Here is a 64,078-nt window from a genome sequence, read left to right as displayed (position 1 = left end):
ATGAGGTAAATCAGCGTAGGCAGTGGGGCAGTTGGGACAAGAGGTGTCAGATCTATAGCGATAGAGGAAAAGGCGGGAGGGAGTGATCAGGGCATTCATTTGGATGTGCCGGAGGAGTCGAGCCTCCGTTACGGTGAGTGATGGGTGAGGAGGCGGGTAGAGGCGTTTGTCAAGACGGAGCTGAAGGTAGACCTCCTTGATGGTACGGCGAAGGGAGAGCCTCGCACCGTCCTCCGAGGGCCCGGGCCAGGGGATCAACGGTGCCCGGTGAAGAGTTTCGCGGGCGAGTTGATGCGCCAACTCATTGCCGTCGATCCCGGAATGTCCAGGGACCCAATGGAGGAAAACGATGGATGGCTGTAGAGCGGAGACCGCTCGTTCGATCTCCTGTTGAAGGATAGAAGGTAGTGAGCGATTTGTATCTGTATAATGGCGGCGTGAGAGTCAGAAAAGACTGTGTATTCGGGGACGGGGGGGAGAGAAGCAAAGGACTGAAGGGCATGGGCAATGGCGAGAGCCTCAAGAGACATTGCTTCCGGAGGGTGAAGGTACGGGCCGCTAGTGTGGGTTTCTGCTTCAGCAAGGTGAGGGTGGTACAGAATGTAACCGCGCGAGCCTCGAGGCGCCACAAAGGAGGCATCTGTGTAAGCAATTCCCTGGGTCGCGAAAAGAGGAGAATGATGCTGCGCGGCCGCATGACGACGACCTGCATGAAGGACAGGGGACATGTTTGACGGGAGAGGGAGACTACGAACGTTGGGCGCCGAAATTTGCGTCGGGAGGGGTAATGGGGGAGACGGGAATCGGAGATATACCCGCCTGAACCAGTAACCAATGACCTTGACGGGTACGGGAGAGCCGAGAAATCTGGGAATCTCGATGGAGATTGAGGAGAGAGCGAAGGGAATGAAAGAGGCCCGTGGCAAAAAGCTTATCTGTAGAAGTGGTGATAGGGAGGTTCAGTGCTGCTTTGTAGAGTCCCACCAAGGCGGTCTCAAGGGTATTGAGTTGAGTGTTGGTGAAGGAGACGTAAGGGATAAAGTATAAGAACTTGTTGAGCGCGAGGGCGTGAGCAACCCTGCAGGCATTAGCTTCGTGAAGACCCGCACGTCGAGTGACCACACGACGTAGAAGGTGGGTTACCGAGTGGCAGGTCGCGACGGCGCTGTGTAGGGCTTGTATGTTCTTGGCTGCATGCAAAGGAAAACCAAGAACCTTGCATTTGGTGACGACAGGAATGGGAGAACCAGAAATATGGAGAGAGATGAGGGAATTGTGGGCGCGCGGGTAAGAGGAACGGTTGAAAAGGAGAAGCTCGGACTTTTCCGGAGCAGGGGAAAGACCAACAGCGGTGAGAAAAGAGTCGATGAGATCCCAGCCACGTTGCAGGGTGCTCTGCACATGGCCCGGAGAGCCAGATGAACACCAAAGGGTGATGTCGTCGGCGTAAAGAATGTGATGAAGATCAGGGATTTCAGATAGTTGGGAAGCCAGAGGAGTCATAGCAATATTGAAAAGGGTGGGGGAAAGAAAGCACCCTGAGGAGTGCCTCGAGTGATGTGGTCGGGGTCGGACAGATGAGAGTCGACTTGAAAGCGAGCCACTCGGTGAGAGAGGAAGGAGCGGATATAGGAGTACATACCCCCACCCAAATCCACGCTCTGGTGACCGTCGATGTCCGTAAAGGCTTTGACGGTGTGTGCCATGGGTGATATTTATTTTTGTTATGATGCGACGTTATTGATACGTGTAGACGTTAAGCCGAAAGCCTTGGGTTTTCCTAACGCATCCTGTATTTTGTCAGTGGCAAATGCATGAGCCCCGAGCGGCCAACCGAGCCGTTTCCTTCCACTCCAGCTATTCTTCATGTTCTAGCCTTCCCAGTGCACCCGTCTTGTGCCCGGTTACTCTCGGGGCGAGGCGGGGTGGAAAACGGCAATGTAAGCACAACGTGCTCAGCCGCAGCGCTTACTTTTCTATTGCTGGCCGGCTACTTCGGCGGCCTGGAGCATCAGTTGCATTGGCAACCACGCACAATCCGCTATTGAATTCAGATACGGTCAACAGACCCCATCTAACCTTCGGGCCCCATCTGACGACGTGTGCCAATACAGCCATCTCCTGTGGAGAAAGGAACGAGCCGCCAAGACCCGTTCTGATACGTTCTCTAATGGAACATGATAATGATGATGATGGGCACGAGGCAGGTGAGGAGTCATCTTTTTCAACATACTCTCCCGTGCGAAGATCGCTAAAAGTATTACGGCGTGCTAGAGTCCATGGCCGAAAGCAGTCCAGTTGACAGGCATCAAGAATTGAAGTCCGTTGAAGCAAGCAGGTTCGTGTTGGTTGGTAAAAAGTTTATTGACAGCCTGCAGAGCTTTCGCCGACCGGTCCTAAGTCACCCGCTTGGGGGCGTCGCCGCAGGTCCTCTTCGCCCGTTTGGGGGCGTCGAAGTCCTGCCGCTTCACCGGTTCGCAGGCCTGCTGGACGGCCCAGAGTTGATCGTCGAGGCTAGGGCTGCACAAGGCAGCGGACAGCCGCGGCGGGAGGGTTCCGGAGTTAGCACCGTGCGGATCTTTGGTATAATCCCAGTGTATGTGGGTTAAGGTGGCCTCGCCGCTTCTGCTTCTATCGATGAAAACGACGCGTGTTATCGTACCGAAGCGTAGACCTGTTTCCTTGCTGAGATGCCGCTACGCTGTGGAAAGGAGTCCCCGAACAGATTTTTTCACTGCATGTTCTGGGCGGAAACTTTGTTCACCAGCCGGCCGTCATTTTGTTTATCACAGAAACTCGGATTACTCGTATCACCTTGAAACGCCTTGCAGACTTCTGCAGAATGATAGGCACTATTTCCTGGGTCTTTTCTGTAGCTTTATTTTCTCCGTCTTCTGCAGGCTGTTCGCGACTCAGTCTTTTAGTTTCAACTTGCGAGTCCATATCCAATGTTGCCGATTGCATCTTGAATGTCTCACGTTGCAAACGAAACGGCTTCTCCAAATTCCTTCTTTTTCGGGGAAGGAATTTGGAGAAGGAATGATTGTACTAATGTACTAACTTACTATATTACTAATCCATGTAGCGTTTTTAAGGAAGGGAATGTGTTGCATATTCGTCTATTTGGTTTCGGTTCCGCGATCACTGCCGCTGGTGGCGCCAGTGTTTAGTATATACGTATGCGCAGGTTGTAATAAAGGGGTTTTTGTTCTGATGTGCACTGTAGTTGTTTGGTCGTTCATTCATCGGCGGCACACGCCATCACTACATGCCGGCCACGCCGGGTCGGTCAATATTGCGGACTCAAGGCCTGCCCTGTTGCGGTGGTAAAAAGGCGAACAGCCCTCCAGCATACACGGCTACCCCGAGCGCTCCCTCGCGGCCAAATGTTTCAGGTTTGCAAGCCGAGCTTGTTGTTCTGCGGCTCCACCAGCTGCCGGGTCACTGCGTCGTTCAGGGCAACGAGGACGTTGATGCCCTAGCCAGGGAGGCCAACAGTATGGCACAGCAGTTTCTCTGGACATCACCACTTTTCATGAGGCTGGAACCATTCTGGAACGTATGGTGGAAATGATGCACCCCCGCCCCCATTGGAGTTCAGTTGCTTGGTGCCGTGGCAGCTACCTGAGACATCAGCATGGTCGCCCGAAGCCTGCTGCTCCATACGCGGCTCGACTGTTGCAACCTGTCTGAGTGCCTGTAGGGGCATCAGCGCAAAGCTTCCTCTAGAATTGGAGCCCTTTCTACTACCAGAGCACCTGGGGAACCTACACTGCTTGTGCCCCCCAGGCAGCCTCCAGGGCAGAGCTGCACTGAGAGCTTCAGCGTCAAGAACTTCCCTGGGATCGCGTTAGAGGACCAATTATTTCGTAAGTGCCCGCTGCCTTGCAACGGGAAGACTTCCGCCAGATTCTCTACGACATTGAGACGATCGACCTTAAGCAGCGGCTGTAGTCAGAGCCGATGCCTCTCTGCCAGCTCCGGTACATTGCTGATGTGCTCACCTGACTCAGTCGTTTCTTTCGTCCCTTTTTTTTCCTTTTTGTCTTTCTCTGCACCTTTTAAACTTCTCTACCTTCTGATTCCATCACTATTCTCCCTCCGCTGCAAGGGATTATTGCCTCACGTCAGTGCTCTAAGTGGGCAAAGATTCGCAGCTACTCGACGATCTGAAACTTAAGGTAGTAACGGCGGCGGCAGCAGCTTTTCCTTGTTTTCGCGCCCACTACCGCGGCTGTTCAAGCCAACGTTCACGCATAGCTGGGCTTCATGCCGCTACCGATGACATGGCCATTGGGTTAGAAGAGGTTTAAACGTGGAAGCCTCATGGTAAATGCGCCCTGTGCGCTATCCCCCGTATAACAAGATGGCAAGTTGGGCGAGTTGGTGCTGATTCATATCGACAACAGGCGCGGAAAGACGTAGACTAAGAAAGAAATACACAGGACGACGATATCTATCCCCCGTAATTAAGTGGTTTGTGCCTAGGTTGGTGTGTTAAACAGAGAGTAAGGTGCCTCCTACGGGGGAGGGAACGGGCAGCCGCATTTTTGTCCGCTAGAATGAAGCTCGAGGCATTTCTAATTTGCACTCTACATTGAACGGACGCAAACTAGCGCTGCTGTTGGAGCCTAAGCTTCTTCCATTGCCGCTCTTTTTCCTCTAATCGAACGACATGCGTCCGTCTAATAGAGAGTCAAAATTTGGAAGACCTCGAGCTTCATTCTTGTGGACAAACATGTGGCTGTCCGTTCCCTCTCCCGTAGGCGGCACCTTATTCTCTGTGGGACACAGCAACCTAGGCACAAACCGCTTAAGTACGGGGGAGAGCTGACAGGGAACCTTTACCCATCAGGCTTCCGCATTTATATCTATTACTAACACAATGGGCATGTCATGGGTAGCGGCATGAAGCCCAGCTATGAATGCAGGCCCCTTCCTTCCCCTAACCCAAGCCCGCATAAGCCGGTAACCCGCGATGAGCGCATGCTTAGGCGTGAAATACACCAGAGAAAAATATCTCTGAGGAAGCCTTCCAACCTGAAGAAGAATTATGGCCTCATGCCGGCCTTCCAACCGGGAAAGTTGGTCTTAACCGGAAGGGATACGCAGCTACTCGGTGAGATGGATTTGAGGTGGCAACTGTGGCAACTGCTGTCCTTGCACCTTCGGTGGCGGCGGATTTCAGTGATTTTTACGCCCATTCGCATTTCCAGTGATTTTCCGCAAGCATGTGATAAGGGCTCTACCACCCTTGTCAGCCCATTGCGGAAATTGTGGAAGAGGCATTGGTGGTGGTGAGTGAGTTAACAGCTGTGAAAGAGGGCACGGCGGTGGCGAGGAGGATCCCGGAGCGTCGCGAAGTAAATCAGGTTCATCGAAATGAAAACTGGGATGGGGGTTATACGTATACTGCGTCGCAATAAAAGTATTTCTACTTCAGCCGTCAGACATAGTAAGGTTCATAACATAGCTTCATTGAAGACTCATCAAGACAGATCTTCTCCTGCACCCTGCTCAAAAAACTTGTTTTAAATGCAGAGCATTTCAGTAACTAACAATGTCACCCGCGCTGACGTCCGTAGTCGTAGTCCGCACCCCTCCCCCTACACAATATAAAAAAATACTATCTGGCGCCTGGTTTCGATCCCTCGACCCTGCGGGCGGAACGCAATGTACATGGTGCTCTACCCACTGCGCCACAAAGCCGACACAGAATGGGAGGCTACGAACGCGCCTTATATCCTTGACTCTTTCAAACTACGTCAAGAAGCTGCTGATACAACGCATTCACTACCACCAACTCCCCAAACACTAAACGTTAACGCAATACACCCATCCCCTATGCGACGCATTTACTCGAGTCCCCCTCGCGGGGAGATGGGCCCAATTTTTTTTAATTCACCTCCAGCGGGAGTAGTCTTGTCTCCATTGAAGGGTCCATCTCTTCTGCGACCTTTGATACGCTTATTAGACGGATCCAAGTCATCTGCACAACCACGCATCGTTGAAGCGTGACGCAACTCACCACGGCTCAAATAATTGATATCGCCGAAACGTTGATTCTAGAGACCTCCGGGGCCACGTGCCACCAAAGGAGGGCCAGATGGAACACGGTCTGAAGGCAGCCACGAGAACCCCAGAAGTGGGAGCGGCATTTACGTTACAACCCCCGACGTGTGAGAGCGTTATGTCTTTAAAGAAGCAAGACGTATTTATTATAAAGGCCGCCGTGCGGCAAAAAAAAAAGGTTGCGTCTTCTTTATTTTTATAAATTCATACATAGTCACACATAAAGCCCATACACAAATACATTCTTTATTTTTATAAATTCATACATAGTCACACATAAATCCCGTACACAAATACAGCAAATGAAAAAAGAACACAAACAAGCCTACTTCTAATTAGCACAAGAAGAGACACACTTTAATATTAGACAAATGCGCTTTTAAAACCCAGCCAACAAGTTTTCCACTCTGCGCACTTAACAAACGCCAATACATTGCAAATTGCCTGCTAAGAGAAAGTCCATGTAGGACTAAAATATAACTCTCAATGTTCATTTCATGATTAGAGCGCTGCTTTTAGAATTTCTAAGCTTCTAAGACGCAAATTTGCAAACGAGAAGCAAAAATCGAACCCATCACCAATTCCACTTATTTTCATTCCTTCTTGTTTGTTTCTTTTTTCCCTGATTCATTGACATGGTTTGTAGGCGTGAATAACCAGCCGTTGTGAGTCGATTATGAGATTTCCAGAGATTTGGTCGGTCATTTTGTCCAGACACTCAAAGGTGAATTTCTTCAGTTCTTCTTTTTGCTCGTCTGATAGCAGATGATATATTGCATTTGAAGTGGTGTAGAAGGCTGCATAGGTTGAAAGAAAGGTTGAGCAAAATATTTTCTTGCCACAGCGAACAGCCAACTATTTCCGCCGGACACCAAACCCGCCTTAGGGTTATTTTTGATTTCAGACATGCCTTAGAGACACATAAACAAAGTGTGAAGACCTGCGGAAACCACCCACATTAGATGTCGCTTGTCATATCGGGCATGCAAGCAAATGCATATAGGCGAACAAATAACAAATCATGGTCAGCTCAAGCTTACTGAACCTCACGCAGGAAGGAGAATGCCTCAATTCGTTGAAAACCAAGCAAGGCAGCGAAGCGCAAATGCTGCCGGCACATTTATTTTGACCTGGCTTCAAAACCGCATGATCCACCTTCAGGTCGCTGAGGGCTGCGCATTGCATATACAAGGGCGTAGCTTCGATCTTGTGCTCTGTCGTTGCAGGAGCCATGTCTCTACGGTTATCGTTCGTCGTCCCAGCATTTCCCACATCTGTATTTCTTTAACTTTTCCTCTCCTTAGCAATTTCCCTACAACTTAATAATGCGATCATTAGGTCACATCTTCACGAAGCCCACCCCGAATCGGGAGAACAGCATATAAAGGGGAACAACAACCCATAGAACGAAACGCATTCTTCGGTGCATAAACTCAAATACTCTCCTTACTCATGCTCGTTCCTTTCTCAACCGTATCCGAAACTCCTCAGCCTGCCAAAATTGTCTCGAATTATACGCTAATCCTCCTTCGCGTGGATTGTTTAAGAGCTCCCATGCTCCTATGTATATTTCTGTCGTGGTGTAGGACTCATTCCTGCAACGCCATTTGATATGTGAATGTAAACCACCACGGTGGCTCAGTGACTAAGGCGTTTTCCGCCTGAGCACAAGGTCGTGGGTTCAATTCCCGACCGTGGCGGCCGCTTTTCTGATTGAGGTGAAAAACAAAAACACTCGTGTGTACGACATTTCGGCACACTTTAAAGATCCCCAGTTGGTCAGAATTATTCCGGAGCCCTCAAATACGGCCCGCCTTTTCGTCTGCGTTGTGTCGGCACGGTAAACCCCACAATCAATCAATCAATCAATCAATCAATCAATCAATCAATCAATCAATCAATCAATCAATCAATCAATCAATCAATCAATCAATCAATCAATCAATCAATCAATCAATCAATCAATCAACCAATCAATCAATTAATCAATCAATCAATATTTGAGTGTACCTGTTTGCTTTGAAATACTTTCATACCACTTTATGTTTCCTTGTTAAACCATATATGCTCGTGCAAGCCGATTTTAAAGACAGTGGCAGTGCACGTCCACTGTTTGTACAGTCATGGTCAGCTCCAATACGAAACGCGGAACGCACGGCTGAAGATACCGGCGCCGTCACCTAACAGCGCCCATGAAAAACCCACGAATATGCGCAGTAGAGATGTCGGGAGCGAGGGGTCCTTCCGACTGCGATAGGTTGCCCTCTCCTCGCTCGCATGCTTCCCTTGTCGCCATGCCGCAACAGCGCTGAAATCAACTGTTATTGATGCGGTTCGAGATAACTGCGGGTACTGTGTGCTCGGCACACACGAGCGGCCGCTTCTCGCTGTGCCAGGGTCGCAATGCGGATTTTTTTATGCATATGTGGTGCGGCAACTTGAGCAAATAACTAGGGACAACCGAGACACTCCAAAAAGCATGTTCAGTGCTGCCCGCTCGGGAGATTTCTACATGCACTGGAGTGCCTGAAAAAAAATCCGTCCGCCAGAAAATTTGTGCAAGGGAAACTGGCCTATAGAAGGGTAGGAGGTGGCCAACTTCTTAGTTTTTGTGAATATTACAATCCTGCCAGTGATCACCCCAGCCCATACAATGCTTGCAGTGATACATATCATTGGAGACAGATTCTGGTGGAATGTTGTTTTCTACACGCACAAAATCCACTAAGCGAGTTAGCTATGGCTGCATCAAACAAATGAGCTTTTTTTGTTTATTTCCCGAGCCACTACCCCGCGAACGCAAAACCGTGCAATGCCATCAGAAATTCGGTGGCATGCATTTATTTTTGTCCCCATTTCTGTGCGCTGGTTTTCTTCAGGAAAGCTTGTGAACTTAACAATATGCCTTTCCAGAGCCTTCACTCGTTTCCCACACAAGCACTGGCTGCAGAACAATTACGTGTCGCATTGCTCTCAGCACGACTGACACACTCGGGTGCGGTGGTGGTGTGTCCTTGCATGGCTTGCCCCACTCTTGGGGCATGGCGACGAGGCAAGCATGCGATCAAAAGGAGAGGGCGACATCTCGCAGTAGGACGGCCACCCTACCTTCCTAAATCTCTACTGTTTGTGTCCGTGTGTTTTCCCCGGTCGCTGCCAGGCGATGGCACTGGTATCTTCGGCCGCGCACTCCGGGGTTTCTATTTGAATTATCCGTGACTGTACCTGTACAAGTGCCGCAACGTACTCCTGGATTGCTGATTTTCAGAAATTCAAAGAAGCATGGCTACAAATCGAAGGCTTGCGTAATAAATATTCACATAGCGTACGTACCGGCAAGTTTTCTTGCTGTGACTTTCAAATCCAGAGAGGAAGTGAGTACTTCGCAAGTCAGCGGAGTGACGTTAGCAGCCCTGGCAAAGCTGGCGGCGTATGAGCGCAGTGACATCACGTCCATCCCATGAGTAACCGGAATAAGGTTCTTTATGTGCTGTGAGAGAAAAAAATGCAACCATGTTACGTCATCAGCGTGACAGAGCCACAATTAATCACCGTAGACGATCTAGGTGCCAACTTATGCAAAGAATATACAACACCCAAATTGTCGTTTTTGGCAAAACAGAAGATCTGAATCCAAATGAAGCCGTAGTTTAAAGAATCCTTGCAACCCTTTATGAAGTGTTTTTTTTTTCAAAATATGAAATGCTTTCTCAAAACATTCTCAGCAACTGCACCCAGTATTCAAATAAAATGCCGACAAAGTACTTCAGTAAAATATTACTGCTCTGCAGCTCAGAAGACTTAGCACATGCTAAAAAGAGTTTTCTGTCTTTCTTGGTCTGGGCATTGCTAGCGCACTTAAATGTCGATATTCGAGTGGTATCGTGACTACTGGTAGGACAGCTCCTTTAAAGGGAATCCCAAGTTCAAAGCAGACGCTAGAACACGCATCTGCTGTGACGAGATAATCCCCTCTATGCTCGCTCTAACTGTGGCTTTCACTGTACTTCCAGGAATTACAAAAAAAAATAACAGCGTTTATTTATGGTGGTGTACGGCCGCTTTCAGCGTTCGCTCCCAGAACTGGTAGCGAAGTTTTACGTTTCAAAGGAACCCAGGCAATGGCGTACTTTACCCACGAGAAAGGAAGCTTTGGATTTTTCTGCATCCGTTCTTCTACCATGCGATTGAAATCCAGACGCTTCACTGGCTTTCCAATGTGCGTATGCCTTTGGTAGATCATTACAGGGGGAAGCTCATAGCTCCGAGGGATAGCTTCGGTGTATGTTGGGAATTGTTATCTATATTTGTCCAGGATAGTTTTTATGACCCACTCGTCTGAAATAAAATTGCTTTTGAGAGAGCTGTTTTTCTATTCTTTACTCCACGGACATATCAAGCTTCGCAGGGTGCTAAGAAGTTGAGATGCTTTGAAGCCAGCACGAAAAAAACAGTATGAACTTTGCATTCTATTAAAAATGCCCAGAAAAAACATTTCTCAAAGATCAAACTCAAATGAACAAAGCTTAGAATACTTTCGCGTAGAATATGCTTATGCAATTTATAAAACAAAATTCCGGAACATTTCTAAGCCTATAAAACAGCTTTGAAGGCAAGAACCGACGTCAGCACTTGGACTTTACCTTATCAATCAGAGTCAGTAAAGTTTTTTTATTTGCACTAATACAGCACTCAATAAAGCCCCCCTTAAAAAGAGGGTAGGCGGGAAAATAAGACACTTGTACTCCCGTAAAGCAGCGAAACGTTTACTTTAAAAGTACGATAAAAATGCAGTGGCAAAAGCATGTTTCGGTATAATAGCGCATAAAATAAAACTAAGCAGGCGCACTCAAGTGGCCCAAAAAAAAGACACTGAATTGTAATATAAATATGTTGATTCGCGTGACTTTCTCATAGACACATTGTATTTAATATCTAGGTACATATGCTGGCGACTACTTTAAGCATTCATTAAAATGTAGTTTTTTTTTTCTCAAGACGTTCTTGAATTCCAGTGCAGCTGAAGACCATTTTATTTATTTATTTATTTATTTCATATTACCCCTAAAGGCCTTCAATGAGGGTATTACGTAGGGGGGGGGGGGGGCATACACGCACTGAAACCACATGTTCAAGCAGTATTAGACAAAATAGAAAAAATTAGAAAAGAACAAGAAAACCTGTGTTCAAAAAAATAAGATAGAAATGAACGAGAAGAAAAAAAATGACTTTAATTTAGTGACTTAAATTGACTTCAATTTAGTGACGATTGTAATGAATCAGTGCTGAGGCGCGAACACGTTTTCGCATGTACTCCCCAACATTCCGGGGGACTCGTGAGGTAGTCCAAACATGCAGATTTTGGGAACAATGAGGCGGAGCATCCAATGAGAGTAAGAAATGTCTGCGGCTTCGCTCAGCTTACCTTGGATATGCGAAGCAAAAGGTTGGCTTAGTCTGGTTGGGTCCTGGTTTCGTTTGGTTAACCTTTGATGCAGCTGTTTTGGTGACCATGGCTCGAAGCCGTTCGATCCCGTGCAACGCTCATAGGCAGATACCCGGCTTTGCTTTCATTCACGGCGAACGCGCCGTACCTGTTCTCCGGGCGCGAGGGGAGTCACGTAGCCCGAGACGACCGAGCGACGCATGCGTGGGAGGCTGCGGTGTGGACGCCTGGCGATCAGCTGATCGGCCGCGTCCGCCGCGGCTAGCTGAGCAGAAGTACCGAAAACAACGCCTTGTGCGCGGCGCCGAAAGCGAATCCGGGGAATCACGTGATGCGTTTCAAGGTATGTGTTCCAGAGGGTCATCAGCGGTGAAAAAGTGAACTTGCGCACTGCGGCAAAACTGCTGGACGAGAGTAGCAAAGCTTTGCTGTCAAAGGCACAGCAGTGCAGGGTGTGCATTTGCGTTCGATGTTCCTGCGCACATTTTATTTTCTACTTAATCGCAGCCTCGGCCTCGTCATTGGCCAGGTTCCCACATTCCGTCTTGCTGATTTGACCTGCCGGAATCGTATGGTGAAGCCCAGATGCGGATTTTTTAAAGCAAAGCTTTACTACTATCGCCCAGCGGTTTCGTTTCACGGAAGATGCACAAGTTAATTTTTCGACCGGAGACAATCCCCCGGAGACAATCCCTTCGAAGCGCGTCGCGTAATTTGCTGGGCACGCTGTCGGCGCTGCGCACAAGGCCCCATTTTAAGCCGTTCTGCTCACATCGTGGCCGTTTCAGTCGCGGCCGCTCAGCTGATCGACAGCCAACCAAACCCACAGCCTCCCACGCATGCGCCGCTGAGCCGTTTCGGGCGATATGACTCATCTTGTGCCGCGTTCGCCGTGATAGGGAAACGCCGCATTGCCCGGGAATGAAAGCGACCCAGTGCCTCCTTCTGCGAGCGTTGCACGCGACCGAACAGCTTTGAGCCGTGGTTGACAATAGAGCTACATCAAAGGCTAACCAAGCGAAAGCAAGACACAACCAGACTCAACCACACTTTTGCTTTGCATATTCAAGGTTAGCTTAGGTAAGCCGCTTCCATTTTTTTGGTACAATTTATGACTAATCGGTTACTGACCATAGTTATTTTGATGGTGAAATTAATTCATAATCACACACAAAAGCTTACTCAAATGTACTCCCGTAGAAATTTGCCGCTGATGAAATTAAGTCTACGTATCCTCGCCGGACGCATTTATTGCTTTCGACAGATTTAAAAATCTGCGTCCTTCAGCAACTTCCCGGGGCGTTCCATAAGTAAGAAACATATTCAATGGCCGCACTGCTTGTCCCGATAATAGTGTTTGATTTTTTTAGGTTCTGGACTGTGGTAGTTCCCCATTTTAACGGGGGTTACTGCGCTGTGAATTTAACAAAGTAGGACAACGTAGTTTTCAGATTGCCGTAGGCTTCATGCAACAATACCTAGTCGAGACACCTGCACTTTTTGGAGGAGTTTCAAAGACATGTGATTAGTATGCACTCGTTCCACAACATTTCATCCTAGAAAACAACCGTTAGAGCATTCCCAAATCTTGAAATATTGATTTTGACGGCCTCAGTAAAATAATACGGTGAGCGAGGAGTGAATCCTGGTGCTCAATGAGTCACCTGCTTTTTTAGTATTTATTTACGGCATGGTAATTTATTTGTCATAACTCTTTCTTTCTTTTTCGTGGCAAGTTGAACTGCAGAGTGGTAGGATAGTTAGTAATTATTAGGGTAGAGAGAAAGACATAACAGTCATCTTCGAATACTTTTTCTACGCGTTTAGAAAACACTTGAACAGGGGAATTTTCAGCCACGTTATCTGTGTCTCTTCATTTTTGCACGACTGTTACGCAGACAATTTTCATGCTGTTTTAAAATGTCACGGTGGAAAGAGGAGCTATAAAGTTTCTTGAGTGAGAAGGTCTATTACATGCCTTATTGGTGTTTCTTCTACCTCCTGTGTATAATGCGTTCGACTGTTCTTCAGGTTTAGAAATGCCGCTAACTTCGGAGAGACATCTTAGTGTCAGGATTATAATTTGTGTTGGAGGCAGAATATTTCCCTTTTCTCACCATCTGCCCCATTTTTTTTAATTAGAAGTGTCTAAATGTGTTCGTTAGTTTTTTTTTTCTGAGCAATGTTTCCTTATCTTTTTTTTCCACACCACTCCCTGTTGCGTGCAAGCACTTTTTGCACGTATTATGGTATTCAGTTTTTACTCAAACTCCCCCTTTCATGCGCAGCCAGTTCCTATCAAAACTACGATGACAGTGTTCGTTTTTGGCTCCTGCCATTTCCCACTTAACTTTTTCTGGTATTGCTTGTAGTCAGTTCAGTTTTATAACTCCCGGTACTAAACTAATGATTCGAATATCTTTTATTGCACTTTATTTATTTGCTAGAGTGTTAGGGGACCCAGGGTCTACGTGTTTTTATTTACAGGATCATTATTAGACAGGGAACAATTACGAAAGTATCAGTTTAGTTATGCTGATAAGCTAATCGTAGCACTTTTTTTTTATTTATTTACAAGTACCTTACAGGCCCACTGTGTAGGGCATTGAGTAAGGGGGGCAGAAAAAGAAAAAGTACACGTTTGTCTCGAATATACAGGAGTAATGCGTCAAAATCCATGGTGGGGGTAGAACTTATGCTTCTCGGTTTCGCGCAGCCTTCTTCACCATTATATAGTTTTGGGTGGTACAGCACACTCCACGTGTATTCGGCCTTTACAGCAGAGCAGGAGCTGCGGGTAGTTTTACGGTAATACAAATCGACATTTAATAAGTGATGCCCCAGCTTGTGGCATGTGACGCTGAATTTTCCGTAGTTTGTAAAAGAATTCTCGATCACTAATGATGGTGACAATGTACCCTGGCTGGCAACGTGATGCCACTGCAAAAACAATTGCATTTATGAATCTAGACAAAGGGTTCAGCCGCTGTTGCATATTTTTCAGTATAAATGTTAAAGTTACTGCTATTGGTGGGAGCGGTTACGATATGACATAAAATTGTGAAAGAAGTCCCAACAAATTGGGAGGCTGGCACTATGCGGACGATAGAGTGCTTCCAAAAGGGTTTTGGCCTGGTTAAGCAGCAAACTTATCAATTTTCAGTAACAACACTCGATTCCTTCACAATTTCAAAGTCAGAAAGTACTTCAAATATTAATACCACGCAACTCGGCTTGGGGGAGAGGTTTACCAAATGTTAATATGGTTACACAACCCAAAATTGAGTCCTCAGTGCACCATGCCCCTGGAAACATTCTGAAGTCTATATTCCAGCTGCATGACTCAAGGAATGAAGTGACCGAGCATAGCATTGGCAGAAGCCAACGTGATTTTTTTATATATCATAGTTCCTTCGCCTACCTGTCTGTTCATAGAAGGTTTGCAACATCTTTGGGTATAAGGGAAGCCTCCAAAGCCGTTTACTACAGAGAGCGCTGCGATTCGTAGCCGACTGTTTTGAGCCTGTTTGCTATTTGTTTATTTCACAAGAGGTTTTCAAGCAGACTATCCGCCAACTTTTGAGCTCTGCACACTCCTTTTTTTATACTGGTGCAAATTCATTTGAGCGGAACATTTTCTCGGTAAACAGCCATTTACGTTTGAAAACAATCTCCACCCAAGTTATGAGCGCGGATGACCAATGAGTCTTCCCTTCAATCAGCATCGGCTACCACAAATAAAGTGTTAGGTTACGATTCTAGCCAACAGTTTAGTATACAAACGTTATAAATGACGGTATACAAACTTACTTCGGAGTAGCTACTCCAGCGTGGTGATTCGAGCATCGCGGCGTAAATGTCGAAAAGGGGCATGCTTGGTGCGAACGACAAGAAGCATTCTCCGCCTGGAGTGACGAGCTCAGCGATATTCCTGGCAGCGTGGTGCTGGTCCCGAATCCAGTGAAGGGCGCCGAAGGAGAACACCATATCAAAGCGCCCGTTCTCTTTGATGAAGCGAGCGACGTCCTCGTCTACAGTAATGTCCAATCTTTTGTACACAATCTTGTCGTGCGGGGACTTCACCCTTGCAGCTTCAAGCATAGCCTCGGAGTTGTCCACAGCCACAAGCTTCTGGAACCCAGCGGGCAGGCGGGGCAGAAGGTGATGAAGAGTGAGGCTGCGTCATCGTAAAAGGAGGACGACTCTTACTCACAAAGGAAAGGCTGTTTGACAAATAAGTTCTTGTTTGCTTACATCGACACACGTGTGAATTTTTTTCCGAAGCTTGGGGTTCCATAGATAAATACCGGTTAGCCGGCGAAACCCTTGAATATCTATACATTTCACTAACAGGAGTTTCCATTCATCCTAGCTTTATGACTATGTAGTCGTAACGCATTTAACGCATGTTGAAACGATATAAATATATGTTTATATAGTTACAACATGCGCTAAATTGAAGGAAGTTATACATTCTTATTCTACTAAACCACTTGTCAGCAGTGAAAATATACTTTGAATTGTTAGCGCTCCAAATGGCCTTTTATAACACTGTTTCCGCAGCGAGAGGAAGCTCGCCAAGAAGACTATATGAAAACCTGCTTGATAAAGGCATTGGTATCGAAAATGCTGTGCCCAATGTATTACGACTTCCCTTTAAAATCTTGTGTAGCAATTGGCAATTACGTAAAAACACTGCACTTCACATCAGCATGGCCGGGAGAACACACTTTTGTTCATTTTGCCGAGTAAAAAGGTTTTTTTGCCTTCTCAGGCACCTTAAAATGTTTTTTCACATGCCGCCGGCACAAATTATCGCGACAACGCAAAACAAAGCCCCGTACCGTTGTGGCGGATGTGAGACGGTGCTTTTTGGATAAACTGCGCGCTGCAGGGAAGAGAACAAGAGACCTACGATCCTCCCCGTGCGCCTCATAAAGCGATTAATTCCTATCCCGTGCATTCGTCGCCACGAATTCTACAGCGCTTTAAATTGTCGTTTCGAAGTGCATCCAATAGCAGCCACCGCAACGGGCAGTCGCGGAGCACGAAACCAGAAATGGCCTGAGACGGCACCTCTGAGGAGCAAAGCATCATGGGAGGGAATGCTCGCGCGGCGTCAACAGCTAAGAGAGTGGTGAGAAGAGAACACACGCCACGCGGCGCCTATGGGCGTTTTTGATTCACAATTTCTGAACTAAGACTTATCGCATTAACAAAATTACTGGTGGAAATGATTGGTAAATAATTGCGTTATTTTGTTTTATGTACATCCATGTATCTGCGGAGGGCATTCCAGGATCCCCTTGAGCCTCCCGCGGTAAATGCAGCTTTCTAAATATTGAAACAACAGCTATAGGAGTTACGGATGATACCTGTGCTTTGCTATCGGGACGTAACCTGTTCAGACTAAAGATGTGTAATCTGGTACACATGTTTCGGAGTCTACATTGGTGTATAGAACGTGCTGTGCTTTGCTATCGGGACGTAGCCTGTTCAGACTAAAGATGTGTAATATTTTACACATGTTTCGGAGTCTACATTGGTGTATAGAACGTGCTGGAGATAGTGCTATTTGCCACTCAATAAAGTTCTCTCTCTCTCTCACTTTCACTGCATCATCGCCATCCAGTTCGCCTGTCGATACCGAAACCTTTGTGATTGGCGTACACTCGTCACTTACATGCCACACAAGCGACTATAGACATTTGCGCCGCATCAGATAATAGTTCGGCCAGTAGTATAAACATAGCTGACGATTACGCCACCCCAAATGCAGGGTTTTTGCGCAGCGCGAACTGCGGTCTTATCGTTCAAGGCGCATAGCTGCTGTGCCTCAGGAGGGGATCGCCCCAAGCGCGAACGCACGGTGGGCACGCTACTCTGCCATTATCTCGCTGCGCGCTGGCACCGCCGAGAATGTTGTGGGAAACCGTGATTGAACCTCCCGCGCAAACTTCACGTGGTTTGGATGATCCACGCAGTGAGGGCCTATGAACGTGGAGCACGCGGCGGGGACGGGGCTTCTGTGCTTTTTGTGAACCTGAAACAAGACTCTCGCTTTAATGGGCACCTGGTTCTGCGTTTCCTTGCTCGGGCGCCATAGACGCCGTGGGCGGTTTTCCCACACGTGTGTGGTGCTGGCTCGGCCTGCTGCCCTTCCGCTCACACTTTCGGAGGAGCGTCTCGCGCCGCCTATGCGAACTGCCCTCATCGTCACAATTTCGCGACACTCTCCTTCCCCGTTTTCTTTGAGTCTTCTGCGTTTTCATCGTTCGCTCGGTTACTACGCCGTCACCGCCTCCAAACCACAGCAGCGGACGCTAAAGTGCTGCGCAGTAAAAATTAGACTACACAAATTCCTTTGGCGCTGCGCCAACGCAACAAAAGTACTACGTTTATACGCAAAGACAGGTTAAAACGTATTTTCTGATCGATAAATGGCACGAATAGGGGTAAGGTGTGGATAGGTGTTGGTTTGGAGTCTTATAAACGTTGTTGCTTCATCCCTTCTGAGTTGGTGGTGTGGAATTGGGAAAATTCGCCGTTTGGGTCGGTTATCCATCAGGATGTCTGTGTAGCGCAAGAGAGGTTGCGGGTTAGGTGGAAAAGGTGGTGACTGCCCTGTGACAAAAACAACCAGGTGTGTAAGCGCGGGCAGCGGCTTGAGCCGCCTCACTCCCCTCAAAGGATTCGTGTCCGGGCACCCAAACTATATAAACTTCGGGAATTCTCGGTCTTGTTAAAAGAAGATGCAGTGCCGTTTCAGAAATTGGAACTTGTAGGCAATTTCTGCTGCCGCCTGAGAGTCGGTGAGTATGGTGATTTGGTGTTGGGTAGTGGTGATGGCGTTAGCAACTGCAGCTCCTTCGGCAAAATCAATCGCGGTGGTATTGACTGTGCAGGATGTGATTTCTCGTACCCGTCCCCTCACTACACAGGTGATGTGTCCACATAACCGGTATTTAGTTTGTTTGTACATTGGGGACATGATCCGTGCTCGGGGATTTCTTCTGGCCTTGTGGTACTCCGGATTCATATTGCGTGGTAATAAGGCCACTCGTATGTGCTATAAATATTTTATTCATTCATTCATTCTTTGATCACTGTAAGACCGATTCCGGGTAATATGAAAATAAACAATGCAAAATAAAAACCTACTTTCATCTTCTACCTGGCCCACGTTTTGTGTAGAACCAGCAGTACGCATACCCAGTTACTTAGGCATGCTTTATCTAGAAACAAAAAATAACTTGGCGCTCATTTTTGCTAGTTCTGCTTGTTCTGAGCTGTAACCGAAACTGCGCTTTGTTTTCGGACACCCGACTGTATTGATTGTCCAATGGCTTGACCTTATCGCTGAAACAGGCCACATTCCTACTTTTAGACAAGCTGTTCTCAGTAAAAATTGTATTCGTTCGTTCATTCTAGTGTCCATCGTTACAAACTCTCAATTCTGAAAACGGGGCGAAACAAAAACTGCACTCATTATGATGCGGTGTTGAGAAACTTCCCACAATTAAGCACTTGCTGAATACTTGCAGGTGACTTTTGGCTAGACGTCTCCCCTTCTCGCAATCTATTTTGACTGCGCCCGCCTTCAGTCTTTAAGTACTTGATACTAAAATCCTCTTTTGCCCTTCTGTGGAGCTCTCCTCTAGGCAAACACCCCAATTCAGGAAAGTGGTTGGACATCAGTGAATGATTTCTGCGGTCGGTTTTCGCGCTCTAGGCAGATAACTTTCACACTTTCATGACTATATGTTGCACGAAATCCGAAGGTTTTTCCCGAATAATATTGCTACATCGCTACTTACAGAACATCCTAGCCCTATGACGTGTAATACTGCTACAGTGGTCCCTAGCCAATCAATCGTACATGACACCTACAGCGGGCAAAAGGAAACGGTGAGTTGTGTCGGTTTGAATGTACAGTGGCAAGTGGGAAAGGAGGCAGCGGAAACCTGTTACTCGCTGACGACTGGGATGCTCGCGGCATTACATTTCTTCACTGGTACATAAGCAGCAGTTAAGGCCCTGTACAAAGCACCAATTATATAGGTGATAGGCTTCACACTACAAGTAAAGGAATCTTACACATGCGTAATTTCTGTTGTTAACCAAGAATGTCTACAAATCAGAGCTGTTTAAAAGTAAAAACATCTCTTCGACAAACAAAGCCTGAAGGATTGCGAAGTATTCACCGAAACCATTTAAGACAGGAGCCAGACACTCTACTTCAAGGTCATAATGTTTGATCTGTTCATCCTTTTTCGCAGTTGACCAAACTTATGTCGCTGGTGTTGAAAGAGAACCGGGAGATGGCGCCATGTGCTTGAAGTCCTTTACCGTTTAAAAAACAGATTGCTCTACTGGGCCGTATTTCCACGTCTCCACTGACATTTCGCACGCCTTGTAGCTAAAGCTACGTTTGTTTGAAGCAATATTTCTCGCTATCAAATTAACTACAATAAAATAAAGTATCAAATACGTCGTGCAGAAAACCCGTATACTCTGTTCTTCCGTGTCGAAAGACTAAGTCTTTCGTAAGAAATTAACTGCTCTACCTGCCAGGGCCACATCCAATGTCGAGGCCTTGGATATCCCGGCGCTGACCGCTGCCTCCATCGACGTGTGTACCACCATGTGGCAGGAATGCAGTTTTGAAACATTCAATGGTCGCAGACGCCTGAAGTCTTGTGGCTTGCATACATCGATCGAAAGCCCGGATTCCATTATCTGTGACCGCCCAGTCACCCAGGAAGACCTTGGCTCCAAGAGAGAAATCCCTACTCTCCTCCATATTGGTGGCCCTGAAAGATTTAAATAATTATCATCATGTGATATTTTCCGCGGTTGTTACGAACCTACAATATGATCACTGGTTCTGGGCGCGTCCATACCACTCCAACCTATGTATCAATAATTCAGGTTTAACGGACGCTTCCGCAATGCCAATATGGCGAATACACTATATTGGAGAGGCTACCGGCCCAATGAGCTGATTTCTTAATCGTTACCGAACCGAGCCTTTTTCTAAATTAATATCGCGTACCAGTCGCACACCATATAAACTTACCACTTCCCTTTTTCAGACGAACTTAGGGCAGGCATATTGCGGTCAATCTTTAAATCTGTTAGAAAGATATGACTCGGGCCGATGTAGCCTCTGACCGATGCCATACAGTCATGTCTCGTTATTATGGACCCCTCCGTCCCCCAGAAATATCGTTGATGATGTAAGTCGTCCATAATAAAGAATGAAGGTCAAAAACACAAATATTAGGAACTATAGTTCCAGAAAAGAACACGCTTTATTGGGCCAAAATCGAGGAGTTCACACTTTGGGTGTCGCTGCCATAAGGAATTCGAGCTTGCTGTTCGCACGCTCCTCTACTTCTCTGATTCTTTAAAAATTGCGTGCAGCGTCGACTTCGCTAGATCAATGCAAAGTTGATGTTTTTTTACTCCAGTATTTCATGTACTGCACTTTTTGAACTGGCACATCCCTTTTTTCATGTTCGGCCCATTTACACACACCACGAGCCATTGCTTCCGCCAAACTGACCAGAGAAGCGTACTGCCTTTTCATTTACGCGCAGCGAATATTGGAATGAACTTTTATCGACATGTCCTGAGCCTCATGACTAGCTTTTTCCGGCGTATGCCTCACCGGGCAATCTTGTTTGATAGGGAAAGGGTTTCACGAAGTCGTCACTAGCCTGGAGTGTTGTTCGCTGATCACGAATATTCCCGATCTAATTCGATGGTAACGGAAGGAAGAGCGTTCTGAGATAAATGCCTGCTTCGGCTTTGTGTGCTTCGGCCAACAGTGAGTTCCTCGTACGCGCTGGCGCCCGAGCACCAGTCTTATTTTCTATACCTTGTTTTCTGGACCCGTGTCCATATTAACGAGACACAAATGCCGGTATTCACCCGTTTCGTCGCCAAAATAGCCGCCCATAGTCCGGGCAGCGGGGTTCTATATTAGCGGGGCAAAACTCCATGGCGAGAGACCGGTCGCCAAAACTTGCGTCCATATTGCGGGTGTCCATATTAACGAGGTTCATATTAACGAGACGTGGCTGCAACTCACTGTATGTATATAAAGCTGTCTCACATGTCTTCAAATTAATGGTCCTTCCATGTTTCTTCGTTCCTTTCTCAGTCTCTCATTGTGCCCTAATGGCCAGCCTTTCCACCAAGGGCTGTTCTTTATTTTGCGCTTCTTAAGGCCTTTTATTCACAGTTGTTCTGTTTGGCTCTAAAACCATTTTTGAACCGCACAAGGCTCATTCCCGAATATTTTCTCCATGAAGCTTTTCCTTTCTGTAGGTGCAGTTGTTTTATGTGTGCTCGTTATTTTTTACAGTTACCAGGCACTCTGCGGTTAGGGCGGCTCCCTTTCTTTGACATTCCACTGAATACAAAACCAAAGTAGTCTGAATAGATAGATTGACATCCTAAGAGAAGGAAGAAACCACCCTCTCCGGCAGTCACTTGAAAAAAATCCCGCAAATAATGAAAAAAGTTTAGCTATCTATCGCCCAGCAGAGATGACGTCAACAGTGGCTGAGCGGAAGCGCCTAGACTCACGTGACGAACAACAGAACCAGAACCGCGCATAAAAGCTCCCAAAGAGTCACGTAAAATATTTCTTGGCCCGTTAAGTTTCATAAGCCATAAACGATTATAAATGTACGGACATAATTCAAGCCGTGCCGACATTCGCAAACGGCCAAGCCTCAGCAGCATCGGAGGTTGCGTTGGTTATTGTAGTTTCGGCGTAGTCACGAATAGGGATGTCCCTATTATCGCCTTGGGAGATAATAGGGAGATAATAGGATTAATGGGGATGTGCCTATTATCTCCTTGTTTACATCCTGGCCGACAGCAGCGCGACGGCCTTCCACTGTTCCGCTCCATGTGGACAGTTGTTTAGCTCTGATACGACAAGCGTTTTGCCCGCTCACGTAGCACTGTCTGCCAAAACGAAGTTTCGCACGCCGGCCGCCGGCCGACGCTGTGTGTGGGTTGTGTTTGCGTTCACTTCGCAATGAAATGCGACTGAGTGCTCCTAAGAATGGACTGTGGCTACTATGTTGGAATTATCGCTAGTGATTATTCAACCCGCACCGAGTATGTAGAGTGTGTGCGAGTTTTTTCTAAAACCTTCTCGGCTTGCGCCGGAGTGAACTGACTTGTTCTCCCCCTAAATCGCAATATGCTAGTGCTAAACTTACAACGAACGAAAAAAATTGATCGCCTGTTAATTTTGCGCTGAGGCCCCCAAGCGCATGCCGTGGAGATGTGTTTGTTCGACATGATTTCTTGTCTTCAAGTTGAATAAAATCGGTGCGTGAAACCGGGTTTTTCGATTCTGGGCGTTGTGCGCTGCCATAGTCCACTACGCTACGTACTTAGGTAAAATTATATTTGTATCATGTTATGCTCTTTTCATTCTACACTGGCTCCAAGGCGTTTGTTTGTAGTGGCTTGGGCGTTTGTAAGCCCTTTAGGCACACTTCTGGTCGATGGGCTAATAGGCAACTCGCTTCGCAAAACATTCAACAGCTGTCGCAACAAGCGTTACGATATCGCGACGGCAAACTGACGAAAAGTCCTACTAAAAGTCCTGTCGCGATGCCGATGTACAGGGCCGCACAAATTTAACGTTGAGCGCTGTTAACGTAACAGATGGCGCACAACTGTTATGCCCAGTGCATCTAACCGAGTAAAATCCGACTATTTATAACGAGAATGCAACTCAAAAGGGCGTCTCTGCCGTCGTTCGCGCTGTGGTTGCGCTGTCAGCTAGACGTTTTGCCATTCACGTTGTTTAACCACCAGCTCACGTAACGTGCGCCACCAAGATTGCCGCATAGAGAGTTGCATTGATTGATTGATTGATTGATTGATTGATTGATTGATTGATTGATTGATTGATTGATTGATTGATTGATTGATTGATTGATTGATTGATTGATTGATTGATTGATTGATTGATTGATTGATTGATTGTACGGTCGCGCCGACGCAAAGCAAGCGATGAGGCACGCCATTGCGGAGGGCTCCGGATTAATGTTGACCGCCTGGGGATCTTTAACGTACGCCGAAATCTCATACAAACGGGTGTTCTTGCTTTTCGCCTCCATCAGCAAAGCGGCCGCCAAGGCCGGGAATCGAACCCGCGACCTTGCGACCTTGTGCTTAGCAGCACAACGCCTTAGCCAATGAGCCACCGCGGCGGACAGAGAGTGGTTGGAAACGTAAGTGTACGAAAGGAAATTGTTTGGTCGTATGCGCCAAGTGCGCGACCAGTGGATCCTGAGGCCGCGATTGTTTGCTCTGCAGGTTTTTAATTTCCTGCTAGACCACAGGCGCTGTCTCACTAGCTTCTGGAAACCTGTGACGTCACGTGAATCGTCATGAAATGGCGCGAGGAACGAAATGCATTTTCCATTTGGTAATTTTTCGGCAATAAAAGCATCTTTCGCCGCCGAGGTGGTGCGGTTGAACTTTGTCTGCGCCCAACTTGCTCTTAGCCTTCACTGCCCCTCTAATTATTCACTTGCAACTCCTTGTCCAGTTAGAGGCCTCCAGCGCAGTACTCCGCATGCCAGCATTGAGTCCTGTGATGATGACTCAGAAACAACTGATACGTTGAGCTGCACAATCATTTGAAAACGGCGCTAGCGCCGCTGTCAGGTGATAGCGCATTTTGTGAAAGAAGTGCTTATTGGCAGGGGAATAGCAATTGTTTTAGGGGGGCAGAGATGGCGAGGGGGAGCACCGGAGAATTGCCGAGTAAAGCGGCTTTACCGGAATAAAAACTGGGGGTTAGACTGATATTGCTTCGCAGTAATATCTCGAGCAACGATTGTAGCAATTTTGTTAGCTTTCCTATTGGATATGTCAGGGTATGTATGCTATTCTTGTGTGAAAAAAAAACCAGGTATAGTCAGCGCTTTGCCCTGTCTTTTCTTTCCTCAGTGGCCTCTTCTAAGTGTGCTGTTAACCTCTTCAAGATGTGCTACCAACTATCCCGCAAATCCGTTCTCGTGAATGTATGAAAATGTACTTTTAAGTGCAATGCACTTCTTAAGCGACCCTGAACCTGCGTCCACCGGCGATGTCCCCGCACGTGGAGATGGGCGCGCGCAGCCTGGCCGCTGACATGGCACATACCCACGTGGGGGATTGGCCAGGAATCTCCTCGTCTTCCTTGGCCACGCCCTTACAAAAATGAATGTTGCGATCCTATTAAACTTTTATAGAGTTCTTATAGAGTCTAAAGGAACTCATTAGAAACTCATGCCAGACTCATGACCTAACGAGTCATCTCTGTAAGATCTCTAAAGAATTTCAAAAAAGACCTCCCTATAAAAACTCACTCTCCCCATCTCTATAAGATCTCTATAGAATTTCAGAAGAGACCTCCCCATAAAAACTCACTCTCCTCATCTCTATAAAATCTCTATTGAATTTCAAAAAAGACCTCCCTATAAAAACTCGCTCTCCTTATCTCTATAAGATCTCTACAAAATTTCAAAAGAGACCTACCCATAAAAACTCACTCTTCTCATCTCTATAAGATCTCTATAGAATTTCTAAAGAGACCTTGCATTAAAAACTCACTCTACTCATATCTACAAAATCTCTATGGAATTTCTAAAGAGACCTTGCATTAAAAACTCACTCTACTCATATCTACAAAATCTCTATGGAATTTCAAAAGAGACCTCCCTATAAAAACTCAATCTACTCAGGCTCGATAAAGATTCTATACACATTTTACTGAACTCGTTCAATAGCAGTTCTATGGAGTCTACTCTATGAAAGCTGTTTTGAATTTTTGTAGGGTCTTCACTATAGCAACTAACTCAATATAAGCTCACTAGAAATTCTATTGAAGTTTTAACGTGATAACTTAAGAAAGTTTCTGTTGGTTCTGAAGTTTTTCATCCAAGTTTTTTCAATGGAGGCGGTGCACGGAGAATGAAAATGTCCGTTACATATGCAGGTTAAAGGATGCATATACCGCAATCACCAAATTTGGAATCTTAAAAAAATGATATAATTGGCTTCAATAGTTTGTGGAGGTCGCTCCCAGCAATTTTGGCAGCTATATAGAGCGGGGCCGGAGATGCATGTCAAAAATCAATTTTAATTGCCCCGCCGCGAGAGCCTGGTATTAAGATAATAATTCCCTGCTGGTTTTGCACGTACGTACGGGTGATGTCAGATCTGAAATGCACTATAAAGTGACTATGCTTGTTGGTTTAACATGATAGGGAAGTGCGCAGTAGTCCCCCATCACATCAGATTTAGCTATCCCGTTCAGGAATGGGAAGCACTCTCTAGCGCTGTTGTTGTCAGTGGTCTCGTTTCGCCAGGCAGTTTTTGTCACATATATGGCATCGTCAATTCTTGTAAAGTGAGAAAAAATGAACACTGTATATACAGGCTTTCAAAACCAATTGAAGACAGACATCATGAACAAAAAGTGAACTCTAATGTGTTCCAATTAAAACTTAAATCCGGTAAATAACGCCTAATTACACGAATTCACATGCAGACCACGTGCCATCAAAGCGGACGATGCGAAAAACGCGTGATTTTTTGTAACGTAATACATTTCGGCGTAACTCAGAACGTCCATCTGCGCTGCTGGCGACCAAAACTGGTTGAAATCACTGCATTGTATTTATTTCTATGCATGCTGCTGGCCGCTTTTCATAATTATAGCGGCCGAAGAGGTATTGTTTACAGCACGAAAACCAAAAAGCAAAAATTTAGTGTGAGTACTTCTAAGAGCCTGCATCTTGTCTAAATTAATCTTGCCCTATATATACACTGCACGCAGCACTACGCTTCATGACCAAGGAGTACTTGGCACGTACATAAAACTCAAATTGTTGGTATTCCACACGATATTTGCAACGCCATTGCAATGCGTGTATCGAGGGTGAACTCGATCTGTAGGGGCATGTACCTTGATCCAAAACCAAAACCAAATGAGATTTTCATAAAGTGGGCTCGCTTCACTTGTCAGAAGGATCTAATTTGCTAACATAAGCGTGTGCCCTAAAACAGAATGCAGAGTTTGTTAATTAGTAATTTAAACAATTATTTACAAAAATTTTAAAAAATCACTTGACATTCCTGTGGCACAGGCATGTATGAAACACGTGAACTTTTTTCAAATTTTTGATACGTGTACTAACAAGGAGTAAAAATCTAGTGATGACTGTTTCATTCCACGTTTTAAGTATTGATTATAACCAATTTTAAACGATACTAGATTCACCTCGTAACAAAAAACAACCAAGACAACCTAGAGTGCCAGGCAGTGGAGGGCCCATAAGGATGATGCGGGCTGGGGTTGGGTTTAGGAAGTCAGAAACAGGAAGAAAGGTGCAAACAAAATTGTCAATGAAAGTTGAAGTGTATGTATTGCACATGCCGTTTTGTGGCTTTCATGGTCCCACTTCTTTTTTTTTCTGAATAGTCTAAGTCTTGTTAAAAAAACCTCAACACAATGCAGTTTGTAACATAAAAGCCTTGTTCCAATGCTGAGTTCCAATATATACCTCCAACTGATGGGAGTTATTTTGAACTTAGGCAGGCAAGATGTCTTTGAAATGGTGTCAGAAAACCGTGCTTGAGATAAGTTGGCTGAAATACATACAAAATGGTCGCCTACACTTTTGCATTGGCTTAGTTTTAGTTATTCAGGTTCGGCTGTAATGTGCTGCAGTGTGTGCAAGTGCACGTGTGCATGCATTTGAAAGGGCCCTGAAGATAAAATGCAAGTTTGGTTCATTCAAAAGGCTTGTGTCCCAATAACAATGATAACAATTTTAACGCAAATATCAAACAATCTATAGATATTAAGCAAAACAGAGGAAGCAACAGCGACTCACCAGCCCCTCTAACGTTGATTCCTTATGACATAACCAGGATGTGTTACTATGATTGGTGGTGGCCGACCGAAGCCACAGCCAAGAGACATTACTGTGCAACCGCAGTGCACGTGCGCCTAGTTCTGTCTGATTGCATTACGTGATTGCTAACATGGAGTTAACACACTGATAACTCTGTTTTTAGATATAATTTCCCTATTACGTCATTGCTGATGTCGTGTATGACAAAATTTTAAGGTTTTTTCAATATTTCGTATTTTTTGTGGTTAAAAAGTCTTCTTCACAGTGACAGGAAGTTGAGTGAGCTTCAAAAAATTCATTCTTTCAAATTAAGCAAGGTTGTACTCCTCTTCATGGCTCCATTAATAACAGGGAAGATGCACTTCCTGAAACTTATTTCTACAAAAAGAATATAAAAAATGTAATGCACAGATGGAGAATGGACAAAAAAAGACTTTCTTTATTTTAGACTACCACAACACTAAAGGGAAGGCTACAGGCATCAGCAAAACAAAGCACAAAGAATATGTTTGCTTTACCAGAAAAACAAGAAGAGAAACTGATCAATGAACATTCCTTATAGACCCTAAAAACAAAAATGCCCGTGTTTCGAGATTTTGGTACTTGTTAAAGGGGTCGTGAAGAGATTTTCAAAAATATTGTGTTGTGTGTGCGCTTATAACCATGGAACCTTGATAAACAAATAATGCATACCCGTTTCGTTGCCCGATATCGGCAAATAGGAAAACAAATGCAGTTTCGGTTTCACAGAGGCTTTCCTCCTCAACTCGTGAAGTGACGTTTCAGTAAGTCAGTAAGCAGCCAATCATAGTTCTCCCTTGTCTGCACAATATGTCGGCATGGAGCAGGCTCGCAAAGAGTCAGATAAAGCTGCAACACCGGCGCCATGATGAAACTCGCCCTGCAACTGAACGGGGAGATGTCTGATCTCTGATACGATTGATCAACATGGTCGACTTTCAGTCAACAACGCGGGCGAGTGGCGCAGGCAGAAGTAACCACGTTTAACCTAAACTGCATTCGTAAACTGTTTACGCTGTTTCGCACGAGTCTATACTGTCGTTTTGCTAGCCGATATTCTTGCACAAGTCGGCCGACATCTGTCTCACGTAGCCCATATACGTGAGTTGCGCGAACGTGAAACGTCTGACCTGATGAGATAAATGACCGAACGCTTAAAGTGAGAATTTATTACATAAACACGTTCATCGAAGGAACTTCGAGTAGTCGGAACTTAAAACCCATCCATCATTTACTCGAGCGCAACAATAACTAGCGAGAAGCAGTGATGCAGCGCCGAGTCCCGCTATTACGCAGTTCGACGATTTCTTTCCTGTTTCTTGCAATAAACAATGCTGCTAACGCTGTTTCGTTCATTGCATACGCTCCCTTTTGGCTTACTGCAGAAGCGCTCAACAGTAAGTTGGCGGTTAAAGCTCGGGGTTGATTAGAATTTATGAAAACACAACAAACTTCTGGGTTAACAATGCGAAAAGGCTTTTATACAGCAGTTTTTCGCCGAACGCACTTCTCACATCGGTAGTGTAGTGGACAAAGTATCCGACTAGGCTGTCCGCAATGTTGGGCTGGCCCGACGGCCGCAAGTTCAAATCGCATACGGGGCACTTTTTTTTTTTTTGCCTGAGCGGTTCTGTGCCATTTCAGACAAAGAGGGTAAGATTCCGAAGAGAACTACGCAAAATAACGTGAAATTCAGCGCTACAAACTGTACAAACAGCCAGTATGTCAGAGTTTTGCTGCAATGGTTGCCAGACAACTCAGCGGTCACTACACCGCTCGCATGGATAGAAAACTGTTTTTTGGCAACGAATAAAGGATGCATTATTTTTAAAATATCGGGTTTGCAGCTTTGCAGAACAAAATACACAAAGAATGTTGAACGCGTTGAACTATCTAATGTACTTGACGTGACGTCACTCTAGTTGCGCTGCCGACCGACGATGCGTGCATGGTTGCTTGCGATGTGCTTCAAAACGAGAATTTCAAAGGCGCCTTCTAACTTCCAGAAGCAATGAATTGCGAAAATATTTGGGATTTATGTTCTTCAAAGGCCGTTCAAGCAGACAAAATTAAGCAAAGACAAATGCATTTTCTTTTCACGACCCCTTTAAAGATCCCCTGATGGTCTTAATTGATGTGGAACCCTTCACTAGGGTATAACTCAAAGGCCAGGTGCTGCTTTGGCACACAAACCACACATCACCACACACTTAGTCACAGATGAGGCTGCCACAGTCACAAATTGACCTGTTGGTTCAGCCTGCACAAATACAGTGCCACTACTGTTGTGTTTGCCTGTTATAACGCTGTGCACTGACCTAAACACTTCAACATGAAGACTGACATGCGGCCCAAGACAACTGCACCTTCCCCTTGCTTGCCCACAGGTGCAGGTTACCATGATGTCTGAAATGCTTTGGCACACAAAACCCTAAAAAATTGAAACACCAGATCCATATTACCAAATGTCACCGTCATCAGCTATTTGTGTACACTGCAGGACAACGGCCACACCTTGTAGCTTGAACAATTACATTTCATGCAATTGAACAATTCCAACTTACAATTACAATGAACAATGACAATGAATTACAATGAATTACAATTGACAATTACAACTGGCTCAACAAAAAACAATTATTTAGCCTCAAGAACAAGTTCATCCCACAGAGTGCACATATAAACAGTACCATTATGATTCATCACCACACACTTAGTCACAGATGAGGCTGCCACAGTCACAAATTGACCTGTTGGTTCAGCCTGCACAAATACAGTGCCACTACTGTTGTATTTGCCTGTTATAACGCTGTGCACTGACCTAAACACTTCAACATGAAGACTGACATGCGTCACAAGACAACTGCACCTTCCCCTTGCTTGCCCACAGGTGCAGGTTACCATGATGTCTGAAATGCGTCCAATTATGGATCCTGATTGAATGAAAGAGTTCGACCTTCTAGACTTGTCCAATACGGCAGAGCAGTAGCAGAAATTTCCTATGCTCATCTTTTTGTTGTGCAGCAAGCCATTTCTTAGCGTGCCTTTTCCATGCAGCAGCACACTCCCAACACGTACGCAATTCTTTTTTAGGCTATATCCCTTCAGAAGACGCTCGAAGTGTTTGTCGCAATCATATCCATGTAGCTTGAATTGGGATACATGCCTCCATAGCTTTGGAAGAGCATAAAGAATGTTGAACTTGTCAACAATCTGCACTTCTGCATACCGCGTGCCAGACACAAATTTCCCTAATCTGCCATTCATGGATTCAAATGGGTATAAAGAATATCCCCACAAAGGACCCCAGTCACTGACACAGTCAACGAGGTGAATGAGGAGATGCGCATTGTATGACATGCTTTCTTTGCCATACAAGCCTTCGTACTCCTCCAAAAATTTCCTCATGTCAGTTTTCAGCAGACCAAGAACCTCCACTGATATGGTTGCAGCCAGCATGCAATGCATCATTTCAACGAACTTCATCCAGTTGTTGTAGTTAGGTGCAGGAATGTAACCACGAAGGATCACAGGGGAATAAAACAATAACCAATTCCTCCATTCTGATGACTTCCAGTGAACACGCATCGCAAGTGGGCGACCAAGCCGGGACTGTTCCCAGGTCGGTGTCATTTGTACCAACAATTCATTCACCTCCTCAACATTCTCACGAATCCTGAAATCTTTGCACATTTCAGATTCCAGCCAAACCGACATTGTAGACTTGACAAAACCTGAACACACAGCATGCATGTAGTCTACTACGAATCCACAACTAAAGCTGAAGTAACTAAGCAAGGTTAGGACACTGAGACCTTTGATTCCACAGCTGGACTTTTTCTTTTTAGTCGGGGCTTTGTTGGCATTCTTTATGAAAGAGTCATCGGTCCGTCTCTTTCGGACAGGTACTTTGGCACTGTATGCACGACAGTGCCCTCTGCCCTTCGAAACAATCTGACCACGCTGCTCACACCATGCACAGCCATGCTCGCCATTAAACTGTGCCATGGCCATTACATCTCGCCTTGCAATAGTGTCGACAGTGCATGGGCCAGGAAAAACCCTAGATGTTCTCTCTGCCCCAGACCTGTCTTTCCAGCGGACCCCTTGGGTTGAAAGCAAGTTCATTTCTTGCACAAAAGGGAGGAGAAAGCAGTTCATTATTGGTTTTTTCGGGCCAAACCAGAGGCCAGCCAGGAGGAGCCTTTGTGTACGTTCTTTGTAGGCCAGCTCATTTACCTGAAGAAGTAAAGGCCATATTCCAAAACCTGAACTTTCGTACAGCGGCACACCATCTGTATTAAATGTGACTGTAAGGTCCCCTGGCTGTAGTGGCAAATTGTGGTAAGCTGCACTCTGTGTGATGTCACCGCATTATATGAAGGAGCAAATTTGTTTGGCACAGTGCCGCGTTCCTCCAGAACGGTACGAACCTGCTCCTCCAAGTCAAGCATATAAAAATACAATGAGTTTTTTCCCAAATATTTCACTTGGAGTAGCTTTTTGCAGTCGGAGCATGTAATCACATCAGTGGCGTCATCAAGTTCACCAATGTATGCCTTACACGGACAATAGAAATGGCGTGTCTTCTTACTGCACGCAAAGAAATTCTTATAAAAAGAATACTTTGTTGAGGGAAAGTCTGTCCCATCAGGAAGGTGAGCCTCCACGAGCTTTAGGACACTCTCCGTTGCCTCCTTAGACATGGAATGCCTAAGGCTGTGTCCCATTGTCAGAAGCACACTCTCAGCTCTAGTAATCTTTGAGCCTGGAAACAGTGGCTGATCCTGCACAGAGAAACACAAAATGCTTATTAGTGAAGTAACTACAACGGATACTTTGCACTGTTAGCAACACAATGAACCTTGACATCACACATGAAACTTGCTAACTAAGGTATTCTTGCACTCGCACGCGGCCAGTTCTTAACAAGAAATAACATGATTCCCCATGTGACCACTGACTTGTTTGTCTTACACAAAGATTAAATTCTACAACAATGCGCTCCTTGCAATCAACCTCAAAAGGTCTTGACAGGCTTTTTTTTCTGATACAAGCCCAAAAAGCCTTTCTGAATTGGAATTTTTGCAGGGAGAGAGAGAGAGAGAGAGAGAGAGAGAGAGAGAGAGAGAGATGAAGGTTCACTATTAAGGATCTAATACACGTGCCACACGAACACAAAAAATGAAATTAAGTGTTTAAGGTCTAAAGATACCGAATGACATAAATTAGGTGAGCCGTACGCGAAAACGCAAAGGCATTAAATGTGTTACGCATGATGGTGATCATGACCAAAAGGCATTCACTCATATTTTAGAAGTCTTTAACGTAGAGAAAAATGTCGTACAAGGGTTAAAAATGTTTTTTGCAAAGAAAACAAAATGAGAAATAGTTGACTTGACTGTGGGTTTAACGCACCGACGCAACGCAGGTGACGAGGCATGCCGTAGTGGAGGGCTACGGATTAATTTTGACCACCTGGGGATCTTTATCATGCGCCGAAATCTCGTACACACGGGCGTTTTTGCTTTTCGCCTCCATCAGAAAAGCGGCCGCCGCGGCCGGCAATCGAACCCGCAACCTCATACTCAGCAGCGCAAGGAATGACAAATAGTGTTTTCTTGAAAATGGTGTGAGCCGTTTCTAAAAGTGGCGTCAGCAGCGGCCGTACCGTGCCAGCGGTAGCCAAGTCCGAAAAATTTAACACGACGAGTAACATGATGTTTTGCCTTTTGCCACTGTTTTCGTTAACTTCGTCTTCTTCAGAAATTCACTACCAAGAGTGCACAAAAAAATCGTCTTAATTCGAAGTTCAGTTACGCTTCCACTTCAACCCTCTGGTGTTCAGAGTTCAGAGTTCCATTGGTTTCATTTGGTGCTCATCGCGTTCAGGAGTAGGCAGATTTAAGGCGTTCGTGAAGGTGAATGAGTTGTGCGGAACTCCTTAAACAAAAATGACATTGTAGCAAATGGCATTAGATTTTTGTGTGTAGCAGCGAAATAATGGCATTAAAGCTTAAGGCCTTAAGCACTTAATGTCATTTTTCGTGGACGTATGGCAGGGGTATAAGCCAAAGCTCAGTTTCATGGTGCCGACGATTTGGAATTCTGGAAGTTGGGGTGGATCACTTTGAGGATCCAGTTCATGGGATTGCAGAGGGCCTCCTGATAAGCCATGAAATTGATGGCAGCATGGGGAGCCAGCCAGAGCTCCAACAAAGTGTAAGAAAAAAGAAAGGAGTTGGGGGGGGGGGGTGAGTTCCTAATAAGAGTGTGTGGGATCAAAGTGTTGGAAGCGCATGAGCTTCGATTGACGAGAAAAAAAGCCCGCAAATCACTCTGCAGGCTACAAGGAGATAACTCCTCTCTTGGACAGGCCAAACAGGCAATCCATCTTGACCTTTGTGGTGATGAACCAGTAACAACTGCCATTCACTGCCATTCTTGAACAATATGTAAACCAGCTTTTAAACAGCATCAGTTTTCATAGCACATGATAACGTACGTACTGGTGCCATTTTGGAGGTGTGCGTTGTTTTCAGAACAGGCAAGGCCTTCGTGAGCTCCCAGTCTGTTTCACCGCAGAGTGCAACTGGCCTACCTCAATACCTACTGGCAGGTAATTAAAATGGACTTCTGCTGTTATGGTGCTCATCAACATGCAGCACGAGGGCCTCTCCCATAAAATTTCAACCACACCTATCTTGAGTCATCCAAATCAATTCCTTGCCACAAATTTTATTACCTTATCCCTCCACTAAGTTTACTGTGTCGCCCTCCATCTCACTTTGTTATAGTAATAAATGACTAAAATTTTAGAAAGAGCACGGCAAAATGTGTACTCTACAATTTATTATTAGAATTTCAAAAATGCCTGCAGTGATTTCTTTTTACATTTTGTTTCTGGCCCTCATCTCTTGTACTGCATTCAGCATGCCAGTAGTCAGCCCAAGCATATGCAAGGGGTACTTTTATTGGGACACGTAGAAAAAAATTGCCAGCTGTTTGTTGCTTGCACTGAGTTCATCTGCATCCTTTATTCTCATGCTGTTTTTTTTTTCATCATTGCGCAACGAACAGCAAATAATCAGTGTATTTATCTGTAGATCACCAAATCTATTTCAAAACACTATTTCTTTCACATTTTGCATAGAAGTATTGGCCTCCACTGTCATGACTTCCAGCACTTGTTTCGGCAGGCAGGCAGGCAGTACACCAATGCTTCAAGGCAGGAAAATTTAATTTAGGAATGTAACAGCCCAAGGGCCAATTTCAGTGCAGCATGGCAGCAAACGCTCACATGGTACTGTTAAAGAATGGGCCAACTGGACATGGCCTGGCGAAAAGGAACCTTAAAGTCTAATAAAAATTTGGGTGTTTTAAGTGCCGAAGCTTCAGCTGGGCTATGAGGCACGCCATAGTGGAGGGCTCTGGATTAATTTCGACCACCTGGGGATCTTGAACATGCGCCAAAATGTTGACACACGGGCGTTTTTGCTTTTTGCCTCCATCTTGAAAGTGGCCTCCGCGGCCGGGATTGAACCCGCATTCTTGGGCTCAGCAGCACAACGCCTTAGTCACCGAACCACTATGGCGGGTTCTTTAAAGTCTATGTGAGTGTGTGGGTGGGTGTGGAGGAGGGGGGGGGGGAGGGGGGGATTGACGCTCAAGCCAAGTGCTGGTAAAGTGCCCATCACCGGTGCTTTTCCAATCAAATGGGGAGCCGTAGCTGCCCTGCCCCCAGTTGATGTGCCAATTCCATGCATGAGGTTTGGAGGCCAAAGCTTGCTCCTACTCCTGAAGCCCCACATTGGCAAACACAGGTTGGGTTGACAAAGAACACCTAATTCGTGCAACGCTCGACCTCTCAAATAATCTAATAAGTGTCACGATCGAGCTGTTCCCTGAACCAACTCAAGCCAAAAAGGCACACCAACACTGCTTCATGTGCCTACGTCACGATCGGCAAAATTGGTGCCTGCTGCCTACAACATGGCATTCAAGTGGGGTCGTCTCCCAAGGGTACACCGGCGCTTCAAAATCTTTTGTAGACCCAAACATCCAAGTAATTCCGTTATTTCAACTCACAGCCGAGCCATTTCAACGATGGTGGTGGCATGGGCCAAAAGAGGACAATCTATGGAGTGGACGGCCTGTCCAGTGGGCAGCCAAGTGAACCTGGCTATGCCCAGTGCTCAGACGAAAGGACTTCCCGACGCATTAATGACACCTTCTTAGCATTGTAATCCAATGGGGAGGCACGGGGACATCTTCTAGTGTGGGGGATACCCAAAGTGTTTGGAAGTATAGGCCCTAATTTTTCAAACCAAAATCCCCAGAAGTAGCCTGGGAACTTTGTAGTGAGAATTCGGTATCCACACCTGGCCCTGCAGTCAACACGTAAATACCTATGTAAAGTTCATTCGTATTCAACCAGCTTTGAGCGCCTTACCAGCTTTTCTAAGTCGGTAGCTACACTCCCAATAATCAACATCGAACGAAATGTGTTTCCACAAGTCGCACAATGCCTTAGTCTTTCACCACCACAGCATATGACAATGGTAGGTCAAGGCACGTCGACATTTTGCATTGCAACTGACTTTGCGAGTCTCGTCCTCCTTATTTCCTGCACGTTCAGTCATATCCTTGCAAAATACCTATACACTATTTTCTAACCATGGGACAAGCTAACGTAAGGATGTAGTCTAAATAACAGACCCAGTTCTTTTTTTCCTCCTATAACCATTCAGCAATAGCACACAAGGCTCTTTGTTTACACGAAATCTGCACAGAAGATTTACATGCGACAGTTCATGAAAAGGAAAGAGCAGATTAAAAACACACTGGTGGCATTTGGCTCTGCTCCCAGTATGCTCTCAGTATGCTCCCAGTCATAATGCAACCCAAATGTTTAACTTGTCTATTATAGCAGGCTGTGCAGGTGCATGTGTGATGTAAGCTTAGAATAAGCAATAATCTGTCTATAGACATTGCAAGCTCTTTCCGCCACAACTAAATCCCCCTCCCGGAACAGGGGGGATTAAAAGAAATGAGAACGGAACGCACAGCCACGGACGCATGCTGCACCATCTGGCTGCAAAGTCAATAAGCTGCGCACATGTGCACTTCTTCGAGAACGTCTGAGAGTGTGGCCAGCATTTATGGGAAATGCTTCATCAAGAGGCAACGCCGGTCGTTTCTTTTGAGGTACATTTCACACTGCGTCGCCACTGAGCAGGATGATCGTTGAAGGACGTCATGCTGGCTGCAATCAGTCTGCTTTACGCTTCACTCCTGAATGTAGTAAATAACAGGCTGCTCAGTGGTGGCAGAACATAAAAAGACGCCACAAAATAAATGACCAACTGCCGCTTCTTTATCAAGCATTTCCCGTAGCAGTAGACGACTCTGACACGCTCTGAAAGAACTACGCATGCGTGCAGTTTACTGACAGTGCAGCCAGACAGTGCGGCATGCATCAGAGGCTGTGTCCTTCACTGTTGGTATTTCTTTTAATCCCCCTTGTGCTTGCCACGGTGGAATAACGGCCAAGGCACTGTGGTGCTGTTAACAAAATTGCAAGCTTAATTCCAGCCTCTGGCGGCTGTACCTGTGTTGCATGCAAAATATAAAAAAAATGCTTTGTGGGTGTCCATTCTGATGTCCAATTTTGATGTCCATTCAACAACCCCAGGCAGTACAAAATATTTTGTAGCCCTTTATTACATAACACATAGCTGAGGAGAATTCCACTGTCTCACACCACAAAATTACTGCTAGCAACCCTTAAATTGGTAGATTAATTTAGCTTCGCTCTATTTTTCACCCCCAGAAGGATTCAACCATCCTCATCAAAACTATTTGAAGGAGAGAGATTATGAGTGTGGTGAGGAGGCCTCACTGAAGAATGCGGTCCCAATACAGTGCGATGAAGTCTGTGTGAATGTGTGCTCGGGCAGGCGAGTGCATGCATAAGTGGCTGAGTATACATATGTCAAACCAGCATTTGTGTTAGGACACGTTTTTTCTTTAAAAGAAGAAAAGAAGTTATTTTTATGCCGATCTCTCATTAGCAAAACGTATTATTGCATGTTTAAAAACGCACTTTTCGAGAAATGCGTCGATTTCTGCTTAGTTTTAAAGAGAAAATTTTCGATTTTTGCTCATTTCAAGGAAATAATCGGCATCTACTTCGTCGAGCGAAACAAGAATGCATTGCGGAGAGCGTGCGCATGACATCGGCCACCGTGCACGCAGACCGATAATCAAACATCCGTACCAATTGTTTCGGCTTCAGGAAATTAAATTGGGACTCACCATGTCCGACGGGACTGGTTGACAGACGTCCTCATTCTGCAGATCTTCATCGCTGAAGGAATCATCGTCTTCGGAAGAAGAGTCTCCGTCGAAGTCGCTGGAATCCTCTGTTTCTTCTTCGCTTTGGCTTGCTTCGTTGCCTGTTTCTTCAAGCTCTGCAAATGACTCTTGCTCACTGCAGCTGCGTCCGTCAGCCCTTTGATATGAACCAGCAGTGCTAGAGGACGCTGACGCTTCGCTGCCTTGAGGCAGACCGACACCTCCCCCTCCCACGCTTTCTTCGAGTTCATGGATCACTGGAGAATCATTTGCAGATGCTACTGCTAGTGCTGTTGCTGCATTTTTGAAGCGGTACTTCGACCGCAGCGGAACATCGCACGCTGGGTCAACCAAATACCGACCGTACTTCCGCTTGTACGGCATCTTAAGGCGATCGCCGCATAATCAGCGAAATATATATCACGTATTTGCGTTTTTGGTTTTCTGGACGCAGATGACAAGTTCACTGTTTTGTTCTGCCCTTATCAACGCCGCCCTCAACACCACATACGCCAACGAACCAAGAAAGGCCCTTTCCGCGCTTGTAGCTTTCAGGATATGTTATACGCATAGAGAGAATATACCAGCTAAAACATCCTAAATAGCTAGACAAATTTTAAAAGCCCCCCCAAGTATCAAATGGGTTGATGTTTTTATGGTATGTAGCGACAGCTACAGCTCTTGTTTTTCGAACGTAAGGAAACAACACTAAAAATGGGACGGGGTAAGGTAGCGAGAAACTCTATGGGTTGAAGTGACAACACACAGCTGTGTGTGTGTACACTGTTTTCTCGCGTTCAAATGCTGCACCAACCAGTCGATTCGTTCCCCACCATGAGTCTTATTTTTCTTTTTATACGCTTTACGAACAATTTTCCCGTCGCGTGCGTCGGTGTTTTGTCTCAGCACAAAGATTGTGCTCACGGTGTTTTCGTTATGCACTGCACAAAACCAATTCTCATCGCAAATAATTAACTTTGTGTTATTAGAGGCTTTTGTCTCAACAAAACTGTGGTCGTACACGTAACTTAGAGCAACGCACCCGCGCTTTTATGCCGCTTTTGTGGTACTTCTGGGATAATGGGCCATTCCCGTGACATCATTATTTGTTCCTGTAATAATTTGGGCAAAACGTTTTGGGAATAAAATAAAAGAGCCCAGCCAACGCCGAAGATATTTGTCGATTAACATCAAGTAATTCGATGTGTACGGCTGTGCCTACGCAGAGCACTGAACGCTTTAAAGAAACAAAACCAACAAAACTACGCATTTCCAGTTAGATTATTGTTCTTTACTGCCAGGTAATCAACCCAGCGGTGTTGCCCAGGCGTAAAGCCACGATTTTCTTTTCCATGGGGGGGGCTAAGGTGTCATACGCTCTCACTAATAGATTAATTGCCGTCCAGGCGGTTTTATTGTTGTTGTTGATCCTGATAATTATTGGCGCATACCCAATCAGGGGATCGGCCAATCAACAGAGGATGGTAAAAATGAATTATCTTTCCTAGGCGGTTTTATGCGCTCCAACCTTTCTCCTTTTTCTTTTCGCAAACGTACTTCTAGAAACCACACTGCGTTTTCTTTCGGGGTCCGAGTTTTTTTTTTTTCCACAAAGGTTGGCCCTGGCTTTTCCAACATTTTTTTTTAAGTAACAACTTTCTAGCATTCTACATAATGTAGTAATTAAGGCTATTATTAGTTTGGTTTGGCAAGAGAATCGTGCGCTCTGCGTAGCACTCGAGATGCAAGCGCCTTCAGGCGTGATACAATCTACATCGTGCGACTACCCCTCACCGGAACAGCAAAACTTTAATGAAAATAATGTGTCAGTCACAAGTTATAAAAATAACAGAAACATGGTAAATTGCGAATTTCATAACGATTACTATCGGCAGACGGTACGTGTACTGGCAAATGGTTCAGTGAGCTTGGCAATTTGGACCACTCAAGCCAGTTTTTTGATAACGCACATCTTTAATGGTCTCTCTCTCTTTTTTTGTACGTGTAACACAACATGGTTGCAACATGTTTCACGGTGTTTGCGCATTTTATATTCACCTACTCTGGTTTAGCTACTCGCTTATTGGTAGCGTTTGTGTCCCATTGTGCATGCGAGTTTGGTTTTAAAGCACTCCCTAATTTCCAGCGCCAATTTTTCTATGGTCTTTCATGTGTACCCTCATCTACCCTTTCATTTCCAGGTGGACAAACACGTACAATGCAGCAGCAAACACTACTTGTAAGAAATACACTTCAAGTTGCTCGTCGCAACCTGTGAAGTGTGTACAATCCACGCCCAATACGTATTTACTAAGTAAGCAGGGAATAAGCAGCAGCAGCAGTAGCAGCAAGTTATGCCGACGGCAGTAACTGAGCGTGTTGGCTTCCTCCCATTCAGACGTAATACATATAACATAATACCAAGGTTCATACAGCGCGGGGCTTTCGCTACGGGCACCCCGTCTATTCTGCATGAAAAGATATGCGACCGTTAGTGAATTTGTTGAGTGTTGTCAGTTATTTTCCAACGAAATCAATTTAGTGCATTCTCCAGAACCTATTTCTCTAACGCAGCAGCGTCAGCAGGGTTAGAGTGAACTAGAAGGTTGTTCCAAAAAGGAACAAGGCAGACATTTTTAACACTAGACCCCTTTGTGCTCCCAGATTGAAGATTGAGCATTGAGCCATTGAGCAGAAAAACAGACACTTTGCATCTTTTTTTGTCAACTCTGTTGCAGCACTAAATGTAATGTCACACAAAGAATAAAAAAAACAAAATAAAAAAATCTGCAAATTTTTAAATTTTAGAAATGGACAGCATGCTGTCCATTTAGCAACGTTGTAAGCAACGTTGTAAAGCGTAGCCGCAGTCAATCCAATCGTGCAAGAACGGCGCCATATTCATTACGCCTTGAGGTTGCCGCTGTGGTTGCCGCGCGTTACCGGCGTTACTTAAGAGATCAGGGCTATGGCGCCTACCAAGAATGCCACGCACGTGTTGGTGAAGTGGACCCTGGAGGAGAAATGGGATGTATATCCCATTAGGTATCTGGTGGATACCAAGGTGGGGTACCGATTACTCACCAAGCCGTCCGCAATTCACGACCTGCGTGGGTCGGTGTTTTTTTTCAAATGGAGTGACGCTCACCAACCAGCACCGGCCGAGCTGCTCGATGCAGGTAAGAATCTATACAAGTACAGTGACCTTTCAGACTTTTGTCACTTTTTTTTTGCTTAATCTCGCGTTTTTTTTCTTTTTAACAGGGCAGCCTCGCAAGCTCGAAGAGCAGCGCACTAAGTTGGTGGCCGCAGCCGCCGCAGCCAAGGCCACGTGCGCTACACCACGGTCGGACGACTCCGAGTCGATGGAGGAACCACCGAGCCCAGTCGCCTCGTCCCCAAGTCCCAGCAAGGTTTGTATAGCGAATTGAGACCCGTGCTTAGCATGACCACCTGGTGATACCGGCTGGCGCCTCGTAGTAGGCGTTGTGAAATCTCTCTCCCTACCTGAGACTTCATTCCGCAGCTGTTGTTCTCGCGAGACCGGCTGCCGCCGCCACGACCGTCCGCCTCGCGGCCCGAAGGCAAGCGTCGTGAAATGCGTGCCATACTTCTGAAGCTCGCCAACAAAGTCACGCGTCGTGAAATAGCCGTACTCGCTCGCCAACGCGCCCCGACAGCGTACGCATCGACCGGGTGCTACCGGGTGGTCAAGAGATCAGGACGCAGGAGGTGTAGTTAAACAGATGAGAATTTACGAACTGGAGGGGGGAGAAAATGAAAAAAAATTAGTGCCCTTCCACTCTGTGAACAAGGATGACCTGCAGAGCTGGACGAACGGAACAAAACACGTTTTTCTTAAGTTGCGATGGAGCATATTTCCTAGCCAATTAGCTAAATGAACCTCTGGCAGATCCAAGCTTTGCTCTTGCAGATAAACATGGAACTGCCTGTGTCTCTCCCGCGTCGTAAGCATATGACTGTTTGTGTTAGGCCGGGTTTAGACTGCTGTCGCAACTGTCGTAATGACTTTAAAGAATGACGTCATTTCATGTCTCAGCCAACCGAACTGCATGACATGTCATTTTTTTACGTCCATCGATCACGATATGGGTTTTGCGTCGGTAATCTCTCACACTACCTTTTCCTCACACGTTTCATGTGTCGCCACCAAGAAGCGCCCTCCCCTTGACACTTTCCCCAGACGCTGTTCCATTCTCAGCTAATCTAAACGACGTGACGTTTGCGCGGGAGGTTCAAACAGCATGCTCGCTGCTCCCTTGTGCGGGGCTAAGACGAACCACGTGACATTTGCGCGGGAGGTTCAAACACGATTTGCAACATGCTGGCCGGCCGCGGTGCCGCACTGTGAGGTAGCAGCAGAGTAGCGCACGCCACCGTACGTTCGGTGATCACGCGAACACTTCCTGAGACTCAGCAGAAATGCACCGTGACAGAGAAATCCGCAGCTCGTGCTGCGCACAAATTTCATATTAGGGAGTAGCAATCGTCAGTGCATTTTTTACGTCCATCCGTGCTTCCGCTTATTTTTCGCTATCATCTGATAACCGCATACCGCCGTTGGCTGCCGACTGCCCAACTTGCCAAAGCGGCATCGGTGGAGGAGAGGGGGAGAATAGTTGGGAAAGAGGTGCCAGCGGTGATGAGGAGGAGCCCAAAGCAGCGCCGAGTGAATCGATGACACCAGAATGAAAACTGGGGGGGTTAGACATATACTTCGTTGCAGTAATATGCAAGGGCAGGAAACGCTTAGAGAGTATACCGGCTACCTACTTTTGCAAGCCTACGGGTACTTGGGTGTATGTCAAAGATTTGCCATTCCACCCCCAAAGCAAACAAAATTGTCATTGTTTCCATGCTTCAACTTGTTTTATGGCAGTCTACTTTTGGTGAGCTGGTGTGCAGACTGTGCCATACATTGTTCTGGTCAGCATCTGGCGGGATACAGTTTTCAGGGGTAATTTTATATACAGAGGTAGTAAATGTGTGGTATCTTTTGGCGTGATGTGAACAACTTGACGTTTTCATGTGGGCAGCTTTTCAGCCACCAATTGCTGAAAAACACTTTTACAGTGCGCATGCTGTTCGCTAATTATGCTAATTGTTATATCTTTGGCTACAGTCAGTAGTTTAAGTGAAAGCAATTAGTTGTAGAAGTGGGGTTGTATAACCTTCACTTTATGTAATTGCATTGGTTTACATTGTGTGAAGTGCATCATAGCACTATTTTTTGTATGTTTACATGTTACTTTCATATGTAAACATTGAGATTTTGCTGTGGTTGTTTCTAATTCATGCCTTCGGTGTTGAAAAATTGCAAATGCAGTTGTGCTCGAACTGTGCATCGCTACAAGAAGAGGTGGAAAAGCTGAAGCAGCGCAATGAAGAACTGGAAAACCTTCATGGTATGTCCTTTTTTGCATTTTAGTTGCGTTGCATGTTAGTGTACTTGTGCAAGGGCCTTGTTGTCCATGTCATGTAAAATTTGGCTTAAAATGTCGTGCCCCTGATTACCCCTTCTGGGCGTGGGCAGTTGAGTTACCTTGGGATGCAGTATATTTGGCAATCCACATCTACTTCAAGCAGTCCCACTTATTCTATTGCCGTCCCAATGTCCTGTAAGAAGTCTTGTGTAGGTCCACAACCTGAATATTTGTAATGCCATACCAGCAAAATGAGGTCCATCAGTGTTGCAAGGTGCCTGGAATATACACAGGTTCTTTACATATGCCTCCACACAAATTTATCGAAGTCTTATTTGTGGCTGCATTGTGCAGTTTAACCTATTTGTTGTTTGACTATTTAGTGGTTGTGTAGAGCCTTATTTATCTAACAAATGGCACAAGGGGAAACTCCACGTGCTATTCATGGCCACTGCACTGACTACTGCAATTGCGTCATGTTGTTTTGCAGTTCGTTTTTATGCCATCTTAGCCGTCTGTATTTAGATTCTGCCTAATTTTGTGGTTAATATCAAGATATTTTTTTTTCCACAGAAGTTTTACAGGTAAGACGTTCTAGCAATCTGTTAAGTTCAGCTCTGCTTGCTTGTCAATGTGATGTCATAGCTGACGTCAGCAAGTTGCCAGGGAAGATGATGTGGGGAAAGTGGCACTGTGCACTTGTCTCGTTAACTGCAGGATAGACAGAACTGAACATTCCTTCTCTTTGAAGAACTCGTGACAGGGTAGACCGAGGACATTATTGCCCATGGACTGTGTTCTTTAATCTGGTAATTAGGAAATGTTCACAACTTGCTGGAAAGTTTAACCCCCATATTCAGAAAGCAAACTTAACTTACACCATACGGCAGCCTTTTCGAAAGGTTGGAAAGGACAAGAATAAAAAAAGACCAAATTGGTCTCAGAAACCTTCCTTTAAGACACCCTTCTCGCAGCAAGTTAGGCACCTGGAAACAAGGCTAATGTGCGACATGCCAGTCCACATGCGGCATGTGGGTGGGAGTTGACTTTTGCACCAGTAGGGAAGGCCGTCTCAGTGGCAGCGGTTTTGAAGCACCCAAATCAGCCTGCTCCATCAGTATGCCCTGTCCGTACCCCGGTAGAGAAATTGAAGGGTAACATCGTGGCAGATACTTGATCAGCACTTGCACTGGTAGCGCGGTTCATTGCTCATTTTTTCTCTACACTATCACTCGCTTTCTCGTATGTGTAACTGTTTTCAGCCATATGTTGTCTTCTGGCGAGCGACGGCAAACTGTAGCTATGCCTGTCTGTGTCGTTTTGTGTGCGGAGGCAGTGCGGTGGTGCTGGCACTCACGTGCTGTCCAGGCATGTGGGTCGGTTTTGCGTGCAGGGAACGCTTCATTCTTTTCAGCTTTATCAGTGTCTCGCACACAATGCATGCAATCTACAAACTCAGATAAGCTATCGTAGTCTGCATTGTTGGTTGGGAAAAGGGCATGTTTAAGGTGAATCAGGAGCTACCTCAGGTAGAGCTTACTTTTTGGACTGAAATCTCAGGAAGAGCTTTGATTCTGGCATGTTGGTATTGCATGATTGTAATTATAGCGCATAAAAAAACACTGAAGGACAATACAGGGAAACATTGGTCCCGAATGTGTAATCTCATGTGTACCTCTTCACTTGTCTTTTAGTCTTGTATATTCATGCCTGATCAACAAAAATTTAGTTGGAAGTTAGCGCTTATCCCCGTCTTGTTTTTTTTTTTAAACTCGGTAAGGTGCCAAACAGTGTCGGAAGGAAAAGGTTGTTCTTCGGTTAGGTTTGTGTATGCATGGGTTAGACACAGAATTATGAAAAGGTGGTTTTATTGTTTGTCTGGTTTATTGAATACTAAGTGACAACCATATTTTACCGCCTACATCTTTCATAGATAAAAAATGAACCTGTTATGTCACTACAGGCCTTGTTTTAAATAGTAATAGACAGGCTGCTGCTGCACATTTTTTCGGGCTGTAAGAAGCATTCAAAAGTTTCAGCGGTAGTAAGCACGTTGCATTGGAAACCTGTTGATTTCATGCTGGAGAACTAGTACAGTGGAACCCCGATGTGTTGTATCACGGGGGTTGTCGTGCGACCGGGGTGCGGGTAAATGCCGGCCTAGTAGACGGTCTGACGCGACAGGTGGGCTCAGGACTTATTTAAACTAGTACATTCAGCACATTCTCGCACGATTTGCGTTCCTTTCGCTGAAACCTCGTTTAAACAAAACATTGGCTTCAATGCACGCTGTGAAGGTGGTTGGAAAGCAAAGCTTTCCAACCACCTGGTTAGGTGGTTGGACACCCACAATTTCCCGTGCGACGCCACTTGAATTGACACGTGGCTCTACAAAGAGTGAAACCAAAGATTCTGCCAGCCGTTACATGGAATTCGCGGGGCGGCATCGGGAACGCAGCAGCAGCGTCAGCGAAAAATGTCGGTTTATCTGTGCCACGGTCCGTCGTATGAAGCGGGTAGTCGCAAGTCCAGGGGATGTATCAGCGGGGTTTCACTGTATCCATGCTTTATTCTTTGTGTATGAATGTAGTTCTTACTATGGTAATTTTATAAATGGAGCATAATCCTATCAGCCTCCAATATTTGTGTTCAAAGGCTGGGGAAATAATAAAAAACCATAACCATAAAGCAGTTAGTTCCTTGGGATTTATCACCACTGAAACCTAATCGAAGTTTCTCAGTTAATATGCAATTGGGTCAACGACAGCAAGTGTCAGCATTTTCCATCAGTGGTTTTATTCTCGGAGGTTTGTGTTGTTTGAAAATTTTGTTTTAACCATGGAAAGAATTTGATAAAGTAAGCTTAATCCCTGAAATGCACGAGTGTAGTCATGCCTCTAGCTTTCAAGTTGTGGAAAGTTTGCGGCATTACAAGTGAGTAAGATAAGTGGCGCTAAATGAATTGTGGTGTTGGTTGTTTACACTGTATGGAGAAGTTTCAAGGGGGAAAGATCCCTTTATCCTGCTCTAGGCAAACCATCATCTGTCTCTCGATAAGGCATGTAGCTGACTCATGTCGATGACATTTACGTTTCCTTTGTGTATTTATAAATGGTCATGAATTTGCAGAGGCCTCCAAGCTGCTGAAGCAAGCCAGAAAGATTCTGTTTGGAGCAGAAGAAGGTGTGCCCAACGTGCGTGCTTGCCCCAAGGTAATTTCCTCTTGTGTACCTGCATGTTTGAGCTTTGCTAGTGGTGACAATTTTGTGACCATGACGGTGCCAACCTGATGTGGAATTTGGTATTTATAATACCGTATTTACTCGCGTAATGAACCCACTTTTTTTTCAGAAAATTCGGCATGAATTTGGGGGGAGGGTTCATTATGCAGGAAAAAATTGTAACAGATTTTTTAAAAGTTGAAATTCCACACAATAAAGTTGCCAAGAGAAGCGCGGCAGAGCCTTACCATTTCCGTAAAAACACCTGGGTGATTATGTAATGGAATTTTTTTTATTCTGAACATGCCAGTGTCCCCCTACTCGCCGTCGAGCTGTCCTCCTCACTGAAGTCGCTTGCGGCTTCACATTCATAGTTGGCCCACAGCGCGCAGTCTTCCGTGCCGTCAAGGCACTCCGAAACTTCTTTTCTCACACCTGAAACTTCCCTTTTTTGGGCCCACGAAGCACACGACGATCCTTGTTCACTGACCAAAAACTTTGTTTTCGCCCATAGCATGCACGCAGTGGGTCAACACTCAAATGCTGCCCAGCCGCGCGGTTTCCATGTGCATCAACGCATGCTCCACCACCTTCAGTTTAAAACCGTCTGTGCAGCTCATGTACTGGCCCATCGTACGGCGCGCACCAGGAGCACAAAAAAAGGTCGGAACACAGCTGAACAACAACGCCATGGATCGTCATGGCGAAGTCGCGGAACAGCAAGAGCAGGGGGGTTTCGCCACATCCAACGACAGAGTTTCGCCACATCCAACGAATGCAAATTGTTTAAAATGCAGGTTTTGTGGGAATATGTTTGACATTTCATCAGTAGGAGAGTCAGCGATAAAAAGCCATGACACATGAAGACAGGAGGTAGTAGATCCTTAAAAGTACCTGGTGCTGTGCATCAGCAACCGATCCGTCCATGCCATCCCAGTACAGTCATTACGTGGAAGTGCATGAATTGGTGACAGATTTTGTGGGTGTTAAAGGTGACCTCTTCAATGAAATGTTACCAGACAGCAAAGTGGCGAAGGCCTTCTGTCATGGAGAGGCAGTGCACTAACACAGCATGATGTTCTTTGGCCCCTTTTCATTTAATTTCTTTTATTTGCGCTACGAGAGATAGAGAGAAATGTGGCATTGTTTGGTTGATCTTCAAATGATTACTTACATCGAAGCAAGTAGATATTCCAAAATCTGAAACCTCAGTTCAAAAGATCGTCGAGAAGGGACTGGCAACATGAGAAAGATAAAGGCAGAGCTTGCAGCAACAGTTACCGATTAATATTTTCAGCTGATACCTTTGCTGACAAAGTAAGATGAGAGCAACATTACGTACGTTTGAACACGGTACAATTGAATTAAATAGCCTGAAAAAAACAGCAAGAAAAAAAACCCCTCTAAACAGCACCCAAGAAAAATAAAGCTGGGGGAGCTTTCATGAACTCGTTAGCACCTACCTAAATTTCGTGCGCTAATGTTCTTAGGTATTGCACAATAAGAAACTTTTGCATTGTGTTGAAAACATAATCTCAGATTATTTCAAGGACACATTACATGTGGTCATTTGAAGTCCTTAAGCCCTTGAATACTTTATTTTGGAGCCTGTACGAACCCTTAATATGATGGGTGGCGAACACAGCAGCTAAGTGTCTTGGCCTGCAATCAGTGTTGAGCTTTTTGTTTCTCATTAGAGCATGCATTGCACTGGCTCTCACTGTGTGAGTGCAGCAAACAGTGCCTGGTAGCAGTTTTGTTTTGAAGTGGCAGCTGTTGCTGTTCACCATATGTGGGATGTGCACCTCTACCTCGTAATTTTTAGTACTGTTTGTGAAGAGAACTGGGCTTGACGACACAACAGGGCTATTGACAAAACTGCTGAATGCTTCTTTTTTTTTGTCAGATTGACATTGGATTGGGCGTGTTGGTAGAGGAACCAGGACTGGTGGCCTTGAAAGAGTGCTGTCCCGGGGCTCCTGCAAAGTTCGCGAGGGGCCTGCTGAGGCAGCTCTTCACGAAAGAGGAACTCCAGGGCAAGTCCCTCTATGGACGCAAGTCCAATGCGCACCCTGGCTGTGCGCAGAGAGAGGGCCTTGACCCGGTCAAGGTGAAAGCCATCATTGGTAGGTAGCTTTTCCACTTTTGGTAGTACATGTACCCTATTATCTTTGATATCCTATATATGGATATATGGGTAATCACAATGAGTTGATTCAGTCTTCAGTTGATGTGTGGGGGAAATCAACCATTTAGAGCCCACATTGTGGTCGACATATGTGATGCAGTGAATGAGTTTTGGTGTTTTATAAGCAGACTAGGTGTGAATTTCAGTCTATTCTTCAAAACAAATGGTACCAAGACTGAACATCTTTGCGTATGAGATCTGAGTACAGGGTTGCTAACCCTGCCACACAGCACACAATTGGCACAGCACATCACAAAGTTCCCCGCTATCTGTGCTGTTCTGATATTTTGGTAGTTCTGTGCTGTTCTGATATTGGTCATAGACATCGCTGGAAAGTGGCTGGGGAGTCGCCACTAATTAATGTTTTCCTTAGTATCTTCATTATTTGTTTGAATTTTGAGGTGTAGTTGGTATCGTTATTGGGACGAAGCTGCAGTCTTTTTAATGGATCAAATTTGTATTATGGCAAAAGCCTGTCATTCTGCGAAAAAGTGTTGTCGCCGTAGTTGTCCGGTCAAAAAAATGGTTGCCGCTGTAAAGAGTAGATAAATAAATGTGAGTGATTCGATGGAGTTTGAACCTGGGTCACCACGGCACCAGTTCCGTGCGCTACTACTGCGCCATCTCTGCACGTTGCCAGCGGTGGAACAAAAGTTGATGGTCATTTCTGGAGCAACGATGACAAGTTTTGTTGTTGTTGCTCCACCGTGTGCCAACGTACAGAGATAGCGCTGTGGTCTGGCCAGGAGTCGAGAGCTTGAAGGAGCCAATGTGCTTGCTTCACATAAATCGCAAAACTATGAAACGTAAAAGTTGTAAAGTTCGTGTCGCGTAACACCTGAGCGTGATGTCATGTGAGTATAATAGGTGTACAACAACCACAAAAAGCCCCAATTCTAGGGAAGCCGTTGCGTGTGCCAGTCTGCTCTCTGGTGTAATCGAAAGCGACAAAACGAAATGGACAAGACGCAAGCATGGTGTCTCAGAAAAGAAGCTGGTCAAAGTAATATGCGCCAAGGGACAAAGAAACCAAAGCGAAGATGTGCAAATACAATTTAGCGGTAATGAATCTAATAACTGTGCCCAGGTTTTCGCCTTGAAAGCGCACGAGTTCCTTGAGGAATTTTATTGTCTTTATGACCGCTTTAAAACAGCCATGAAGACAAAATGCAAGTTTGGGTTATTCGAAAGATCTCGTGTTTTATAGTGCCTCCAGTGCTCGTCCGAATGCAAATGATGCTTTATTCACTGAGAAATGAATTAATTGAAGGTAAAATTTTGATTTTCCCGCTAAATCGTGTGTTTTCGTGGTCTGCATTGACATCACTGGAACCGACCGCTCTGGAGACAATTGGGAAGTTTACCGTTAGTGAACCTAGATGGCACCAGCATACCGTGGCAAGCCGTTTGCTGCCTTTGGTTTGTTTTTGACCCTATTTAAACCTGGGTTGTTTTTGTTTAGGGAGAGAATCGTTTCGTGAAACACTGTGCTCGCTCAACAAATATGGTCACGTAAGAAAACGTTGCTTGCGTCAATCGGCCAGTGTCGTCTGAGACAACCCGAAAGCCCCGCAGTCCTGTGCAGCTAAACCAAGCATAGTGCGTGCAGTACCAACAGCAGTATGCATCGGTCCTTCTATGTTTACGTATGCTTTCGTAACTTCCACTGTTCGTCCCACCATTCTTAAGGCTTGAAAAAGAATGTGCCCTGAAGTTAAGTGCAAATCGCTCGTTCGGCAAGCTTATAAGCTCTGCCTATTTTGCTTTTGCCGGCCTCCGCCAATCGCAGAACTGGCTGGTATGACATCATAGGTTCTGTTGCGGGAAATGAGCTAGTGGATCGCATGGTCATTCCATTTTTTCCTAATTATGTAGCTTATTTGAACGAAGTTTGTTAAAAGTGGTGTCAGTATGATTCTAATGAGGCAATCTTTTGAATGAACCAAACTTGTGGTTTCTCTTCATGGCTCCTTTAAGGTACTTTCACATAGCATTTTAATAGCAGTTCAGGTACAATAGGCTGTTGTAATAATTTAATGCCACTGCTTTTTCATTATTGTTATAAGGGGACTGCAGTCTAGCTCATTACAAAAAAGATTCATTCATACCTCGTGTAGCATGGAGAATAAATTTACTCTACTATAAGGTGAACGTTGATGAGCCTTTGCACTTTTTGTGCATTGTTTTTTATTTTGCGAGCAATTTTGTTTTAGCCACATTTGTTGTCATCAAGTTGTTTGCAATGTGGAATACCATTAAATACTACATACTTTCTTGCTCCTGTATTGCAAATGCTTTGCCTGGCCCATTTTTTCTTAAAACCTTGAAGTGCTTCAACTTGTGGTTTTACATAGAAAATGCTCTTGGCGAAGCATTGTGCTTTGTTCAGCAGCAAATTCGTGTTGTAGTTTCACAGATGCTCCTGAATGTGGGTACACCGTTCATTGCCAGTGAAATGATACAACACAGGGAGAGGTGGTAGGCCGTTTTTGCAATGGTGTTTGCAGAGCAAAAATCCGCATTATGCTGAGGCTCGTGCTGTGGTGCCATTTGCTTGTAACCGATATCTTGGTGAGAATGGTACAGTTTGCCTGTAATGGGTCTCACTAAACCTGTTCCCCTGACTCAAGGCAGCTGACAGGGAGAAGTGTTGTCACCCACCCATTTAACCTTCTTTGGCCAATTCTGCTTTTGTTAGTCAGATGTGGGCAAAACCTGTAAACTTTTAAATTCCTCTTGGAGGAATACTTCTAGAGAGTGACGAATTTTGAGTTACCCGGTTCAAAAGAAAAGTGCTAGCCGGTTTTTGTGTACTTTAGTCTCATTATGCTCCATTATTATTTTCTCTGTGTAACATCGGAGCGAGCTGACCTTCCCTTCTATGGAGGAGGGAGCACTTGTGGGAGCAGCCGCCAGCTGCGGGAAAGGGGGAGGTGGCAGGGGGATTTCGGCGAATGATGACGACGCACAAGTCGGCCATAGAAAGCTTCACTTTAAAAACTGCTGTTGCATATTGCTAGGCTCAGAAATGCAGCACTAGATAACCACGAATTTAATGCCGCAATTCTATGTTCAAGTGCATGCCAAGTTTCTCTGTATTCATTCTCTGAATTCGTTTGTTTTGCAGCATACACAAGCACGGAGTTCAAAGTGGACCCGATCAGGCTTAAGGCAAGCCTTTCGTCCCTCCTTTCGCGGGAATTGAAGTGAGGCGGCTAAAAGTACCGCTAACAAAAATAAAGCCTGTGTAACTGAAAAACAGCAGCCATGTGACGTTTGTTTGCATGTTTTATCACAGATGAAATGCACACATTGATTTTTACGTTTCTTCCCACACACGAATGAAACAGTCCCCTGTACAGATTTATTAGCTTCAAAGTTTGGTTTATGTTACTTTACTGAGTGTCAATAAGTACTTGATGAAAATTCTTTTAAAACTCAATAAAATGTGCAGAGTATATATTCAATTTAAACTGTATAGGGAACTTTTATAGAACCTAATAGAGTTAGTCTATCAAGTTTCAATAAGTACTCGATAGAAAAAGTCTTTTGAAACTCAATAAAAAGTTTTATGCATATTCATTTTAAACTCTATAGGGAACTTTTATAGAAACTTAATAGAGTTAATCTATCGAGTTTCAATAGGTACTCGATAGAAAAAGTCTTTTGAAACTCAATAAAAAGTTTTATGCATATTCATTTTAAACACTATAGGGAACTTTAATAGAAACTTAATAGAGTTAATCTATTGAGTTTCAATAAGTACTCGATAGAAAAAGTCTTTTGAACCTCAATAAAAAGTTTTATACATATTCATTTTAAACTCTATAAGGAACTTTAATAGAAACTTAATAGATCTAGTCTATCAAGTTTCAATAAGTACTCGATAGAAAAAGTCTATTGAACCTCTTCGTCCCATTTCAATAGGAACGCGGTGGCCAAATAACTTTTGAAACTCTATAGGCAGAGTCAATAGAAACTTAAAAAGAAATCGTTAAGTTCTTTCGACAAAACTCAATAAACTTTCAAAACCACCGCGATAAAAATTTTTGTAAGGGCGGGGGGAGATGGGCGCGCGCTGCCTGGCCGCTGACATGGCACATACCCACGTGGGGGATAGGCCAGGAATCGGGCGTGAGAAGGGCTAATGCACCCGCTTAAAGGAGTACTGACACGAAATTTCAAAGCTGAGATCCGCTCTAGCAATCACGTACAACGACAACACAAATAGGTGTCTGTGAATAAATGCATCTTTCTTTCTTTGTAGTTGTGTGTGTGTGTGTGATCTCTCTTTCGCGAACATTACCGAACCGCGCAAATTCAACTCGTGCATTCGCACTTTCACATTCTTCCCCGCGGGGAAATGCGGGGAATTTTTCCTAAAGTCGGAGGTTTCTAACCGCAATCCTGGAATTGGCAAAGAGATCTGTCGAACCGTTTTCAAGCGCACTTGAGGCAAAACAGCTACTTGCCGCTTCACTTTTTAACTACAGGCCGCAAGTCGACAAAAGTTTTTGAGCCAAACAAGGCAGCAAGCTGCTCATCGTGGCGGAAACACTAGCAGAGGTTAAGTATCACCAAATCGGAAGCAGGGCAGCAAGTCGGCTGGGGCTGTTTCAGCTGCTTTAAGGCAATTAAAGCAAAAATAGAAAGAACTACGAGAGGAAACAAGTGCCCTGTATTTTTGGTACCGCGGCCTAGCAGGCTGGAAATCGTGCCGCACGTGCTGTATTCCTGTGCTATCTCTCTCTTCTTTACAACTATTCATTGCGTTCGCAGTTGCCCTTTTCAAAACTCAGCGTATAGAAATCGAGCCGAAAAAAAGTGCCGCATACTTTCGTCATCAACAGCATTCTACTCTCTGCTTTTACAAAATATCAATTTTTTTGTTACAGTAGGGGGCTATAGTCGGGCACAACTTAAAAACGCAAACGGAAGTTGCCCGTACACCTCACGAAAGCCGCCAGGTGTTATTCCGCGCAGCGTAGAGTGCATTGCTGTGCGAATTGTGTACGTGACTGGAGTAGTTCCCGTGATTTTTTTTGAAACAATCTTCCTCTAAAAATAGACTACGCAAGAGAAGACAGGCGATGTCACGCGTTATGCGCACTCTCCTTGCAAATTGCGCGTGCACGTGGACGTCACGACTGCGTTGCTTCGGCGGAGTGATACACTGCATCAGATATTGCTTCTCTTAACTTGTACCCTAGTAGAGTGCTTGTAGTACCAAGTTGAGCGCTGTCCTAGGAATAAGCAAAACATTTGCTCTAATAGCTACACGAAACAAAAAAAAACGTCCCTTTCTCGTCCCTGTGTCTGTTTTCGCTTACTTTTCACTCATGGATGTTCACCAGCTAGCTCGTCTCTCCATTGTGCTTCAAAAAAACGAAAAGCAATGCAAAATTCTAGCTGCAGCACCTCGGTGCTTGCTCTGATATTCTTCCAATATTGTATCTGGCGGCCGCACACAATGGCCACTAGCTCTTGCGTTCACCGGTATAACTCTTCTGGCTGCGCCAAAGACCCCGAGAAGGAAACTCAACTAGAAGTTACCCGTGGTCGTAGGGTGGCGCCTTTTTCGTTATGTTCAAGAGCTAAACTTTGCGCGTAAAAGTTTATCTGACGATTACGATGCTCTCTCAACCGAAATTTGTGCCAGGGCGAACTGCGGTGTTCTGGGGGACGGCTCATACATGCTGCGTGGCACGAAGTGATCGCCGCATCACCAAACGCACGAAGGTGCGTGATGTGCACCGAAATGTTTAATAATATGTTGACAGCGTCGACGGTGGACGGGTAAGCTCCTTACCACGGTGCGGATCGGCGAAATCAGCGAGAGTAGTTCGCATACGCACAATGATCAGGTCGTGCAAGCGTAGGCTCTTAGGCTGTTCCTGGACGCGCGACAGAACCAATTTCCGATGGCCGGCTCTCTTCATCGACGAGAAGAAGGCGCACGCGATATGGCTGCTACGATAGAGTTTCTAACTATATACACTAGAGTGGAATGTTCCGATAGCGTTTATGCGGCTCCATCAAGGCCGTCTGTGTTGTAATGGGCCGCCATTATACCATGCTCAAACCTTAATTTCATCATTGGCTTGAATTGAACCGTTTTCATGGCCGTATATTCGAACACAGTGCCCTAAAACGCAAAAAATGGAGTGTTTTTATATCAGTAAGAAAAATGGAAGTAAAGCTTATTTTTGCCTGAAAGGTTGTGCCTACTATTCTGCAGATCAAGCTGGTATTTCACAACACTGTTAATATTTTAGGAGAAACTCACTAGAGTATCTCACTTTAATAATTTTTCCATTATTTTGAATACAAAGTTGTTTAAAGAGCTTAGAAATGTTTTTGAGCCTGCGGACTGAAAACATCGCTTTTGTGAACCGGTGCAGAGATCGTAAACAACAGTTTAAAAAACCTTGTTCCTGAGCGAGTTGTTTCATACATGAAGGAAGAGCTAAACGTGGCGTTAAACAGTTGAGGGCGAGACGAGGTATGGACGACCGCAGGCGCCCCTATCTGTTGTATCTGGTATTCGTAGAAGTCCGTTTGGTTTCTTTTTTACGTGCGGACTATCTTAGGACCGCACAATGTCAGTCCGCGTCCATGCGCATACCATTTACAATCGAAAAACATCACACAGGCACCGGCACGATTCGAGTCTGTGTCTGCTAGACGAGACAGTTAGGGTAAGTCATCTTACCCATTGGGCTACGACCATGAATTAGTACCCGAGAGTCAAATTACTCGCTCGCCTGTAACGGTGCGGAGTACCTTCGGACCTCCCAATGTCCGTCCGCGTCCATCCGTGCGCACACCACCATAAAGTGAAAATCAAGCGAAATTTGATTTGAGCCGTGAGTTACAGATTTTAGGGAATAATCAAAGTGCAACTCATGGCTCAAATCGAATGACGGAGGGGGCGCAAATCGGATGTCACTCGGGGCGCCACTCGGATGTCATTTCGAGTCCCCGTACTCCGCACCCTCGCCATCATCCAAAGAGTGAAGTAGCTGCCTTTTTTTTTTTTCGGCAGCTGCAACTTTGGCGGCGGCATATTGCCCACTCATTAATACGTTCCTCCAAATCCGGCATAGCCCACGTTAGGTACAATCCCGAACTGTCTGCTCTTTCACCGAACACGCAGTTGCCACATCTGACGGCTACCACACAACTGGGGACATTTCGGCTACCTCTTAGCTCGTAGACGCGTTAATGCATAGTAAAGAAAGCAAATCCGGTGACGACATGGATTCCAGGTGCTGTGTCCTGTTTAGTATACTTACAAAGAAACTCTATGGCTGCTACCACCTAAGAATGACAATAGCCGGCTAACTACAATCTGAAAGGGGTTGTGCGGTGCTTGCAGGAACAGCATAACAGACAACGGTTGCATTACCGGATCGTTATGCGCATGCGATCTATTCCCGCTCATTTCGCCGATTCCCAGCGTGGTTAGGCGCTGACCGAGCCTCCGGTCTAAGCTCCCGCGATATTAGAGAGTTCTAGGACTCCGTATGTTCTGTGTGTTCCGTGCTTACAGTCAGTACCGGACCCGACTGCGCCTGCGCGCGCGGGAACGGCGAGGAGGCCCGCACCCATCGGAACGAATGCGCGCGCATGGCAAGGTGGGGGCGGCCCGCCATCGGAACTAAGCCACCCCACCGGAACTAACCCGCAAGTGCCCAGTCGGGTCCACGTCCGCACGGTACTCACGGAACGGACAGAAAAGACGGAATGGACTGGGTCCCGGTTAGCACAGCAGTCACGTAACGGACGGAAAAGAGGGACTGCTAAAACTTTATTTTATAAATATAGAATTTGAGCATTACGTCTGTCTGTTCCGCGCTTATAACCGTCGGTCCCGGGACCGGACTGCGCCTGCGTGCGCGGGCACTGCGAGGAGGACACTCCCCACCGTTACGAATGCGCGGGCATGGCGAAGGCCGGCCCGCGGAGCTCATCCACCCCAATGCAACGAATCCGCAAGTGCCCAGTCGGATACCGGCCAACACGGTACGAACGGAACAGAGGGAGGAGACGGTGTGCTAAATATCTCTATTAAGAAATTCGGCGGCTTTACTCTGGCTTTGTATGGTAGCGCGTCGCCTCAGGGGGCCATGTCTCACGCCTTTCACCATACTTTCATTCTCCGCTTTCCTGCTCGCTCTATCATCGGCGGCCACTTTGTTCTCTCGCCTCCGGGGGGAACGTGTCGCGACGTCTCGGCATACCGCACTGTATAAACAATCCGTAATTTTACGGACAAATTACGGACCAGAAGGCCGTAATAAAACAGAGCCGTGTTCCGTTTGATGCAGAACAAAGAAAACACCCGTAATTTACCGGAAGTGCGCTCCGCCCCTCAGTATACGGATGCTCTCTCTGTTACACATCAAACAGAAGTTTTTACTCCTTTGCAAAATACGGGCGTTGCCTCTGTATGATGCAGAACAGAAACAGATAAGTTTATTAATAACTGCAAGAAATATATTGTCGAGTCCATCGTCGGGACTCGATCGAGAAGCGAAAACTGCACCCGGACAACATTCGTGGCGTAATGAATGCGGCTCTGTTTCGTTAGTGTCTAAAGTATAGTAAACTTAGTGAGGACCATGAGGCCCATACCGCTCAACACGAGCGCTGTATCTTGTCTTTACGACGCTCCGGCGACGTCGCTGCCCCGGAACTGCAAACTGCACATGCGTGTGTGACCGGCACACTTGTAGAAAACATATGGTCATTTGCGTGCAGAAGCAGAGTTGCGGAAGGTAATTTAGTTCTTAAGGAATCATAATCGGCCGAAGTATTTAGCCTAAAGCTTAAAACCAACGCAAGGCAAGCACTATTCATGCAGTGCGAAATCGCAGTCGCAGCCAGTCACACACAGTTTTGCGAGCGCTTTCTCGAAACAGCGGAGTTGATGGCGATCAACTACTGTGGGGGCTCCGCGGAACCTTACTGCGCAAGCGCTATTTAAGAAATCGCACTTTATCAGCCAGGAAATCTGTAAGCCAGCTAGTAAACACCGTTGTATGGCACACGCAGGGTGGGCATCCATGTATATACAGGTTGTTTGGTACAAGTGCAGCGTTCGTGCGGTTGTGCAGTGGTCTCGAGCGTCGTGCCCATTCGATCAACGTCGCGGGTTCGATCCCTCGTCGAAGTATTTTTTTCTTTTCTGAAGGTTCTATCAATTACGGAAAGACGTGCTTTTTGAAACGGAGTGTTTGTTTTGTTACGGCCTTTCCGTACTACGGAATGTCCGTTCTTAACATTCTTTCCGTTGTCTAAATTACGGAAATGTGTCCGGCAACATTTTACCAGCAGCTTTCTCCGTAAACTTGGCCATTTTTTTACAGTGCGCCATGCCACTCACACTTTCGTCGCACTTTCCTCTTCCGCTTTTCAGCTCGTTCTGTCTCGTTTGTGTGCGGTGTCCACTTCATTCGGTCGGTTACGAGGGACGACGAAGCCGTGAAACCACAGTAGAGAGCGCTTAAGAGCTGCGCTAAAACAGGTGTTTTAAGAAGGCATTTCAGTTTTGAGGCCGCTCACTGTGCCATAAAAAATTTGCGAGCTTGTGGAACTCGCCCAAGGAGTTGGCAGGAAAAATGTGGTGCGTGCTAAAGCAAAAACTTTGCAAATATTCTTAAGGCATAACGCATTGGAATAGAAATTTGGGGGTTTAACTCGCCGAGGCTAAATGTTGGCTAGAATGAGCGCAGTAGTAGGAGGTTCTTCCTGATTGATTTCGATCACAAGAGGATCAATAACGGCTGCCAAAATCCTGACAGACGGCGTTTTGCCTTTCCACCTGCGCGTGAATAGCGGGCTCAGCCACCGTGATCGGCATATGTCAATTGAAGAAGCACACCTTTACCGAGCGCTGACGAAAACTTAAATTTTGTTGAAAGGGGGACGATAATATATCACCCAAACCAGAAAACCAGATATCAAGCGCTCACTGGAAGCACATAACCTCCTCTCAGGGACGATCGGCAGGCGACTGCCAGTGTTCACCCCAAAAATTCCAAATTTGGCTTGCTTGTTGAGTTAGTGCTGCGTCAGGGAATTTACTCCATGGCGGGAGATCAGCATACGTTGAGTGCTTGTTTTCTTCAAGCGTTTCCAATAGGAATGGCATGCACGTTACGGCTTCCAGTAAATGTTCCACTGGTGGAGTTGTGTTGGCGTATCGTTTCTTCTATTGTGCCTAAGTGTAGCGGAAATGTAAAATACCGATCCGTACAAGATCTTCATCACTTCAAATATCTACTCTATTCCAGTGAGGATTGCATAAGCGTGTACTGGACGTTACCACCGAGACAAGGAATTTCGTTCGGAGATTACATGTACCCTCCATCCTCCGAATGCCTTTCGTTGGCTGGAAAGGATTAGAGTTAACAAAAGAGCGCCTTCCTTCTATTCTGAAGACATTCCGTTAGCGTGGACATCTTTACGTAGAGACTTGCTCCTTCTTGAAGCCTTGAAAGATAACTTAGCATGTTCTGGGCTGTCCGCCGCTTGCGCCGTTATTTTGATTTGATTGATTGTGGGGTTTAACGGGCCGACGCAACGCAGGCGATGAGGCGCACCGTAGTGGAGGGCTCTGGTTTAATTTTGACCACCTGGGGATGTTTAACATGCATCGTAATCTCGTACACACGGGTCTTTTTGCTTTCCACCTCCATCAGAAAAGCGGCCGCCGCGGCCAGAAATCGAACCCGCGACCTCTCCACAGGCTCCGTTAGACGGTTCTGTCTACTGCGCAAATACATTGGGTAATAGCGCAGCCCAATATTAAAAGTTGCCGCACGCAGGACGAAAAAGTTGAAAAGGCCTGTAAGGTGATCAAACGCTAAAAATGCAGTTGAAAAGTTTGACTTACTCAAAGTAGCGTCAACTATATTAATGATTTGGATCTCCTTGGAATTGAGCCACCGCGCTCACTTCTGTTTGATGCCCCAGTGTGCAGCTCTCTAACAGCAGGTAAGTGTGGCAGGGCGCTCCAAGCTGCAGGTTGTGTGCATACGTTACCTGGCTCCTTCCGGCCTTACCCCATTTTCCAGTTGCACAGCTGTCGGTCTACACTGGCTGTAGTCTACATCCGCTTACTGTCGCTGTAGTGGCTTTTGTAATGTAGTGGAGTCGTCTGGCTCCGAGAAAGAAAAACGTCCTATCGGCAGTAGCAGTCTTTACAGCGAAAGTAAGATAACTATGATCCACCCCTCACTAATGTGAACGGTAGAAATATAGGTTTTATCCTGACTATTCATATTTTCGCAAAGCTGAGTCCAGTTTTCGTTCGCTTTGAAAGTAATTGCATTGCTCTTATTAGAAAATTTCCGATGGAGAAGCGACATCGCGGCACAACTTCTCATGGCAAAAACACAATGAGTCAGGTGAGAATAGGGTGACCCGCCGAAACAAGTTGTAGCTTGGTTAGCGTCTTCATGAGGGACGCTCACGTGCCATACATATCAATGTACACGGTCATCGACAAATGAAATGCGAACACAAAAATATAAACCAAAACACACAAATAACGCTACTTCTTTCGGTAAAGAAAAATAGCCGCATGTCACTACAACAGTATCAAAGTTTGGAAGAGCGACTTTATAAACCGACCACAACAGCGCCAATAAAAGATCTCCAATAGAAATATTGCTTAATTTCGTGTGTTCTCGTCCATATTTTCGTGTTTTCGTTTCATTTATTCATGACAGGACAGCAATTATGACGTTCTTCGCCAAGAAGGGCAAAGCAAAACACGCTGCCCAGATAAGCGAGGAGCGTTCGAGAGAGAGCTGGACGTGATCTTATTATATAGCACGTGTATCGCAATGTATTGGTTGTGTTTCTCTATGTCTTTCACAGTGGAATGAAGGCACCCTCCCTTGGAAAGGCTGCGTTTGTAGTACGAGTTCGTGTCGCACAATACTGGCAGCTAACGACAAACATCTTTACTCCGTCCACACTTACCCATATGAGAGGTACACTCGTGATTCGACAATGTTCGATGCCGCAAAATGCTTGGAAGGGTATGAATGCTGGACGCAGTGGCTACATGTCACTCGCAAAAGAGTTCCCCACTTCGCCCATAATTTAAACGAGCTCCGTTACCAAATGCGAAGAAAATCACTCAGCTATCACTCAGTCTGCCACAGTGGCAGACAGTTTCCTGGGTGCGTCTAGAGTTACTCTCGTTTCTGGGATTTTTTTCTTCAAATTACGACTTCACCCTTTCCATATAGAACAAATAGCATCGCTAAACAGCGTGACGGGCTCGGGCGATATTTTTTCTTATCCTTGCCATGCTAATATTACTAACAAATTTGTAGTATTATGCGGTAATTATAGATGTGCAAAGCGCCTGCAAAGAAGGAACTTCACGAAAAACGCCTTATTTATGCATTATTTAATGTATCTGTTTACCTAAACTTATTTATCTATTTTAATTTACTTCTTTATTGATTTACACAATACCCATACCGCCGAAAGCACTGCAGCGAGGGAGGTATAACAAATAAAACAGCATAGATAGGTAAGGCAATATCAGTTTCGCTGCCTTTAAAATACCTAAAAAGAGGAACCAAAAAAGCGCGTAAATCACGCACACACGCAAGCAGGTGTAAATGTTGCAGCGTTACAACAACACGGAAAAGACGGCATCATTGTTCTGTCTATCCACAATATGGGGAGAGAGAGAGAGAGAGAAAACATCTTTATTTGTCCTGCAACTTGGACGCTGCCTTACGTCGTGTCGTACTGCCGCTCGTTGTCAGTCACCTACTCATGCAACGCCTCCGGTGGAGACAGCACTTTCGGGGCGCTGACGTTTGAGGGCGTTCAACCCCTGCTGGATGGCCATATGTTGTGTTTCGTAGTCCTTGCTCATAGCCGCACTTGTTAGGTGCGGCGGGAACGTCTCGGCTGTACTAGCTTCACTTGGACATACTCTGCAGTCCCACAGGATATGTGCTGCCGTGGCCCTATCCTTCTTGCACAGCACACACACATCATTCGGGAACACCTCTGGGCAAATGTGTTTAGCTAACACCGGAGTCATTAGCGCATTAGTCTGTAGCTGTCTAAACATAACTGCTTCCTGCCTCGTCAGATTAGGGTGGGGTGGTGGGAAACTCCGGCGGTTGGTCCGGTACCATTCTAAGGTGTCGTTGTAAGTGGTGAGTGGCATCGCCTCGTTGGGCTCTTGCGCCGCAAGTTCGGGGCTTGGGCTCGCGCCGCGGCTGGTGAGCGCATGCGCTGCCCGGTCCGCCTCCTCATTGCGGTTTTCGCCCGTGCTCAGCGGGCCAGCGTGCGCCGGGAACCACTTTATAGTCACCGATGTTCTTCAGGGATGTAGGGCCCCGCACACCCTCACAGCGCCGGGGGAGACACAATTGGTGGCATAATGTGCGATCGCTGTTCGTGAGTCACTGATCACAGGGGTGCATTTCGGATTTGTGAGTGCCAGCGCGATCGCTATTTCGTCGGCGTGGTCCGTGTTCTTGGCCTTGACGCTGCCTGCCGTGTACAGTGCTCCAGAGTTAGCGGCTATTACGGCTGCGGCATATGTATTCAGTTGGTCCGGGTATTTGGCCACGTCCACGTAGTATGCTCCGGTGTCTGAAGCATGCGTTGCCGTGAGTGCCTTCGCTCTGGCGAGCCTACGTTCTTGGTTGTGTTCAGGGTGCATGTGGCGAGGGATTGGTGGCACGTGGAGGTTATGGAGCAGGTCCCGTGTGAGCGAGGCCCGTTCTTTGCTGTCTTGTAGTTCTTGACCTTGATATCCAAGCCGTTGTAGGATGGAACGTCCCGTTCTTGTCTGCGATAGTCTTGCGCGCTGCGCCATGTGCTGAGCTTCAGCTATTTTGTTTAGTGTGTTGTGAACTCCCAATTCGAAGACCTTGTCTGTGCTGGTATGTATAAACAGCCCGAGTGCCGCTTTGTATGCCTTGCGGAAGATTGCGTCGAGCTTTTGGCCTTCAGTCGTTTTCCAGTTGTGAAAAGCCGCAACATAAGCGAGGTGGCTGATTGCAAATACAATATGGGGAGGTAGATGGCTTCAGTCACTTGTGGTTTGAGGTGAAATGTTTTTAAACACATCAGATTCACAGGCCTATTTGCGCACATTAAGAGGGACTCACCGGGCCACATTCCTGTGTGACTTGCTATTTAATGACCACAAAGCTTGAAAAGCATCGGGTATCGATACGACAGGTTGCACAAATTCATAGAAATGTTCAGGACGCTCTAGTTTATTTTTAATAAAAATACATCACTTCTTTAGTGAGATAAAAATAAACAAGAAACGTATTTTGGTTCATCGAGTTTTCCAAGATGGCGCTATCAATCTAGCAAACAATGGAGTTATTTGATTATTTCAGTTCGGAAGGGACTTCTCTAAAATAAGCAAACAAGGCTGTTCTGAACGTTGAACTGTATTTGTAAAGCTTTTCGCATTGGTTCACGATGGTTATTAAGAACGCGGGTCATGAAGAACTTACTGCGATATCAATGAGTCCCCCTTAACCTTATGACCCTTATGTTATCCTTACGTTAACATTGAACACAGCTTTAACATGTTTTGTATAATGGCGTAATCATGGTTTAAGGTATGGTATGTTATGAGGCTTGTTTTACCCTTAAGACGACTATATGTGGAAAGCGTGAGGGCCGATGCTATAAAGACTTACACATGATTTACTGATCATATGGCACTAACGTCGTGCCGTCCAGAATTCATGTTACTGTACCCTGGGCCGCTTTCATACTCCGCCTTACCATAACAAGAAACCCTGGTGTTTCCTATGCTGCAAGCACTCTACCCTCGTAAACCTGCTACGGCCTTGGTTAAGCCAACTGCGACTGCATATCATCAGCACAAAAAATGATACCAAGGTCATCTCTTATGCAGCGCTGGGTTCCGCTGTCCTGTCCTGCTTTTTTTCGCATGCTCCCCTGTGTGCTTCTCCACTTTCCACCTCGCACTTGTATGTTCGCTGGTCCGGCGCCGTTCTTGCACTGCCGTTATCTGGGCTGTAGCAGAATGGGTGGCCACCAATCACTCCTGTCCAGTTAAAGCGCGTACTATGAAACGCCTCCCAATGTTGATGCAAAAAATGCCTCGTCCGCATTTTTGTGCGAGAGAGAACCTTGTTTATTCAAGGGTTCACTGTAGTAGTACCTTGAAGATCGGCTGAACGATGAGAAATATAGGGCTTTAGTCTTACTACATGGAGAGTGTTTGAGAATGTATCCCACGGCACTGTGCAGCTATTACGGATATTATTGGTAAGTTCAGAGTGATGTTAACGAATAATATGGTGTCACCAGAAATTTATTTTTGATTTATTGGTTTATTGTGA

General features: G+C 45.7%; 1 protein-coding gene across 1 annotated transcript; it reads right to left on the bottom strand.

The window, feature by feature from the left end:
* Window positions 1-6,304: 6,304 nt before the first annotated feature.
* On the bottom strand, window positions 6,305-59,714 carry LOC144141977 (uncharacterized). Its single transcript, XM_077673406.1, has 5 exons — window positions 59,596-59,714; window positions 20,086-20,331; window positions 15,329-15,695; window positions 9,406-9,562; window positions 6,305-6,869 (listed from the first exon to the last, which is right to left on the bottom strand). Exons 2-5 carry the CDS (start codon window positions 20,319-20,321, stop codon window positions 6,700-6,702), a joined length of 930 nt encoding a protein of 309 aa, XP_077529532.1. The 5' UTR covers window positions 20,322-20,331; window positions 59,596-59,714; the 3' UTR covers window positions 6,305-6,699.
* Between the last annotated feature and the right edge of the window lie 4,364 nt (window positions 59,715-64,078).

The sequence above is a fragment of the Haemaphysalis longicornis genome, unplaced genomic scaffold, assembly GCF_048455015.1.
Source record: "Haemaphysalis longicornis isolate Haplotype H1 unplaced genomic scaffold, Haemaphysalis longicornis Haplotype H1 scaffold_6, whole genome shotgun sequence".
In the NCBI taxonomy this organism is placed as follows: Eukaryota; Metazoa; Arthropoda; class Arachnida; order Ixodida; family Ixodidae; genus Haemaphysalis; species Haemaphysalis longicornis.
This window is presented reverse-complemented; position numbering and strand designations above follow the sequence as displayed.

What these genes read in the sequence shown, in the direction of transcription:
- LOC144141977 (XM_077673406.1), bottom strand. Translation starts at nt 20,321, where the DNA reads ATGGAGGAGAGTAGGGATTTCTCTCTTGGAGCCAAGGTCTTCCTGGGT. An exon ending in ATTGGATGTGGCCCTGGCAG is followed by an intron (nt 15,696 to 20,085) that starts GTAGAGCAGTTA and finishes ACGATGACGCAG; the next exon opens with CCTCACTCTTCATCACCTTC. An exon ending in CACAGCAAGAAAACTTGCCG is followed by an intron (nt 6,870 to 9,405) that starts GTACGTACGCTA and finishes CAACCTATGCAG; the next exon opens with CCTTCTACACCACTTCAAAT.